This window comes from Hibiscus syriacus, unplaced genomic scaffold (genome assembly GCF_006381635.1).
Source record: "Hibiscus syriacus cultivar Baekdansim isolate YM2019G1 unplaced genomic scaffold, ASM638163v2 tig00110549_pilon, whole genome shotgun sequence".
Taxonomy (NCBI): Eukaryota; Viridiplantae; Streptophyta; class Magnoliopsida; order Malvales; family Malvaceae; genus Hibiscus; species Hibiscus syriacus.
In genome coordinates, this window is record NW_024062776.1 from 11,650 (window position 1) to 82,389 (window position 70,740).

General features: G+C 35.7%; 10 protein-coding genes and 3 pseudogenes across 10 annotated transcripts; 8 read left to right on the plus strand and 5 right to left on the minus strand.

The window, feature by feature from the left end:
- Positions 1–812: 812 nt before the first annotated feature.
- On the plus strand, positions 813–1,373 carry LOC120131204. Its single transcript, XM_039148253.1, has one exon. The coding sequence runs from the start codon at positions 813–815 to the stop codon at positions 1,371–1,373; it is 561 nt and encodes a 186-aa protein (XP_039004184.1).
- Positions 1,374–3,340: 1,967 nt separating this feature from the next.
- On the plus strand, positions 3,341–6,179 carry LOC120131118 (annotated as a pseudogene).
- Positions 6,180–7,480: 1,301 nt separating this feature from the next.
- On the plus strand, positions 7,481–7,971 carry LOC120131174. Its single transcript, XM_039148222.1, has one exon. The coding sequence runs from the start codon at positions 7,519–7,521 to the stop codon at positions 7,954–7,956; it is 438 nt and encodes a 145-aa protein (XP_039004153.1). The 5' UTR covers positions 7,481–7,518; the 3' UTR covers positions 7,957–7,971.
- Positions 7,972–12,691: 4,720 nt separating this feature from the next.
- On the plus strand, positions 12,692–14,684 carry LOC120131167 (probable galacturonosyltransferase-like 7). Its single transcript, XM_039148220.1, has 2 exons — positions 12,692–14,138; positions 14,260–14,684. The coding sequence occupies exon 1, from the start codon at positions 12,893–12,895 to the stop codon at positions 14,111–14,113; it is 1,221 nt and encodes a 406-aa protein (XP_039004151.1). The 5' UTR covers positions 12,692–12,892; the 3' UTR covers positions 14,114–14,138; positions 14,260–14,684.
- A 1,406-nt stretch (positions 14,685–16,090) lies between these two features.
- On the minus strand, positions 16,091–18,558 carry LOC120131119 (annotated as a pseudogene).
- Positions 18,559–19,470: 912 nt separating this feature from the next.
- On the minus strand, positions 19,471–21,970 carry LOC120131121 (pectinesterase-like). The gene is made up of 3 exons (XM_039148200.1): positions 21,132–21,970; positions 20,264–20,424; positions 19,471–20,189 (listed from the first exon to the last, which is right to left on the minus strand). The coding sequence occupies exons 1-3, from the start codon at positions 21,968–21,970 to the stop codon at positions 19,495–19,497; spliced, it is 1,695 nt and encodes a 564-aa protein (XP_039004131.1). The 3' UTR covers positions 19,471–19,494.
- A 2,396-nt stretch (positions 21,971–24,366) lies between these two features.
- LOC120131122 lies at positions 24,367–24,978 on the minus strand. The gene has a single exon (XM_039148201.1). It carries the CDS (start codon positions 24,976–24,978, stop codon positions 24,367–24,369), a length of 612 nt encoding a protein of 203 aa, XP_039004132.1.
- A 3,845-nt stretch (positions 24,979–28,823) lies between these two features.
- Positions 28,824–29,925, plus strand: LOC120131155 (epoxide hydrolase A-like). Its single transcript, XM_039148214.1, has 3 exons — positions 28,824–29,288; positions 29,355–29,593; positions 29,679–29,925. Exons 1-3 carry the CDS (start codon positions 28,824–28,826, stop codon positions 29,923–29,925), a joined length of 951 nt encoding a protein of 316 aa, XP_039004145.1.
- A 2,380-nt stretch (positions 29,926–32,305) lies between these two features.
- On the plus strand, positions 32,306–32,960 carry LOC120131157. Its single transcript, XM_039148217.1, has 2 exons — positions 32,306–32,361; positions 32,424–32,960. Exon 2 carries the CDS (start codon positions 32,424–32,426, stop codon positions 32,946–32,948), a length of 525 nt encoding a protein of 174 aa, XP_039004148.1. The 5' UTR covers positions 32,306–32,361; the 3' UTR covers positions 32,949–32,960.
- Positions 32,961–34,930: 1,970 nt separating this feature from the next.
- LOC120131186 (U1 small nuclear ribonucleoprotein A-like) lies at positions 34,931–37,267 on the plus strand. Its single transcript, XM_039148233.1, has 5 exons — positions 34,931–35,180; positions 35,277–35,449; positions 35,701–35,794; positions 36,196–36,287; positions 36,794–37,267. Exons 1-5 carry the CDS (start codon positions 35,090–35,092, stop codon positions 37,079–37,081), a joined length of 738 nt encoding a protein of 245 aa, XP_039004164.1. The 5' UTR covers positions 34,931–35,089; the 3' UTR covers positions 37,082–37,267.
- Positions 37,268–37,413: 146 nt separating this feature from the next.
- LOC120131187 (mediator of RNA polymerase II transcription subunit 28-like) lies at positions 37,414–38,410 on the minus strand. Its single transcript, XM_039148234.1, has 3 exons — positions 38,126–38,410; positions 37,745–37,857; positions 37,414–37,661 (listed from the first exon to the last, which is right to left on the minus strand). The coding sequence occupies exons 1-3, from the start codon at positions 38,292–38,294 to the stop codon at positions 37,527–37,529; spliced, it is 417 nt and encodes a 138-aa protein (XP_039004165.1). The 5' UTR covers positions 38,295–38,410; the 3' UTR covers positions 37,414–37,526.
- Positions 38,411–38,833: 423 nt separating this feature from the next.
- LOC120131214 (protein transport protein SEC23-like) lies at positions 38,834–42,732 on the plus strand. The gene is made up of 5 exons (XM_039148261.1): positions 38,834–39,601; positions 39,789–41,603; positions 42,162–42,278; positions 42,393–42,464; positions 42,557–42,732. The coding sequence occupies exons 1-5, from the start codon at positions 39,167–39,169 to the stop codon at positions 42,692–42,694; spliced, it is 2,577 nt and encodes an 858-aa protein (XP_039004192.1). The 5' UTR covers positions 38,834–39,166; the 3' UTR covers positions 42,695–42,732.
- A 4,354-nt stretch (positions 42,733–47,086) lies between these two features.
- LOC120131156 lies at positions 47,087–49,486 on the minus strand (annotated as a pseudogene).
- Positions 49,487–70,740: the final 21,254 nt, after the last annotated feature.

The window sequence follows — 70,740 nt, forward strand, 5'->3', positions numbered from 1 at the left end:
ATAGCATCCTATAGTTAAATGATCATTTTGTAACTTTAATAGTCGGATGACTAAATAAAGCAATAATCTATAGTCGAGGGATCGTTTGTGTACTTTACCCTAAAGTTTTTCAAAGGATCGCGTGAGAGAAAAATGAAATCTATACGAATTAATTAATAGGGTGAACAAAACTCGACTCGACTCAAAACTCATTTCTTTTTCAATTTCGAGTTATTCGAGTCAACTCAAATTATCAATTCGGCTTTCGGATTCGAGTCGAGTTCAAATTTGAAATTCCGAGTTACTCAAAAAATTAAAAATTTGACTATTTATTTTGATAGTTTTACGATTTAGTCCCTGATTTCCACTATTCCATTCAATTCCTCCTCCATTTTAAGCCTATAATACGTGCATTGTAATTAATGTGATTTTTGGGATCTCTTTTAAAACTTGTTTGTCGACTCTTCAAACATTAGAGTGTGCCCATACATCGAAGACGTTCATGGTTCCGATATTGAATTCTATACTAACATTCTATTTAGCAATTAAATAATATGATTAAAATTTGCACCTCAAATTTAGCTTTATTTGATGAAAAATAGTAACATGCATTTAGTGGTTAAATTAGTTTTATTATTTTTTTGTTATAATAGCCATTTTAAGAATATTTCGAACTTGGAATAGTGTATATATATAAACCATTGTTTCATTCTCCTGGTAGAAATTCGACAGGGACAAATCATTGTTCCATTGTCTCATTAGGGCAAGGATCTTTGTTAAGTTTTCGGGCTAAAGTATATACATCGAGGGTTATTTTCTTTTGTCTCTGTGAAATGGGAGAGACAACAACACCGTCATTCACCTCCATCTTTAGCAGGGACAAAAAGAAGGCTCTCGATAACGAAAGAGCCGGCACGCCATCGCGGAAGGGGATGAGACGTTCGGCTTCCGTCGGTATTTTCAAGGCAGCTCTAGGCATGTTGCGTACGAAATCCGTCGGCGATTTGACGGTATCGGACTCGAAGCCGGATCCGGTCGATGTGGATTCTAAGGTTGGGCAGAAAGGAGGGGATGTAGGGTCAGAGAGTCCCGTGCAACCACAAAGCTCTCAATTGTCACCTCCCCGTCCCCCTCCTGAAAAGGTTATACTTGAGATCGTGCCCGAGCCTATATCCGGGGAGGAACGTAAAGAGGAAGCAAAGGCAGCGTCTTTGTCTCCGATCGTGCTGGCGAGCGACGTGATCCGAAACGAATCGCCTCGCGAAGGAATCGCCAAAGAGAAATGCGGGCATCACGGCGATCATGAAGGTGGCGATGAGAAGATCGATATCAAGGCCGAAGAATTCATAGCTCAATTCTATGAGCAAATGAGGCTTCAAGCCTCCAATTCTTGAATCGTGGAGATGTACCAAAGATGAAAAACAAAAATTATTACCGGACGTATTGGTTTGCATGCATGCATGCACGTTTTTGAGGGCTATGTTTTCTGTATTTTATTTATTTATTTTTATTCTTCGTGGATGGGAATGTATTATTTTTCTTTTTACAAAAAGGACCAAGTTTTCCTAGCTGAGCTCAAGGGTATATTTGGTTAAATCATATTAAGAAGGAAAGGACCAAGTTTTACTACTCGAATATTAATATGAATAAATTTCTATCACAGAGAATAATGAAGATTCCTCCATATGGATGTTTTCTTCCCCGTGCTTATATTGCATATAGTGCTGAACTGTGAAATCTATGAATGATCAACAACTGTAAGAATTGTTACATTTTCCCAATAAGGACAAAGCATCCTTGAGACGATGACAAGTGATCGATTAGATTATAATTTGATGCTTAGAGCCTTCATCTATCCACTAAAAAAATCATATGGATGACACCGAATAAGAACCTTTGCATATAAACAACTAGAGCCTCTGCATCGATAAACAACTGTGCTTAGTTGAATTCCTTGTTACTTAAGAAATATAATCTTCGTATAGCATTCAAAGCCGACAAAATCAAATAAATAAAAGACTAGAACCTATATACATATATTCTGAACTTCCAAGAGGAATATTAAAAGGGTTTCAAGAAAATCAATCTCTAGGTCAAATTATTAGGTTTCAATCAAGTACCAAAGACATACAATGGTTTCAAGTAGGAATGCCAAAGATGTTCATTGACTAAGCCAAAGATTTGCAGGTTCTAAAGACAGGCAACAGCTAAACCAACATCTAAATTTACTAAAGATGACAGTTGCTCACAATAGCCTTCAATTAGGAATTTACCTTCCATGATCAGGCATTTCCCATTCTTGTGTCAGTTAAGTTTTCAAATCAAATAAATTTGATAACTTGCAATAAGGCCAACTACACTTGAACTTCCGTGCTACTGCAGATTTAAATTCTGACACAAAGGAAACCAAGATGGATGTACCTATGTTTCCTTCAAGGCTTCCTTCTGTCCTGGGAATAGGTGTTTAGAAAGAAATTCTAACAGCTTCTTAATACTAATTTGTTTTCCTATAAAAAAAATACTAATTTGTTTGAAATGTACTATAACTTTATACAACTGCTTCACGGATCAGGTAGAATATATCTTTTACAAATATGACATGGGATTTTGTACGACTAAACAGGAGGATGACAAACCAATCACCAAAAATGAACTTACCATGTAAAAGATGATGGTCAAGAACAAGCCTGATGCTCCTGCAGTGATGCACATATAACTCAATGTGTAGAGTGGTTTGGAGAAAGGAATGCCTGTTACACCAACCAGAGATCAATTTGAAAAAATAAATTGGAACTCCAAGAAAATCATATGCCGACTGGAGTTTAATAAGAGAATTATAATCTTGGACTAGATTGTTATTAGAGACAATTTACCTAGCACTTGTAAACCAAATCCAGAAATTAGTAACGTAAACGAAGACATGGACCACAAAACCACTCTATGCATCTCCCCCTGCACAAAATATGTTTAGAGCACATTCACCAACATATGCATGCAATGCCAGTATCCTTAGCATAACCCTTTCTTTTCCTCATTGGCAAGTGAAGTTCATAATGAGATTAGTCCATTGACACAGAAATAAGAATGGTACCTCATAATGCAGACGTATATGTCCAAAATGCAATCCCACAAGACATGTGAGGACAGCCATTAATGAACCGAAGAAATTCTAAGAGGGAAGTTACAAGTACAATACCGAGCAATAGGAGTGGCATATTTGGTGTTTAAATGCCTTTAGTTGTGTGTGCACAAGCGAAAGAAAATATTATAATAAGAAGTCTTTACAAGTTTAATGATCACAATTAACAGTTGTAGTGAAAAGCTAGGAACATGATAAAGAAGGTCATTATCTAATCTTAAGATGCCCTCGGGGTCAAAAGGAGCAAGGCACCATTCAGGTGACTGTGGTGGCAAAGGCACCACAGTCAGGAGAATTAACACTGCACTCCTGTGAATGAAAATGGGTGCATGTCCTATTAAGATCTTAAAAGTGGGCGTTTCGAAAGGCATCACCATATCTACAACACAAAAGAAAATAGTTGAATAATCTTTGTTCTTCTGTACACTGGACGTTTATATAGATGTTGTTCGCCCAGAAAATACTGATCAATATAGCCAACTGCATTGCATGGAGGTTCAAGGCTTCCTCTTACTCCACAGCGCACCTATTAAAAAAAGATCATAACCTCCTTGGTGCGAGAACAAACTAGAATTCAAGCCGGATAGCAGATCATTTGCTTCTGATATAAATATAGACAAGATTAAAACAGAATACATCCAAATTTATTGATTTTCTTATTCCCAAAAGCTATAGTTTCAGACTACAATATCAAATCTAACGGTACAATTCTCAAATCATATATTTATGTTATCATGAAGTAAATAGTCATTTGTTTTCTCAATAAAAGACAAACAAACTGAAATACAACCCAGAAGCCTTTGGCTACTAGGACTGTATGACAAGCCTACCAGATATGCTCAAAACTTGTGCTGAAAAAATTAAGTTCAATTAGTTGCTTAAATCCATAGCCCCTGAAATAAGAATATAGAAGGCTTTTGGTCAATCCTTTTTCTTATTTATTTAATTTGATTGTTTTGTAGTTTGTGGCAGCTTGGGCACTCACAAATATTGCTTCAGGCACATCCGAAAATACCAGAGTTGTGATTGATAATGGAGCTGTACCTATATTTGTTAAACTCCTTGGCTCTCCTGCGGATGATGTACGTGAACAGATAAGAACTGCAGTTTGCAAGTGTTCTTCTATTCGTTAATACAGTTTCTTTACAATTCCCGTACGCTTTATCATTCTTTTGGCATTACAGGCTGTTTGGGCATTAGGAAATGTTGCTGGAGACTCTTCTAAATGCCGTGATTTGGTTCTTAGCCATGGGACCCTGGTGCCTTTGTTGGCACAATTTAATGAGCATGCAAAGCTCTCTATGTTGCGAAATGCAAACTTTTGCAGGGGAAAGCCACAACCTTCGTTTGATCAGGTTGGACTTTCTGGTAATATGAATTGTGGGACTTGTTATGACTCTTTTGCTGTTGACGGTTTTTGCTAATTCGTGGTGCTTTTGAATGTAAATTTGCAGACAAAGCCTGCTTTGCCAACTCTTGAGCGGCTTATCCATTCAAATGACGAGGAAGTCCTTACAGATACATGTTGGGCTCTGTCATATCTCTCGGACGGTACTAATGACAAAATCCAAGCTGTTATTGAGACTGGTGTCTGCCCTCGACTGGTTGAGCTCCTGCTGTAAGTGATGAACTTCTTTCCATTTTGAAACTGATTTATTTGTTTTCCTTATGTTTATTTCTCTCACTCATCCCCATCTTGTTGTTAGTCATCCATCCCCGACAGTCATCATTCCTGCTCTTCGCACAGTTGGAAATATTGTTACAGGGGATGATATGCAGACTCAGGTATGGAGTTCATGACATTTATTACTTTCTCAACAGTTATTTGAATTGTGTTCCTTTGAGATATCATTTGTAATTATCCTTGTTCTTATACACAACTTATTATATTGTATTTTGACTTGTCCTAATGCGTCTCTGTGCCTAAACCTTGTCGGGACTGTGCTTATGTTTTTTATCATTGTTATTTTGACATACTGTATCTAGACGACGATGCAAATGAATTACTCAGTTCTGCTAGACGGATGGATATATCTGACTTTTGTTCGATGAAAAGTGATATAAGTTGATGACATCGTCTGCTGTTCTTTCAAATGCAATATATTTTTTCTCTTTAGCTTGTCATTGCTTTAGGTTGCCTCTCTCTGCAGTACTCTGATTTTTTATGTTGTTGCTCAATCCGGTGCATTATTAGCCACCAAGTCCTTCCGTGCCTGTTGAATCTGCTGACAAATAACTACAAGAAGAGTATCAAGAAGGAGGACCATCTCAAACATCACTGCTGGAAATGTAGATCAGATACAGGTAAACCAATTATATAGTATGGCAACCGATTGTTTGTAATGGTCTACTGCAAAGTTTGAAAAGTAAATGTTTTTTTTTATAGAAATTGTGGCATTCTCATCCTATTTGAATGGATATCCGTTGGATCATGGTCTTTGAGAATCATTTGCAGGCTGTAACTGAGGCTGGCTAGTCATTCTTCTTCAAAATGCTGAGTTTGAGATGAAGAAAGAAGCTGCTTGGGCAATTTCAAATGCTACATCTGGTGGTACCCATGAACAGATAAAGTATATTCCCTTTGTTATAATCATTCTCTGGCTCTTCTTGGAACAATTTGCCATAAATTTATCAACTGCCTGTCTTGTTCACCAGGTTTTTCTTGAGCCAAGGTTGCATTAAGCCATTATGCAATCTTCTGAACTGTCCCGACCCAAGAATTGTCACAGTTTGTTTGGAAGGTCTTGAGAACATTTTGAAGGTTGGTGAAGCTGAAATACTTTGGTCTGATCTGAGTCCCTTGACGACTGTTGCTATTAAAGTGAGCTTTCGTTGTAACAAGTCTAGATTGTACTGTTTTGTGCTTTGCATCAGGAATCAATTGCACGCCGTGTGTGGCCCGTATTTGTAGAGCAATTCAGTCTTGCTTCTTATGGATCTCGTCTGTCCTAACTTGTTTCCGAATTCACAGGACACTTGGTCGGAGTCGAATGAAACTCAATGGTCATTATTTTCTCGAAGGAAACGAAGAGTGATTACTGGGCTGATGTTTAATCAGTGAGATTGAGGTTTGTGGTTCTTTTAAGGTAAAGTCAATAAATAGTCTCGACTATAAGATATTGTTTTATTGAATATTTCGTTTATTAAAAGTTACAAAATGATTATCTCATTATTAATTATATTTCAAATTCATCATTTTTCGTGAAAAAATAGACGGTATTATGAGTTAAACGTTAACTTACTGACTGTGATATGATAAAATATGATATCAAAATCTCAAATGACTTTCATATTCCAGTCATCATGTTAACGTCCAACTTAGACAACTGTCAATTTTTTAATGGAAAATGATGAGTTTAGAATATAATGAATAATCGAGGGCCCATTTATAACTTTTAATAGTCGAATGACTTAACAAAAGTAACATTCTATAATTGGAAGATTATTTTATAACTTTTAACAGTAGAGTGACTTTATAAAATAGTACTTATAGTTGGGGGACCATTTGTATACTTTTTCCTTCTTTTAATTTGAGATAAAGGTTGTTGAGGAATAATTAAGAAACGTAGTTTTTTTTATAATAACCGATTTTTGATTTATTAATTAATTAGTTCAAATAAAATATTATAAAATCAAAAATAATTCTATCAATCTAATTTACTACATTCGCAACGGTCGGGAATTCGAGTATAGTTGTTAACACGGTTATCTCAAACAGCACAACGTAAGTTAGTTAAATATAATAACAGTTGCAAATAACCAATAAGAGTTCAATAATGTGGCACGTGGAATGGCCAGACTGACATTTAATATGGACACTGAGAAATACAGTCACTGTTTCATATTTAATTCATTGATAAATTACACCAATTATTATCATTTAATTTTACTCATTCTCCTATTTTACTCACTTTACTTTAAATCCATTTAATTTACTCACTAAATTTAACACATCTGATTTTTTGTCACTCCGTCATTTTTTCACTAACGAAGTTATAAATTGCTTGTTATATTAATGCAAAACGATATAGTTTTAGTAAAAATTTCGTTTTTCTAAAACAAAGTTGTTAACTATTTAACTGTAGAGTGAAAAAATCAAATATATTAAGTTCAGTGAGAAAATTGAACGGATGTAAAATACAATAAGTAACATAAGAAAGAGAGTAAAATTTAGTGATGATTGATATAATTTACTCTTAATTCATTTGCATTGATCAATCCCACCAACCTCTCTACTCTGTATATTTCTCTTACTATATTAATTTATATTAATATATATATATATATATATATTGTGTGTATGTATGTATGTACGTATACGTATCTTCTTCCATATTTCCTCACTTTCTTCTTTTCTCTTTCCATGTTAACCGGAAAAAAATAGATACTGAAAAGCGGTGATGGAAGGTATTTCTACGACTGTGTACAAGGGTTTGAGAGGGCACTGGCGGAGGAGGGGCTATGTCCAGCTAAACGGTACTTCGAGAGGAGGATCCCGGCGGAGCAGGGTGGAGCTTGGCGGGTCCTCGCGGCGGAGGCGGTTCTGGAAGATCAGGGTAAAGGCAAAGCTAAGATTACAGTCGCCGAAGAAGTTCTTTGTTTGGCTACGCGATGCTTACGTGAAGATGATGCTGGGGATAGCCAACTCCAGGGCTGTTAGCGGCTTCGGCGGAGCCATGGGGGGTCATGGTATATCGGCCTTTGGGAAGCGTCCGGTTAAAGAGTATGATGAGAAGATGATCGTCGAGATCTACAAATCGTTGGTGATGGCGCAAGGTCAGCTGGTACCGAGAGAAGCAGCTGGGAAGCTCAGCTCTGCCATTGTTTGTCAACGGTGACGGGGTTTTATCATTTAATGTTGTTGTTCTTAGCTTGTGATTGAAAACCAATAAATTGTTCTTGGACTAACAAACTAATTATCTGGGACCAGAAATGGTGGGAAATCATAAAGTTTTTAATTAGTTTAATTAAGTATAATTAAGATCATGCTGCTGGGATGGCAAACCGACGAGGCGGGAGGGGCGAATACCATTCCTCGATTCTCATATCTATTTAATATTTTCATATCCATCGTTTACCTATCACTTACGACGGGTAAAATTTTTAAATTCACACTCGTTCACATGGATATATTTTCAAATTCATCTCCACACCCACTACCTAATTAGATATTCACCACTCATTTTGTATTCGTCTATACCCATCCATACCCACCAATTTGAGATAGAAAAAATAGCGGTGTTCAATTCTGAAAAAGATTATACCCTAATATTTAGTTAAATTACAAGTTGTGTCCTATAAAATATTAAGATTACATAATAATCTCTAAAATTATCCAAATTTTACATGGTGTGTAGTTAGTGTGCGGGCGAATGAGGGACAGACGGATGTGGAGCAAGTAAGGTATAAAACTCATCACCTATCTACTACCCTCAACGAGTATGACTTTTTACATCTACACCCACCAACTACCCACTAAATTTATATTCATCCCCATCCCAGTTGGAGCTAGTACGATATGAAATCCATAAAATTGTACATGTCTATCACCTGCACATGCTACTACTCGCAATACAACGATAATTTATATTGGATAAATTACTCGTTTAGTATCTAAACTATAAATTTTGATTCGTTTTTATACCTATTTTTTTAATCAAAAAGCATACTTTACATTTTAGTACCATGCCATTAAAAATTTTAGTTTTTGTTCCATTTTAGTACCCTGTTCAAAATTTAAAGTTAAATTTCGAGAAAAAAATTTGGAAGTTTAGGTATTAAAACGGATCAAAATTGATAGTTTATATTAAGCTTTTATTGGCTGATACTAAAATGAAATGAAAACTAAACATTATGTGTGATTTTGAAAATATTTAAAAGTTTAGATACTAAAATACACTAAAATTGATAGTTTAGGTACTGAATGCATAATTTAACTTTTATAATTTAAAGACCATTGGTCCATTTCTTGGGCTGCATTATTGTCTCTCGGCGCCCAAAATGAACCCGAAAGCTAATATCTAAGGCTTCTCGAAGGTAAAATCATTGAGTTTAGTTGCATTCATATTATTACGATGACAAACAAGTAGAATATATCTCTTCCTACATCCCTATATTTATTTAATAATTTTGTATTTATCGCTTATCTATTATATCCGTTTATGCAAATATATTCTCAAATTCATCTCCACACCTATTATCAAATTGGATATCCACGATTCATCCCGTACTCGTTTGTACTCGCCCGTACTCTTTAATCCGATATAGGAGAATTGACCGTCTTCAATTCTAAAAGTGTTTATACCTAGCATTTGGTTCAATTACAAGTCGTATCTTTTAAAATCTTAAGGTTTATAAAATAGTCTCTAAAATTATATTTAAATTCATAATTGTCCAAATTTTATATGGCGAGTAGTTAGTGGTCATGCAGATGTCGGGCAGGCAAATGCAGGATGGAGGGATACGGAGTAAATAAGGTCTCAAACCCATCACTTACACACCCGCTTACTTATAACTAAACTGATACTCGTCCCAATTAAAACAAGTACGATATAAAATATATAAAATTATACACATCTGTTATCCCTAATCCTATGATGTTTTATGATGCGAAAGGTGGATTAATCAAAGGACAAACAATGGTCCAACGTCGGATCCATCCATACTATAATTATCATGAAGAGTTGTGAAAACAATGGGGGAGAAGATATTGGTCACATGCATACACACCTGGTTTCGAGGGCTTTTGCCTAAACTTAAAAGGGAAATGATCACTTGCAGTTGTCTTAATATGCGGTTAAAAAATATATTATCGGTTTTGTTATTATTTAAATAACAAAATCAGTAAAAAATTATCAAAAATATTATTATTTCTACAGATTTTGTTATTTTTTCTACCGATTTTATTATTATTTGACACTTTACTGAAAAATATTAAAAAAATATTGATGTTTTACGTAAAAATAAAAATATTTAAAGTAATTTATTACCGATTTTATTATTTAAATAATAAAAATATTAATAATATTTTTTTTAATTATATATTAAGGTACCGTATCGTAAAATTTCCCTAAACTTAATGCATTGATGACATCTTAATTTAGTAGATTTCTACCATACACCAAACAAACTGTTAAATCATTACGCCTACTCATGTGTTCTTGTGCCCTACTCCTGTACTACAACCGTACATGCATGTAGCAAGTAGCAATCGCTTGCTGTTTTTTCATCATTTCAACAAATCATAGGTTTTATTTGGTGAAATTATTGTTTGAATTTTCGACTTCGAGTTTGAACATATATTATATTATATTTATTATATATTAATAAAAAAAATAATTTAACATAATTTTGATTTTTTACAAGTAAAATATATAATAATATTTAGCTATCAAAATAATTGAAGGGTATAGTTAATTTTAGGGTAAAGTACACAAAGGGTCCCCCATATGTTTTTTTTATAAGTCATCCGATTATTAAAAGCCACAAAATAGTCATCTGATTATAAGATATTGCTTTGTTGAGTCTTCGACTATTAAATGTTACAAGATGATCACTCGACTATTCATTATGTTCCAAATTTGTCATTTTTCGTTAAAATATTGACGACAATCTGGGTTGGATGTTAATCTTCTATATGAGATATGATAAAATTTGATTCCAAATGCTCGAACGACTATCATATCTCAGACAACGGATTAACATCCAGTTCAAACTATCGCCAATTTTTTAACAAAAATTACGAGTTTCGAACATAATAAAAAGTCAGGTGACTTTTGTTGTAACTTCTAATAGTCGAGGGACTCAACAAAGCAACATCCTATAGCTGAAGAACCATTTTGTAACTTTTAATAGTTAGAGGACTTAACAAAACAGTGTGCTATTGTCGGGGGACCATTTGAGTACTTAATAAGTTTTAAAATAATCATATATCATACAAATAATCACATACCACTTAACAAGTTTACTATTGTGTTTCTCGAATATTTATCTCTAATTTTAGTCTTAAATTCTATTTCTGGATAAGGTGCAAGTAGTCTTCTATACCTTGAAGATGATGTACAGAACGGTCCACCAAAAAAATTTACAGGCAAATTTGGTACCATCTGAGCTAACTTTATATTCTCGAGGTATTTGTTTTAAGTTTTAGTCTTAAAAATATGTCTATGATCTTCAACAAAATGTAGGGAGCACCCCCTAAATTTATGTACCCTGAATAAGATATAAGGAGTCCCTCGTATTTGAACAAGTCAAAAAAGGCCAATTTTGAATAAATTATATATTTAATATCTAAATTATTAGTTTTGCTCTATTTTAGTACTTAAACTTTAACATTTTTTAAAACATATCCAAACTTTAATTTTTATTTCATTTTAGTACATCACCATTAAAAACTTTAGTTTTTGTTTCATTTTAGTACACCATTCAAATTTTAACGTTAAGTTTTGAAGAAACTGAAAGTTTATGTCTAAAACGAGCCAAAACTGATAGTTCAGGTACTAAACACGCTAAGTTTTTAACAGTGAGTACTAAATGAAATGAAAACTAAACATTGGGTATGATTTTAAAAAAATTAAAAGTTTAGATACTTAAATAAATCAAAACTGATAGTTTATGTACTAAATACGTAGTTTACCCTTAAAATTTAGAACATTATGCAATTAACCCAAAGTTTTAGGGGCATAGTTGTTAGACAAAAAGATATAAGTTTGTAAATAAGACAAATGTATCTCAATCAAGAGAAGACATCCACGTATGAGCTGCTATTAATTGTTATTAATGAATTACTCACTAACGTCTAATGTCCATTTCATTGATCCCCACGTCAAATGCCATTACTCTATAATTAAAATTTGGACAAATTACATAAATAATCACTTAACTTTACTCTCTCTCTTATTTTTCTCACTGTACTTTAAATCCGTTCAATTTTCTCACTAAATTTAACACAATTAACATTTTTAGTCTCACAAGTCATTTTCTCACTAAACGACGTTATAAATGAGTTGTTATGTAGATGCAAAATGATGTTGTTTCAGTGAAAATTTTGCTTTTCTAAAATGATATCGTTTTAACGTCGTTAAATATTTAACGGTCGAGTGGCAAAAATATAAATTGTATTAAACTCAGTGTGAAAATGAAATAGATTTAAAGTACAGTGAGTGAAATAAGATAGAGTAAAATTCAATGATGACTGATGTAATTTACCCTTAAAAGTTTTATACAAAATATTTTTTTTCTCTCTGCCGACAATCATTAGGAATATTCAATTCTAAGGCTAGGTTAAGAGGAAATTACATCGACGAATCCTTTTGTTTTTGGTATATATCATTTTAGTCATCGATTTTTAAAAATTAACATCTCAATTATTTATGTTAACAATATATTATATTTTGATTATTAGATCGTGAACTCTCAGTAGTAATATAATAATATATGTTATGATAAGTGTCATTATTTAATTAAAAGATTAAATTTAGTAAATTAAAATTAAATAAAAAATAAGTTAAAAATTAAATGTATAATTATATAATTTATTTTTAATATGTATATAAATAAAAACTTTTGTCAGCTCCGTATCTCTCTAGTCTCTGCCTCTGATATCTCTAATGTGCTGTCATCAGTTTCTTTGCATAGAGTAAGAGGAGGGGAAAAGTGAAAGGGAGTGGGAGGCTCGTAGCGTTACGCCGACGGCACACGATAGCACTGGGCTCTGCCTCAGTTTCCGCCGATTCTGAACTTTGGGTTGTTACTCCGTATTTATTCTCGTGAGGTATGGCGGACTTAAAAGGGATCTTATCGTTCTTCCGGTCCTCACTTTCTACTCTGTTAGCAGATCGTCTCGATTTCAAATCTAAAAAAAAGAAGAGAGGGATTTACAGCAGTAAGATGCTTTGGATAATGCGATTCTCTGGATTCTTTTCAGCGGCAATGGTGATGATCATTCTCTCGCCTTCACTGCAGTCGTTTTCTCCAGCTGAAGCCATTAGATCCTCTCACCTCGACAGCTACCTCCGGTTCCCGTCGTATCAGGCGTCTACTACGTCGCCACATTCATATAAGGATCGGATTTCTTTTCGAAAAATCATCGGATTTCGCAATGCCGACGAATGTGGCTCCACCTATCGCGAAATCAGAGGCGTCTGCGATCCTTCTTTAGTCCACGTGGCTATCACTCTCGATGTGATCTACCTCCGCGGGTCAATCGCCGCCGTTCACTCCATTCTCCAGCACTCGTTGTGCCCGGAGAACATTTTCTTCCATTTCCTCGTATCGGAGACCGGTCTGGAAACACTCGTCCGGTCCACTATCCCCGAGTTGAAATTCAAGGTTTATTATTTCGATCCCAAGATCGTACGGAACCTGATATCGTCTTCTGTTAGGCAAGCGCTTGAACAGCCGTTAAATTATGCTAGGAATTACTTAGCTGATCTCCTAGAGCCGTGCGTACGGAGAGTGATTTATTTGGACTCCGATCTAGTCGTCGTCGACGATATCTCTAAGATGTGGAGCACCAACCTGGGATCACGTACAATCGGGGCACCGGAATATTGCCACGCCAATTTCACGAAATATTTCACGGGCGGATTCTGGTCGGACCAGCGTTTTCCGGGCACTTTCAGAGGGAGGAAGCCCTGTTACTTCAACACGGGGGTGATGCTGATAGATCTGGTGAAGTGGAGGCGGGTCGGGTACACGAAGCGGATAGAAAGATGGATGGAGATCCAGAAACATCACAGGATCTACGAGCTCGGTTCGTTGCCGCCGTTCTTGCTGGTTTTCGCGGGACACGTGGCGCCCATCGAACATAGATGGAACCAACACGGTTTGGGTGGGGACAATGTGAAGGGAAGCTGTCGAGACTTGCATCCCGGTCCGGTTAGCATCTTGCATTGGTCCGGCAGCGGTAAGCCGTGGCTTAGGCTGGACTCCAATCGGCCGTGTCCACTGGACTCATTATGGGCGCCTCATGACTTGTACGGACAATCGCGTTGAAATCACCGTAGCGATGCAGTCGCTGGTAAAATTCCTACCGGGACTGTTAGTTTCCGTCACTTGTTTCGTTATTTTTATCCTTCTAGTTTTCCCCTTTTGATTATGAACTACAAACAAAAACATCTTAAGTCACACACTCATTGTAGGTGAGGAGTGCGATGAGGAAGGAAAATACGGCGCCGGCCGCGGCAGTGGCATCGGCGGAATAACTACTGGCTGTAAATTTATGTTTGTCGGTGGCGGCGGCGGGTGCCTTGCGTGATTCCTTTGGGGACTGGGTGTCAAGCCAGGCAATCACATATTCTCTCTTTGTAACTTGTTTATTGTTTTTTTATACTGCAAATGACGTGACACGTATACAGTCATACATACATTTCGTTTATACTGTTCCTGTTTTGTACACCAAATAATCAAATTTGTATGTGATGGTGGCACAGAGTTAGGGACCCAGACGTCATTGTAGCGTAGATAAAATGTTCAAGCTAGGAATGGGACCCGATTCTTTTTGCCCTGGCATCACACGTGGCCTGTTTGATTATTATTTTTAAAATAACACGAGTCTTCATCTTACTATTAAGGCAGCCTCATATAATTTGTTCATAGGTACAAGTACATTATAAGTCATTAAACTATATTTAAATGATTGTTTTGATCTTTGAATTTACATGGTCCATTATTTATCTTTACATTTTGGGTACTTTTACTCACTCATTTTAAAAAACATAATATATAGTCATTTTTGTTTATATTTAATTAAGATATAGTCACTTTCGTTTTTATTTAATTAATATATAATCACCACAAGTTAACTGTTGTTAACAGTTAACAAATCAGGTGACATGATATTTTGGTATAATCAGATATTTGGTCACTGTTATTTATATATTCTCTTAATTTTACTCATACTTTTAATATTAAAATATTTTGGTATAATCATATATTTGGTCCCTGTTATTTATATATTCTCTTAATTTACTCATACTTTTAATATTAAAATAAATTTAATCATTCAATCGAATGATACCACCTGTAATTGGTGCCACGTATTATCATTTGTTTGTTTGGAGGATTAATTTTATTTTAATTTAATATATTTATTTTCCACCAATATTTTGAAAAGTTAGTTTTCCATTTGAATGATGGCGCGTGGTACAACATGTGATACCAGTGACATGTGATACGTGACATCCTTCGATTGGAATATTAAATTTATTTTAATTTATTAAAAATATAACTAAATTAAAAGAATATATAAATAATAGAGACCAAATGTGATTATATCAAAATATTTAACGACAATTAACTTACGGTGATCACATCTTAATTAAATAAAAACGAATTAACCATATATTAGGTTTTTTAAAATCAGTGATGAAAAAAAGACAAAAACACAAATATAAGTGATCAATCATTTACTTAATCCTTAAATTTACCAAAGTATTATAAAACCAGTATTAAATTTACCAAAGTATTCCAAAATAACTTATAGAAAATTATCACTAAATTTTATCAAATTGTCACAAAATGATCGACGCGATGTTATAATAAAGTATAAAATTTTGATAATTTTAATGATTATTTTTTAGTAATTTGACAAATTATGATGATAGTTTTATAAAATTTAAAAGAAATTTAATGATGATTTTATAAATTTTAAAAATTTAATAATCAAAATGATCGTTCGAGCACGAGTGTATTTCACCCTAAACATTATTGAGCTCATCTAGCTGTTACAATGTCATTTTCTTTAGATTCCTCTCCTTTTGTCATCTTCTAAAACCCAACCCCATTTATTTATGACATTCATAATGACACCATGTATGTCTTTGGCACTTTTACCTATACATCGACTGTGTTCAGTAGGGCCACATGAAAACTCTGCTCAAGGAAATGTAGCAATATTCCTTGAAGTTGAAGCATACAATAGGTGTTTGCATATGGCTCAATAAGTCTGAAATTACATTCAATGAAATTGGCTCAATAGTTCTGAAAGTACATCAAGGGGACTGGAACTTCATGTAATCCTTGCTTCCGATCGGCGGATCGATATACACCCAAAGCAAGGAAACAATGATGGAGAGCAGTCTGAATTAGTTCATACTTACACATGCATGGCTTAATCTTTGAGACAAGCAGGCCGGACCACACGAAAACAATGGTTGGAACTTTTCCCCTTCTTCCCATCAGTCCTTTGGCAAACGGATAGAGATGACACAAGACCCAGAACCTAAAGAACACCCCTCCGAGAGGCTTGCTCCACTCCGGGAAGGGGCTGTACATGGTTCTCGCTACGGCCACCGCAATCGCGATCTAGTTCAGCATCATGATTGTGATCAGAGGAACCATTTGGAAGCTCCATTTTACGATATATAGCTCCGCGAACTCGTCGTCTCTGTCTTTTGGGGTGGCGGATTTGGAAGTTAATGTGAATGAGATGTCGACTCCTGCTATGACCTTTAGAAGTCCTTGTAGCATTGCTGCGAGATGGGCACTGGTTCCACCGATCAACCAAAACTGTTCGTTCCGCCACCAATCATGAAGAGTGATTCCCGACCATTTGATTTCGAGGATGGCAAGCAGGCATAAGGTGATTGTGATGGCCAACAAGAATATCAAGAAGGTCACACTGAGAGCTTGCACTATGAACTGGCCCGAGAGTAGAGAAACTGCATGTAGAATGCAGTAGACTAGGGAAAACATAGAAGTAAAAGGGTACATCCCCACATTGAAATATGCCACTCTTTGCAAGAACTTCATTCGCCGAGTAGCAAATAGTGCATTGTTCCTCGGAAAGAATATCTCAACTGAACCAGTTACCCATCGAAGGACTTGGTGCAGCATCTGTTAAATTGATCGGAGCAGTCCCACGGAACGCATCCCACTTGGTTACACAGTACACCGATCTCCATCCACGATTGTGCATTCTATAACCAGTTACCACATCTTCTGTGACAGAGCCATATATCCATCCGACCCGTTTTCCCCATTCAGTTTTATCGTCTTAGAAGCAAGATATAACACTTATTGCTTCGGCAACAGTTGCAGCGTCCAATGGTTCACGGGGCACTGCAAGCCAACCAGCTGGCCTACCTTGGTTTCCCTTTCCTTGCATATCCTGAAGCAGCCTTCCTTGGAATTCAGCGACCGGGATCGATGCTGCCAAAGAAGTAGAGTTCCCAAATCTTTTAGGAAGAAGCAAAGATTCAATATCTAAATCATTATCATTATCATTGTGTTCCCAATTAATAGGCAATCTTATCTCATCTTCTGCTTTCTTTGAAACCTTGGGTTTCCTCAAAAGGAACTTGATTTTCCTTCTGCAAAATCATCCATGATGTTCAGTGGCTCTAGGAGGACTAAGCCCGTAAGGACCCAGTTATCCTGAAAATGCAACCTGTACCTACATACTTTGGCCCCTGTAACCCATCAAGAGCTCTCATGCTTACATCGAAGAACACTGTGTTATGATTTGCGTATCGGTCATTCGGGTCAATCCCCTCGAACCTTTGTGGGAACTTAACATAGCACATCCTGTCACCACCTCTGTCAAGCATGAAAGACATTCCTTCTCTGAGAACCAAAGAATTGTAGATGTAGTGATCACAGTCAAGGTTGAGGATGAATGGCCCATTCGACATGATAGCACTCGTTCGAACAAGAGAATTCATGGCTCCAGCTTTCTTCTTGTGATCATAACCTGGACGTTTCTCACGGGACACATAAACCAGCATCAGAAACCTGGTATCGACTTCCTTCACGTCGATCAAGTTCGCTCCATCTGTTTCTGCACCATAAACAGGTTCTGCATTTGGTGGAGCCAACATTGCCTGCAAAGAAAGACTAAATTTAGCATTTGAAAACCACACACATAACAACTGAATTCACAAACTTGATTCTGAAATGTAACTGAATAATCCCAGCATGGTCTCCTTTTGAATGATCCGGCTCTGAAGATGCCCATGTTCCAGGCCAGTGAGAACCATTAGACATCCATGTATCTTGGGGAGTTTAACAGGGTCTGAAAGATTGCCTCCCATTTCCATCTGTGTCTTTTTGGCTCGAAGCTCTTCATGTGCATTATAAGCATCTGATCTCCTTCTAATCGACTCAAGCAACGAGTTAATCCTGACCTTAAACTCTTCACATTCTCTCTTCACCCTCCTTCCCTCCCTAACAAAATCAAGCCTCACTTTGTTCTTAAGAAAATCACGCTTCAGCCCGAAATACGCCTCGGGATTTCGATGTCCGATGTTATGTTTGCGGCAAAAAGGAACCCAAACTCGAGCAAAGCTAGCAGTCTCCGCTAAAGCTTCAAATGTCAAAAGTGCACCACCATCATCTGTAAGGTAACAAGCAAGTTTTTCTACTGGATAGTCAACGGCTAGGATTGAAAGGATGGTGTTTGCTGTTACAAGAGGGGGTTCCTTTTCAGGGTCCGCCGTGGAAATGATAGGTATGATTTTGAAAAAAATTGTAAGTCTAAATACTAAAATAGACAAAAAAACTGATGGTTTATGCAGTAAATGCGTAGTTTAGCCTATTGTTTTTCACGTTGTCAATATTAATTATTTTGTTTAATTGTGATTTTAGTCCTCGTTACTTTTTCAGAACTTATAAAATTCTCCTAATAGCTTTTCCCCACGTGAAAAAGTAATCGTGATTCCCTTCGTTTGTTTCACTTGAATTGAGTTTTCACAGAAGAATTGGGGATGGATGACGATGGCAACGAGCAAATCACGATAAATTTGAAAGTCGATCAAACTCTATCACAACAAATTTCCAAATAAACTTTAGGGTAAATTACGATTTTGGCCGTTTTTATACATAAATTATTAATTTTTTTAAAAATCATACTTAATTTTTTTTTTTGTTTTACTATAATACCTTGCCGTTAAAAATTTCAAATTTTTGTTTCTTTTAATACACCGTTCAAAATTTAACATTAAGTTTTGAATTTCTTTTTGAAAATTAATGCACTAAAACGGAGCAAAACTTAAATGCGTTAATTTTTTTTATGGCGGATACTAAAATGAAATGCAAAATTAAATGTTAGGTATGGTTTCGAAAGCATTGAAAATTTAGGTACTTAAATGAATAAAAATTGATAGTTTAAGTATTAAATATACAGTTTACCCTAAACTTTATTTTTATTAATAACACTAATAAAAGCAATTTGACATGCATATGAAGAGATATGATCTAATATTTAAAAAAGGGTGAATGAAAAATTATTCGATGGTTTCGGTTTACCGTTTCATCTTTGGTATCGATTAATAATATTTGTTTATATTTTTTTTTCTAAGTTGAATCTTCACTTTTACTACGAATGACTGGTGAACGAATTTCATCAAATAATTTCTCAGGTGAATGCCATTTATGTTTCAAGTGAAGCCAAGATAATATGGGATCTGAGTAGAATCCAACCACTCCTTTCCTTGTATAAATGACCCAACAGTGAACTGGTTCGCCTCATCGGAGCTTTTAATGACCCTATAACCAGGCCAATTCACCCTTTTGCTCGTACTCGACCCTGGCCCTGTGTTCATGTACTCCCCGTAATAAAGCGTACTCAAACCAATATTCCCGCTCCATTCCGCCCATCCAGCAGGATCCACCAGATCGTCTATATACGACCGCAAAACAACCGTCCTCGAATACTCTTTCCATGGCCGCCCCAAATACGTCTCGAACGACGAAAGGACCGGGGCTAAATCAGAATCGGCGAGCAGTTTACAGTTCAGGATTGAAATCCCAGTGTCCTGGTTCGGATCATCTCTTCCTTGCGCCGTGAAGACGTTCTGTTGGGAAGGGTTCGGTTTACGGGCGTATAGATTGCAGTTCTGGAAGACCGCCGCCGCGTTCCCGAAGATGGCGTCGACCGTTCCGTGCACGTCGCATTCGCGGTAGAATTGCCGGAGGGAGTGAACGTAGAGAGCGTCCTGGTAGGCGAGTACGCTGCACTTGTAGAACGCGGAGAGGTCGGCGTTGATCCTTAAAGCCACCGCTTGGTGTTTGCTCGGCCCCGCCGTGTTCTCGAAGGTCATCGCCTTGGCTATGAATCCGTCGCCGGCCACCGCTGAATCAAGATTAATGAAGCTAAGTAAGCTTAACGAGTTGTGAAGAATTTGAAGGTTTCGAAGCTGAACACACCTACGGTTGCCGTGCTAAAAGTTGTATAGCTATCGACGGCGTTTCTGTTGGCTTTCACCACCGTCTTCCCCATACCGTCTCCCACAAACATCAACATTTTCTTATCTGCTCCGACCGCTACGTTTTCGAAATAAGTTCCGCTTTTTATATATATCACAAACCTATAAAAATTATTAATAAGCTCATGATCAGTGAATTAATTTGATGTTGTCGGTTTCACATGAATGAAAGTAGGGTAAATTATATATTTAGTATTTAAACTATCAATTTTGTTTTATTTCAGTATCTAAACTTTTATTTTTTTCAAAATCATATATAACGATTAGTTTTTGTATCATTTTAGTATATCACCCGTAAAATGACATTGCATTTTTTATGGGTAAATTACATCATTCATCACTTGATTATCTTCTCACTCTTATTTTAATACTAAAGTTTAAAAATTTCAATTTAACTACTCAACTTTCAAATTGTTTCTATTTTAATTATTCTAATTTAATTTATTAATAAATTTTGTGAAATGAAATTTTTATTATAATTATTATTTTATTAATATATAATTTAAAGTAAAAAATAAATTTGAAAGTTACAGTGATTAAATTAGGAGTAATTTAAAAGTTAAATAATTAAATTAAAAAATGTAGCGACCAAAATAGGAGCGAGAAGATACTTGAATGATGAATAATGAAATTTATCCATAAAAAGGTGTCATTGAAAATCATTTGTTGAGTTTTTAGTAGTGATGTACTAAAATGAAACAAAAACTAAATGTTATGTATGATTTTAAAAATATTGAAAGTTTAAATACTAAATTTGATCAAATATGATAATTTAGGTACTATATATGTAATTTATCCATGAAATTAACCTTTTGCGTTTGTTGTTTGGAGCTGCTGCCACGGCGTCGTTGATCTTAGTGAAATTCCCACTACCATCACCGGCAACGATAAGATCGAACTTTATTTGATCATTCTGAGCCAATAGAAGTTTCCTGTCTCTCCCCGATAACCACGCCGGAAAATCCTTTTCCCGGCCACCGGTTTCGGGGAAAAACTCAGATTTCGATCCGTTGACACTGGGGACTCTTTTGAGCATTGCAAGAGAGTTGCTGATGTGATGAGATATGTTGTGTACGCTTTTTTCAATAGTGTGTATCGCATTCCCTTTGCTACCATCTAACCCGTCGAGACATGTGTACTGGTTCGTCATTGCCGCGCTCAAAAACGTCCCTAACTTGTGTCGGTTCCCCGAGACTCGTGATCTCCCCGGAGTAAGACACGCTCGGGCCACCGTCAGCTCCGCCAATGTGAGGTTGAAAAGCTCAATGCAATCGTCGAACGCGTCCCGTTCCAACGTGTCGTTACGCTTGAGTCTCTTTTCGATATTAGCACATTTTGCGGAGCTGAGCGTCACCTCGTACATTGCCCGGTTCAAGATTGTCGAGATGAGCTCCTCGAGAGATTTCGAGGCAAAATCCGAGATGTCAGAGACGACGGCGACGCAAAGGTCGGGGTACAACGTGCCTTCGCACGCGGAGGAAGCGTCTCGGAGATGATCGTGGACATGTAAACTGCGAATCGGAGCGTTTCCGGGGCTCTTTCTCGCAACGGCGACAGATGGAACCAAGGCCAAAACCAAGAGCAAGACAAGTGCCGAAGTTGATGCAAGAACAAGTAAGATGTTGGATCTTCCACTTGTATGGTACATGCTAGCGTGTAAGGGATTGTTAATATAATTTTGATGTTAATCTCTTTAATTAATGGAGTTTAATACTAAATTATAAACAATTTTACGGTAAAAAAGGAATTAGATTTAGTAAACAGTTTTATAAAATCCGGAACAGTGATAAAAGAAAACCAAATAAAAAAACCCTTTAAAAAATCCGGGACGATTAATGATTGGTTAGAACAATCATCACCCTTGAGCTATAGCTTCACCAAACCATCACCATATATATTATTTTGTGCGATTAATTTATGGAGACGAGTTTTAACTAATAAGGAGTGTGTTTATGAAGATTACTCGTGTAATATATATATATATATATACTTTCAAATTTTTTATTTAATTTAATGAAAAGGATCACAATTTAAATACGTATTTAAGTTTACAAACTTTCAATATCTATATGACATATAATCGTTTAGGTATTGATTTTGGGGTGCTTACTCTTCCCTCTCACGTAACCGACTCTCGAACCCTTTTTCAAAATAATTTTTTGTGTTAAACACAGATCAATTTTATCTTTTAACTTAATTTTTCTAAAAATTATTTTAAAATATAATTTTTAGGTATTCAACATACCTAAACTAAAGATCGATGGTGACTCTAAATTTATTTTTTTAACCCTAATTTTTAAAATTAAGGTGGTTTGATCCTTCCAAAAACTCAAAGTCAAAAAGCTTAAGGACTGTTCCGTCATTAAAATTTATTATTAATAATGATTTAGATTAAATATATTATTCATGACCGTCCACGAAATAATTATATTGATTTGTGACATAAATCAGATTTGTTGGTGTACTTTGATCATATTTTATAAATATTTTATATCAATTTTTGAATTATAATATATTTTAAATTGATCTATGAACTTTTAGATATTCTATATCAGTCATCAAACTATTAATATCATTTTATTTTGATTCTTTCATCAACATGTTGTTAACTTAATTGGTTATTGCATAAACCAAGTTATTTCAGTGGCTAAAGAGATGCTTGTTAATTTTATAGGTCTCATGTTCGAGTATCAAAGACTACAAAGGCGATGACCTAACTTTCGTTGCAAAATGATTGAGAATATTTAGAACAAATATTACATTCTAATCACCTTATATTAATAAAAAAACTTTATTGGTTGTAAAATTTTAGGGTAAATTACTCAAATGACCACTTAGCTATGAGGTTAGTATCGATATGACCACCATAATTTCAATTTTAATAATATGATCACATAACTATTTAATTGGTTTAAATGTAGCCACATGCTGTTAAAATTTAACAGTGCAGTTGATATGATAGTTAATAAAATTAGTATAATTAGACATTTACTCCTCATAACTTATGTATTCTATCAATTTGATCATAATTTTAAATTAAATCAATAAATTTAATCATCCAATCATATAGTGACACATAATACATATCCAAAGAAATACAACATTTTAGATCTAACAACTTAAACTCATCTAAACCCAAACAGCTCAAACTTAAATCTACCAAAATAGCCTAAAACTAAAACATGTCCAAACTATTGAAGCAAACCACGAATGTTACGTACGAATCAAGCCTCGTCGATAAAAGAATTATTGTTATTTTTTGAGATTTCGGGTTCAAACATCAGAAATATCGGGATTTTGAGCGTTCAATATTTAATGATTGTTAATTATCTTTAAATTGAACACAATATTTTATACTTATCTCATATTAATCTTAAAAAACTCTGAATGATTAATCTAATATTTTAAACTTTCAAATATGCGGCTAATATTAATAAATTAGTCTAAATTAAATTATGCATACATTTTTAAATTTTGACTGTATTTGAGAAACTGCTTAATCCTTCAATTTTTAAATGGGTAAACTACGTAGATAGTCCCCTATGTTTTCGGTTTGGCCGACTTTGGTCACTAATTTAAAAATTAAGGGAGAATAGTCCCTAAAGTTATCGATCCATCCGATTTTAGTCCCTAACATTATCAATCCGTTCGATTTTAGTCCCTCATCCGTTAACTCTCGCTCGATTTTAGTCCCTTAGCCATGTTAGGGACTAAAATGGAACGGATAGATAACGTTAAGGACTATTTCCCCTTAATATTTAAATTGGTGACCAAAGTCAGTCAAATCCTAAACATAGGGGACTATCTGCATAGTTTACCCTTTTTAAATTTAAATATCGAATACATTCTTATTGTTTTAAAATTGAGCAGTTTATCCCTTGTCAATATTCGATTCTAATTCCATCTATGTATTGAACATTCAAACTTTAAATCTGCTGGATATTCAATTAAAAAAAGTTAACCTTCGAACCGAATGGAAATTATAAACATGCAAGAATATTAATTATGTTGCAGTGGGGAAATGAAACTAGGAGGGTATATAACTCAATTCGGAGCCAAATTATCGCCGTTGTCAGAACTCGGACCATCGGCGCCGTCGTCACTCGGAGCCAAAATATGGGCGAGGTCGTCGACGATAGAACACAGTTGGAGGAAGTTGTTAGTCTTATTAAACAGCTCCAGGTCCTTCCCCTCGCCTTGATTCAACGCGGCCGAGCACTCGTTGGCGTCGTCCAGCGCGGTCCCCACCTCGGTCTTCAGGCCCTTGAAATCCCTCGACGTGACGAGCGCCAGGGCGTCGTCGAGGTCCTGCATCGCGTCCTCGAAATTCTCCGAGCAATCTTCGAAGTTCTGCTCCGTGGTGGGCGCCAAGGTCTCCGCGCTCTCCGAGAGCGTCGTCCGGATGAACGTCGCGGTCTCCGAGCCGTTGCTGGCGGCGACGTTGATCGCGATCAACGTGAGAGCGACCACGTCCTTGGCGTCTTGGCTGGCCTGCTCGGCGCCTAGCCTCGAGAGGCAAAGATCCTTCTCCTTAACCTTTTGACAAGTCTCGGTGACTAGTTTGTTCTCAGCGCTTAATAAAAGGAAGAAAGAGACGCAAATGAAGAAATACAATGCCAATGCGCCATTATTTATTATAGACTTCGTTGTTTCCATCTCTAGTTTATGAATTTTTTTCCACCTTTCTAGACTTGTAATAAGTTATAGGGTCACGATCTTTATAGTTTTTACATGTAAGGCTCTTTCTTTAAAAATATATATATTTTTAAAAAATATCTATGAACAACTTAAAAGACAATTACTCTTGGCCACACACAATGAATACTAAAAATGGTGAAAATATTAAGAATCAGCCCAAAAATGAATTTGTTCATCCGTTTTTAACGATATCCTTTTAGTTGATAGGACAATTTACTACCTAAACTGTTATTAGTTTTGGTCTGTTCTAGTATTTAAACTTTTATTTTTTTTAAAACCATCTCTAAAATTTAGTTTATGTTCCATTTTAGTATCCCACAGTTAAAAATTTTAGTTTTTGTTTCATTTTAGTACCATGTTCAAAATTTAACGTTAAGTTTTAGAAAAAAATGAAAGTTTAAGTACTAAAACGGATCAGAATTGATAGTTTAGGTGCTAAATGCGTTAAGTTTTTAACGTGGGTACTAAAATGAAATAAAACTATATTTTAGGGTAAATTACGTATTTAGTATTTAAATTATCAATTTTGGTTCGTTTTAGTACTTAGATTTTTAATTTTTTCAAAATTATACTTAAAATTTAGTGTTTTTTATTTTAATACCCTGTTTAAAATTTAACATTAATTTTTGAAAAACCTTTAAAGTTTAGGTATTAAAATGGACCAAAATTAATAATTTAGATACTAAATGCGTTATGTTTTTAACGATGAGGTACTAAAATGAAATAAAAACTAAACATTATGTATGATTTAAAAAATATATAAATATTAAAATATTAAAATAGACCAAAACTGATAGTTTAAATATTAAATACGTAGTTTAATCTATTTTTTTATTTAAAAGAATATGTTACTTTATTATAAACACTTATTTTCGTCTGGGGTCTTTTTTTTATATAGCATAATATACATAATAATTTCAAATATAGTTTTTGAAAACTTATTTTTAAAAATGAATAATTTTGAAAATATATAATATATAATATATAGTTTTTAAAAACTTATATATAATATATATATAATATATATGTTGGGTAGGCAGGCCTGACCCAGCCAACCGACCCGGTAAGCCCATCAAAGAGTTAGAATTCCATGCTAATCAGGGGCGCCGCACGAGAGGAAGCAAGCAGCGCTCGTGGATGCCACACGCCAACAATCAGCGGGATTTTCGGCCGAACAACCCAGGACTGACCCATCCCGAGCTTTCTGGACGCACCAACAACCAACGTTGTCGAACATCATCGAAGTGAAGAACACCAAAAAGTCACGAACATCATCGAAGTGAAGAACACACACAAAAACAGTGTACCAAATATAGAAACTTAAAATAAAAAAACGTTCGAAATCGAAAGAAAAAAAAGTTGGAGCCTTTGTCTTGTCGAAGAACGCCGAGAATGCACAGAGGCCTCGTCGGAAGGAGAAGAGTCATCAGAGAGTCGAAAAGTCACCATCGGTAAAGGTAAAGTTGAAACTTTGAACGTAGATCTACGTCATTTGAGGGTTTTTTTAAGGGAATTTGGGGCTCGGGTTCTGCTTCGGGACGTTTAAAGTAGCATTTTTCAGGTAACCCCTAGGATTCCTGCCACTGACGATGTTGGCCGGAGCGGCGGCAGTGCGTGGCTAGGAATGGTGGCCAACCATTCAGCCTGGTTGGCTTGGGTTGCAAGAGTTTAGAAGGGAAGAGAAGAGTGATATTTAAGAAATGGGGTTGAAATGATTTTTTTAGGATTTGTGGGGTATTTATAGGGGATCGAAGGGTAATTCGTAAATAGTTTAATTATTTTTACAGTCCCTAAACTTTTGATGTGTAATTTATTTTGGTCACCTGTTGTAAATTTGCCCATGAATTTTGAATTTATTCAATTTAATCTTTGTACAATTCTCTTATATTTCGCAAATTGACCCCTCCTAACTTTTTATTTATTCTTGCAGCATCCAAATGTTGTTAATTTGGTCCTTAATTTTAAATTTGTTGCATTTAAACCCTTTTAATTTAAAATTTTCTTTTACTTTATATTTTCTTAATTTAATTTTGTTTTACTTTAATAATTAAAATTGATTTGATTTATATTTTTAGGTCAATTTCAAATCCTTCGATGGTAAGTAGTTCGGGTCAAACTTTTATATTTCAAATCCTTCATTGACTGTAATCGACTCCCGAGTCTGACATATTTTTGGTAAAACGCAAATCATGTAAGGTGGTAAATTAAGGTGTCCGGTCAACCTAAATTTTTCTTAAAAAATAATAAATGATCGGTGGCGGCTCTCGCATGTTTTATTTAAGTCGAAGCCTAATTTCGGGCCCACCCGAAAGACGGTTACAACATTTATCTATATATATTGTTTTTAAAAAAAATATTTATAAGAATAGTAAACTCCTTAAATTATTTATTGAGATAGTACATTTTTAGTTTCACATAGATAAAGATCCTACGTCAAATGCCTTTATTGAAAATATTATCACATCAACTACATCTTTCAAAAATTGTGTGTAATATGATCCGTATTTATCCTACTTGATACTGAAAGATTGAAATGATACATCAAATGACTAAACTAAAATATAAAAAAATTCAAAAAATTATATGAATTTGATCTGGAAAATAAGTAACATGTGTATGTATATATACAAATTTTATTTTTAATCACTCGAATAATATATGTTAGAATGATATATTTAATGCAAAAGGGTAAATTTTTGTCCCTGTAATAGACATAATTTATCACTTTCGTTTTTATCGTATTTTAGCTCTCTAAGTTGCTCAATTATATCATTTTATACCTTACCCCTTACTTAAAACCCTAAATTATAAACCTTAAACCCTAAACTATATTTCCATAACCTCTAAACCCTAAATCCTAAACACTAAATCATTTATACTTTAGGTTTTAAGTGAAGAGTAGGGTACAAAATGATGTAATTGAGCAACTTGAAAGATTAAATTGATGCGAAAATATGATAAAGACAAAAATAATAAATTGAATCTAATATAAGGGCAAAGGTGACCCTATACTTAATCCTATCTAATAAAAGCTTTATCTTTACATTTTTATTACAATGTTTAGGGTATCTTATCCTATATGTTCACGTTCTAGAAGCAATACAATATAAATTTTTGGATAAATCAATGCATGCAAGGGAATTGGTATGATCGCACAAATAAGGGCGATTGATGCCATTGCATATTCTATAAAGCAATACCATAAATACTTTCTCCCCAACTTTATTTCCTAAGAATGTTCCGTTAATTACGAGCATTGTCCGGTCATAAAAGGAATCTAGCCGTCTTATATTTAGAATTTCAATTGTTTTTAACGTAAATTACCTTCGGTATATAAACTATCAGTTTTATTCCGTTTTAGTAATTAAATTTTCAATTTTTTAAACTCACACCTAAAGTTTAATTTTTGTTTCATAATAGTATTCCGCCGTTAATAACTTTAGTTTTTGTTTCATTTTAGTATCATGTTCAAAATTTAACGTTACGTTTTGAAAAGAAATAAATATTTGGGTACTACAATGGACCAAAACTGAAGTTTAGATGCTAAATGCGTTAAATTTTTAATGGCGGGTACTAAAATGAAATAAAAATTAAATTAGGTATGATTTTGAAAAAATTGAAAGTTTAGGTACTAGAACGGGCCAAAACTGATAGTTTAGATACTAAATGCGTAATTTACCCTTGTTTTTATGACAGGCTGGTTACTGTTGTCTTGGAAATAACTTCAAAAAACATTACAAGGCTCCACTTTAAAAGGCAACAATATTGTACTAGTATTCCCCAACACTGATGATTCTGCTGACATGGAGAAGATAGAGCACACCACAGTGACCACCAATGGCATAAACATGCACATCGCGAGGATCGGTTCGGGCCCGGTTATCCTCTTCCTGCACGGTTTCCCCGAGCTTTGGTACTCATGGCGCCACCAGCTCCTTTCGCTGTCATCTCTAGGGTACCATTGTGTGGCTCCCGATCTTCGTGGATACGGTGACACCGACGCTCCCGCTTCTGCGGCTTCGTACACCGTTTTCCACGTCGTGGGGGATCTCGTGGGCCTCCTCGACGTGCTCGGTGTCGAGCGAGTGTATTTGGTGGGACATGATTGGGGCGCACTGATTGCTTGGTCGTTTTGCCAGTTCAGGCCAGATAGAGTCAAGGCTTTGGTGAACCTTAGCGTGGCGTATCCGCCAAGGAACCCTATGGTGAAGCCCGTGGAAGGGCTCAGGGCTTTGTTTGGGGACGATTACTACGTTTGTAGGTTCCAGGTAATTGATTCACGCAACACTTAGAATAGTTAGATTAGTTGTTTTGATTATTTGATTTTGCTTTAGGAACCTGGGGAGATTGAAGACGACTTGGCTCAATTGGGCACCCAAAAGCTTTTTAAGTTGTTTTTTACCTCTCGTGATCCACGACCATTTCGTATATCTAAAGAAACTGGGTTGAGAGGATGGCCCAATCCCCCACCCCTGCCCTCCTGGTGCTCTGAACATGACATTGATTACTTTGCCAACAAATTCAACCGGACCGGATTCACCGGAGGACTGAACTATTATCGAGCTATGGACCGGTAGGTCCTTGAATCTAGCATGCTAAGAAGTTGTTGAAGGAAACACACCTGTGTGGCCAGGCTAATTCAATCTTGTTTGTTGCAGGAACTGGGAACTTACGGCACCTTGGACTGGATTGCCGATCAAGGTACCGGTTAAATTTGTCGTCGGTGACCTCGACATTACGTATCACATCCCCGGCATAAAGGGATACATACACGACGGCGGATTCAAGAAAGACGTGCCGCTGTTGCAGGAAGTAGCCGTCGTGGAAGGAGCAGCCCACTTTATCAACCAAGAAAAACCAGAGGAGATTAGCATGCACATTTACGACTTCATTAAGAAATTCTGATTCTTGGCCCCTGTACGCTGCTACTTCCCTTACAAGTTATATCTCTATAATAATGTGTTGAGACCTTACAATTACGATATACAATAAATTACATGTTTAGTACTTAAATTATCAGTTTTAATCGATTTTAATACCTACTTATTGAATATGTGGCTACCCTACAATATATAATTAAGAAAATAGTCAATGCTTAAAATAAATTATTAACTATTTTGTTCTTTAATTTGGAAAACGCCAATATGACAATGCCAAGGTATGTTTTATACCCAAATATCAATTAAATACATTCTTAATATTTTATATTTTTACAATTAAATTAAGGGTAAAGTACAAAAATATTCCACCATTATAAAGTACTACTTTATTAAATTTATTGACTATTAAAAGTTACAAGATGAACCTCTGATTATAGAATATTACTTTGTTAAGTCCATTGACTATTAAAAGTTATAAAATGGTCACTCGACTATTCATCATGTTCCAAACTTGTCTTTTTCATTAAAAAATTAGCGGTGGTCTAAGCTGGACGTTAACATGATGACTGAGATATGATTGTCGTTTGCGATTTCGGGATCAAATTTTATCATATCACAATTAACATATTAACTTTCAACTCAAAATGTCATCAATTTTTAACGGAAAATGACAAGTTTGAAACATAATGAATAGTCGAATAACCATTTTGTAACTTTTAATAGTTGAGGGACTCAACAAATCAACACTCTATAGTCAGAGGACCATTTATTACTTTTAATAGTAAAAAGACAAATTTGGAAAATTGTAAATTTTAATGATAAAATTAATATAAATTCTAAAATTTAGTGATATTGAAATATTTTACCCCATCTTTCTAATTTTTGGTTTAAGTCGATTAAAATAGGGTAAATTACGTGTTTAGTACCTAAACCATCAGTTTTGATTCGTTTTAGTACCTAATTTTTTTTTTTCTTAAAATCATACTTAACGTTTAATTTTTATTTTATTTTAATATTTCACCATTAAAAACTTAACACGTTTAGTACTTAAACTACTAGTGGTGTCCAATTTAGAGGTGAGCATAATGCACGGTCAATTATTTTCACCTTACCGTCAACATCTATCTCGTTTTGGCCACTCCTGCATGTCCTGGATTTGTAACCAAAAAATACAGTTGAAGGACAACCATGCTAACGACATTCGACCACCGTTGAAAGTAGACGGGATATCACCAAGATACTCTTCGCACAAGGAATGTCAATCACCATCCGCCACATCAGAAATAACATCCCCATCTACCAAAAACCCCAAATGTATGGAAACATCCTCCAGCGTAATAGTGCACTCCCCACACGAAAGATAAAATAAGTGTGTCTCTGGTCTCCACCTCTCAATTAGTGTAGAAATAAGGGGAAGTTCAAGGTTACAATGCATTCATATCTCACTATGTAACAGAATCCAACCTCGGCTAAATACGGCCAGACACAATTCGGTTCCTCTAATTTAACGTTATGAATAAATGGATCTAATATGCGGTCATTCCCCTAATTAAATAAATAGTACATAAATTAAAATCTAAACTAATACTAAAATAAATAAATAAATGAAACATTCACAATAATTAAAATAACACAATTTAAATTTATTACCGTATCATCAAAATGACTGGAGATATGATTTCCATCTAAACGCAATAACCTGCTTTCCATTTTATAACTGCAAAAAACAATAAAAAATTATAACAATAAATTACAATAAAATAACAAAATATTAAATGATTATAATATAATAATTAAACTTTTACCTTATAAAAACAATAACATAACTTACTTAAAGCTTACTAGAATGATTAATAAAAGAAATAGGAGAAAAATTTTGTTATGGTTTGAGGGTTTTATGATGGGGTATTTATAGGTAGATGGGAAGAGAGACGTGGAATTAAAGGGGACGGGGACGGTTGGGTTGTATTAAAGGAGATATTTTGGGGAATAATGGAAGGCGTGAATTATTATCGGCACCTTCCATCACGTGTCAGAATCCTATCAAAGACACGACTGAGGATCCGTGCTTTACCCTCGTGGTTCCAGCTTGGACAAAAGGCGCGTTTGATGATTCGCGCCTTCCATCCACGTTTACAAGATGCGTTTGGTTAAGTACGCTTTACTGTTAAAGGGTACTAGATCGAAAATATTTGGAGAAACAATGCCTGAATGGTAAATAATATATATATTTGGGTGATTTTTGAGTAAAAACGCCTAAGAAGGAAGCGTCAATTAACAGACTCTGTACCACCCACCGCTCCGTTGCATCCACCAACCACTATTTTCAACTAGAAAGCTATCTGCCATAGCTAGCCTGCTCTCCAGACTCTCTACCAGTCAAAGCACCCACCTGCCCTTACCCATCTTCTTCGTCCCCAGAAGGAAACACACAAGATTTCCTTTTGAAAACAGCTTAAAAGTTTAAACCCATTCTCCATAGACACGAAAAAAAGGAATAACCAAAAAAAGAGGAAGAAACAAATGGCTCTCGATCTCACTTCCGCTATTCCCATGACGACCCTACTCCTCTTCCTTCTAATCCAATCGCCTCTCGCATCGTCATTCCCCCTCACCGTCACCGACGACGCACCGTCAGCCTACGAAGTCCTCCAAGCCTACAACTTCCCCGTCGGTCTTCTCCCCAAAGGGGTCGTGAAGTACGATTTAGACGAATCCACTGGTCGATTCCATGCCTATTTAAATGGTACGTGTAGTTTCTCGTTGGAAGGATCTTACCAACTCAAATACAAATCGAAAATCAGCGGAATCATATCCAATAACAAGCTCCAAGACCTTTCTGGGATCAGCGTCAAGGTCTTCTTTCTATGGCTCGACATCGTGGAGGTTATTAGAGATGACGATGAGCTGGACTTCTCGGTAGGGATTGCCTCTGCAAGCTTTCCAATTGATAACTTTTATGAGTGTCCGCAGTGTGGATGTGGACTGGATTGCGTTGATGGGAAAGTAAGCAAGCTTAGAGTTAAGCCTTCTTTTGCTTCGATTTAGAGGAATTTCTAGGGAGGAAATGTTCAAGTCATTGAATGTTAAGTTTTCAACTTGGGCTGAATTCAAATGGGTTTTTGATTACATGCTGAAATCTGCATAGGTTTAACTTCTTGTGTGTGTATTTGTTTCGTATAATTAAGGTTTAGGGTTTATCGACTATGTTATGGGGCATTGACATATTAGTTCATCTTTTCTTTTGATGCCATGAGTTACATAGAGTGCTAAGCCTTGGGCCATGTTTCTATGGGGGACACTGGATGTTAGTTTGGGTGTTAACAGAAGGCTATGCTTTGCAATATTATCCCTTGTATATGATAGTGGAACTGCAAATTTATACCTCCATTTGTGAGAACGGAGGCATATTGCGGAAGAAGATGATCGGCGGTGATGGGAGTGTATGGAGGAGTGAACGACGGCTATATACTTTAGGTTTTGAGTTATTGGAAACTCGGGGTTAGAGATAGTAACCGACCCGAACTAATAACCACCTAATATTAACAAATCCAATACAACTCATAACCGGGTCAGTAGTCTATGTGTCTAACACTATTAAGTGATTATCGAGTGAATAGACAGAGGTCGAAAGGGCATGAAGGATGGGACCTGCTGTTTGGCTATTAATAAAATTTTAATATAATATTTATAAATCAAATTAATAAAGAATTTGTTAATAGTCTAATATTTATCATTGAGGAGTACTTTTTTACTTGTTTATTATTTAGTATAAATATATAAAAAATACAAAAATTATTACAATAATATTAATTGACGTAAAAAACAGCACATTGAGAAGCTGTTAAAATTGGTTAGTTGATTTAAAGCTGATATTTCGGACAGCTAGGCTGACCTTGTAACCCCGTTTCTCAACCAAAAAAAAAAAACGAAGTAAAAAACTTAATATATAATATAGAAATGATCATATTACATTAATTATCAATATTTGTTTAAGGGTAAACGAAGCGCTTAGTATTTAAACTATAAGTTTTTGTCTGTTTTGGTACTTAAACTTTTAGATTTTCAAAATCATATTTAACGTTTAGTTTGTTTCATTTTAGTATCCGCCCTTAAAAACTTAACGCATTTAGTACCTAAACTATCAGTTTTGGTCCGTTTTAACAGCCAAACTTGTAATCTTTATTAAAATTAAATGTTAAATTCTTAATGTGGTACTAAAATGAAACAAAAACTAGGCATTAGATATGATTTTGAAAAAATGAAAGTTTATATACTAAAACGGACCAAGACTGATAGTTTAAGTACTAAACACGTAATTTACCCTTTTTTTAATTATAGATTCGAATTTAGTTGATTTATTTTGGAGTTACCAAAATCAAATTTGTTCAGTCTAAAAATTTTTTAGGGTAAAGTATACAATTGGTCTTCGATTATAAGGTACTACTTTATTAAGTTCATCGACTATTAAAAGTTATAAAATGATCATTTGACTATAGAATGTTGTTTAGTTAACTCCCTCGACTATTAAAAGTTACAAAATGTCACTCGACTATTCACTATGTTCAAACTCATCACTTTTCCGTTAAAAATGTAAGGTATTTCGAGCTGAATGTTAACTTGTTGATTGTGATATGATAAAATCTTATCATAGAATCTCAAACGACTATCATATCCTAGTCATCATGTTGAAGTCCAGGTTAAATAATTGCTAATTTTTTAACAAAAAATGACGAATTTCGAACATAATGAATAGTCATGTGACCATATGTAACTTTTAAGAGTCAAATGACTTAAAAGCAATATTTTATAGTCATATGACTATTTTATAATTTTTAATAGTTAAAAGACTTAAAAAAGTAGTATCATATAATCAGGGGACCATTTGTGTACTTTACCCAAAATTTTACCTTCAAATTTTATCCATTTTAAATCGTTAGAATTATGAAGTCTTATGGACTTTAAATGGACCTAGCCAACCATTTCAATTTTAGGGCCCAAAGATGACCAATCCCTAACAAATATCTGCGTCGAAACCTCAACCTTATCGGCCTTCCCTACCGACAGTTCTGCATCCGATTAGGGCAATTACCCCCAGGAAGAAATAAACCCTGAAAATCAAACCACGTTTTCCTCATCCCCGTCACCTCTTTTTTGTATTAGCTTAGAGCCAGAGCCAGGAGGGAACAATGGCGGATGCTAGTCAGGGTCAGGGAGAAGAAATTCCTCCGAATATGACTTTATACATCAACAATCTGAATGAGAAGATCAAAATCGACCGTACGTATTTCAACTCTCCAAATCCCCTTAAAAACCGCTTACAGTACTTTTCTTTTCCTTGATTTGTTTAATTTTTTTCTCGGGTGATGATTGTAGAGTTGAAGAAGTCGTTGCACGCCGTGTTCTCACAATTCGGAAAGATACTGGATGTGTTAGCATTCAAGACGCTGAAACACAAAGGTCAAGCTTGGGTTATATTCGAGGATGTTAGCTCCGCTACCAATGCTCTTAGGCGAATGCAGGGCTTTCCCTTTTATGACAAGGAGATGGTATATTTGTTTTTGCAATTGGTTCCTTGTTTCTGTCATTGATGGAGACTGCAACAACTTTCCAAGCTCTGGTTTTAATTTGTCAAAATTGTTTTTCCTTGTTTCTGAATAATAGGAAGTATATTATGAAGGTATAGGTGGATTTTCTGGGTATTTGTAATATAAGCCATGTTCTCTATCTGCATAAGGTGCATGGTATTTGCTACTAATATTACTAATAACTAACAAAAGCTATGTTTAAATGTTTGCAGAGAATACAATATGCAAAGACTAAATCAGATATAATTGCAAAAGCAGATGGCACTTTTGTACCCCGAGAGAAGCGGAAGAGGCATGAAGAAAAGGGTACGTTCTGCTTTGCCCCTTATATTCAGTTGAAAATGCTAAAAGTTGAGCATTTAACATTTTTCTTGTTTTATATATGGTTTGGTTCAGTAGTATCGTTGCTGTTGTTGGTAATCAGTTCTTTCCTCTACTATTACTTGGATTGCGAAGCTTGAGTTTATTAAAATCCTTGTTAGAACTTTTCACAACAGATCATTGAAATATTAATGTTGAATTGAATCTTTTTAGAATCTTCATTTAGATGCTTATATTTTAGACTTTCAGTGCTAAGCATGTGGTCTCTCTCTCTCTCTCTCTCTCTGGCCTGTTGCTTATTCTAACATGTGGCATACATTTTCATCTGTTGTGTAGTTCTCTTTCATGTTCTTCTCTTGAGATTAGTATATGTTGTCTCAATGTAGGAGGGAAGAAACGGAAAGAGCAAATTGATCCGAATCAAGCAGCTGGAGGTTTGAATCCAGCTTACGCGGGTGCTTATGGTGCAATACCTCCTGTAAGTGATATGGATATAGTATCTTATCATGGATTGACCATGTTTCTCTCTCTGCGAACTCTGGTTGAATTATCTTTACTTAATCTTGCAATTATGCTATTAGTATGGATTGTTTAGGTTATATATTTCAGTCTTTGGCCACATTTATAACTTTTGAGCTGCTGAATCTGGTTGCTGCAAGAGCATCTTTATTCAACTACATGGGAATTTGCTGTGCTTTGCTGTATTGAAGACTTCTGGCCTATTTGCTTGCTCTGATGAATCTCGGATGCCAAGTGAACTTGACTATTCTATATCATTAGACTCTATGAGACTCGTGATGATCCAAAACACTAACGGTCTAAAATTAGACACTTTTGAGTTGTAATCAAATGAAACATGTTATTTGCTTGAGGGTCTAGTTACACTATTCACTTAAAAATTAGTATCAGTTACATATCAAGAAAAAAGAGAATAAGGTTAAGCAAATAGATATTTCTCGTTAATTTCTCCATCTTTTCCTGCAGCTATCACAATTACCTTACCTGGGTGCTAGACCAATTGTGCCGGAAGCTCCTGCGCCACCAAATAGCATTCTGTTTATTCAGAATCTTCCTCATGATGCGACCACAATGATGCTGCAAATGCTCTTCAATCAATACCCTGGTTTAAAGGATGTTAGAATGGTGGAAACAAAGCCAGGTATTGCCTTCGTGGAGTATGAAAATGAGATGCAATCAACAGTTGCGATGCAGGCACTACAAGGTTTCAAGATGCAGCAAAACCAGATGCTGATTACCTATGCAAAAAAGTAGATGGAAAGCTCGAAATAGTCCTTTTTCTCTTGCATCCAACTTGAGAAGAAGGCCATGTGTATGGAACATGGATGATGGTCAATTAGATAGCTATTGCCATCAAATCTAATAGTTGTTTTGTGACATGTTCTCTTTAACTAGGGCTTCATGTTTATGTTTTAATCTATGGATTATTATTAAACTCTCTATACACTTCTTTAGTTGCTGTTGTTCCTAATCAGAGTAATGAATACATGGATTTTTTTTACCATTTGTCATTGGAAGGTAGAAAGCATAAAACGACTAAATTTAGTACATCAAAGGATTGTATTTACTGTACTTTCTTCAGTTGCACAAGCAGCTGATGTAACACAACTGGTAGTAAAGCTATACCCTAGGTTGGACCAATCTCAAACAAATTATAACCCAAGAGATTAGCATATCATTAATGCTTAATCTTAATCAGCTACACTCTCTCCAGTTCAGTATTGTGTTTAACCAGTTGATCACTCAAATCCTTCTTCCATCCTTGGATCAATCTTTCCTGATTCTTGATGATCTCTGACTTCATTCTCAATTCTTCTTCCATTGTTGCAATCTCCTGTTAGAACAGAACAAGAAACAAGTCAAATTAGGCTTCTTTGGAGTGGCTTAATCATACACAAAAAAGTTGAACGGGTTTACTTTTCTGAGCATTTCAGCCTTAGTTGGCTGATCCTCACGTTGCAGGCCAAGGAAGTATAACTGAAGCTTCTTGGCAGCCTCCATGAAATCTCTGGCATGCCTCTCCACATCAACTGTAGCAATTGCAAATCAAAAAGCCATTTTAAAACACAAGGATTTTAAATTTCTCTGAACTTTTTCTGGGTACTACGTTAGCAAATTAATGCATTCATTCAAGCACATCTGATTCTGAACAGTGAAAAATGTGGAACCAAGTATCAGAATAAGAACAATTATCAAAGACTATACAAGCAACATGGCAGATCATCTTTACTGCTACATATATGAAGAAAACGAAATGGAAACACTGTGGGGATAAAGGAGAGGGTGAGAGCTACTGACTCTGATGAGAAGGGTGGGGAGAACGGTCAATAGCTTGAAGCTCCCTGGCGGGCAAGCATGGCAGCAAAGCAGTCTCCAACGCAACCACCCACGAAACCATGTCATCTTTCGATGAACCCTGAGGCGATTGAATCTGCGGATCCAGCTGAAGCTCTTGTCTTTCACTCATTATTCTTCGCCTAAAAAAGAAGGTTTAATTTCGCTCGCACAAATTCTAGGGTTTGACGTTTTCCCCTTTCGTTTCTTTGTGCAAGACCAAAAGGCTCAAAATTAATCTTTCCTGGACAGGAATCTGTAATTCTCAACGGGCTTTCTCTTTGGATTCGATATAGATTGCTCTCATGGGATAATAGGACAAATGCCCCCTTAAGCTATAGAAAATTTTCTAATGTGGCACATATATTTATAAATGTCATATTTTAATATATTTTTTCTACTGAGAAAAAATTACAGTAGGTAGCAAAGTGACACTGGGCTCTGTCCCTGGGGCTTTCTTTACCTAAAACTCAACACAGAGAGCAACGAACAGTGAGTTCGATTAAAACGAGTCAAATATTTTTATGATTCAAAGTCCATGATAGTTCAAACAAAGAGATTATCATTTCTTTCTTACTCCTCTCGCATCAGGTATGAGCTTTCCTTCAAAAAAAAATCTGTTATATGCATAAAAAGACCTATATTTAATTCCGGGGTTGTTAATTGATTTAGGTGACCGAGCTAAGTGATCAACTCAGTTCGTTTTTATATATTGGAAGGTGAATTCTGATGAACTTACGGGTGGGGATGGATTCTTCAATCTTGATTGAATTCTTGCATTTGCTTTGGGTTTCTTGAGACGGGTTTCCTTCAAAATCCAATCTTTGCTGTTGTTTGTTTATGGGGTTTTGTGTTTTTGTGTCGCCTTTTCTGGTTTGAACACTGCATCGGAGTTCTTGGCAAAAGATTGAACCTGCACCTTGTTCGGGAATTGCGTTACCCCGTTTAGTCCCCTTGTTTCACTGTCTTGATATTCAATTAGGGAAAGCTTTCGTTCCGATTGCAATGGCTACTCCACCACAAGCTTCTCCTTCACCTGATCGGGATAAAAGTCCAATTACTGCTGCTACGACAATTTCACCCGGATCAGCTAGATATACTCCACCAAATTTACAACCAGATATCGCTTCTCCTTCAATGAAGAATCCGATTATGCTATTACCGGAAAATGGGGTCAAAACTGGAAGCCCTATTCCCCATCTGAGTACTCCACCCGGCCCTCCGGTATTTACAATGCCAGTCCGGCCTGCTGCGGTGCCTTTCCGAACGTCCCCTGCAACTCCTCAGCCAGTGGCTTTCTCATCAGGTTCTTCTTTGCCCACATCTTCACCTCCCCATTTTTCAAATGGATCAGTTGAGCTTCAACAACAACTTCCCAGTGCTGTTGATGAATCAGTGCCTGCCGGAGAGTCACCTTGTGTTTTATTCTCAGCTCATAAGGTATCTTTTTGTTCTATGTGGAATGAAGTGAAAACCTGAAATATTTTTATCAGTCAATTTTCTATGCTTTTGATACCCAAGTCTCAATGTTCTTTTTTTGCAATTTGTGATTTGTACATATCATTTCTACACGCTATTTGTTCTTATAACTTATTTCTGCTCCTCTACCATCTATTCTGTATGTTAGGTGTTGAAACACAAGAAACTAGCAAATCTACCTAGTTTAGGCTTTGGAGTATTGGTTTCTCCTGGAAGGGAGACTTCAACAGGTCCTCAAGTGATACAACGTGATCCTCATCGATGCCATAATTGTGGAGCTTATTCAAATCTTTATTCCAACATACTAATTGGCTCTGGCCAATGGCAGTGTGTAATATGCAAAAATCTAAATGGAAGTGAAGGTGAATATGTCGCATTCAACAAGGAAGAGCTCCGTAATTTTCCCGAGCTGTCATCTCCTTTGGTTGATTTTATTCAAACTGGGAATAAGAGACCAAGTTTTGTGCCGGTTACTGATTCCAGAACTTCTGCACCAGTTGTTCTTGTTATAGATGAATGTTTAGATGAACCACATCTTCAGCATTTACAGAGCTCCTTGCATGCATTTGTTGATTCAGTGCCACCAACAACAAGAATAGGAATTATTTTGTATGGTCGTACAGTATCAGTCTATGACTTTTCGGTCGAATCAATAGCATCTGCTGATGTGATTCCAGGTGTCACTTCAACTCAGGAGTCCATGAAAAGTTTGATTTATGGAACCGGTATTTACCTGTCACCAATGCATGCTTCAAAAGAGATTGCACACCTAATATTCTCTTCACTAAGGCCATACAAGTTGAATGTTCCAGAAGTGTCAAGGGATAGGTGCTTGGGTACTGTTGAGGTTGCTATGGCAATTATTCAAGGACCATCTGTAGATATGTCTCGAGGTGTAGTTAAAAGGCCAGGTGGCAATAGTAGGATCATTGTTTGTGCTGGTGGACCAAATACTTATGGTCCTGGGTCTGTCCCGCATTCTTATACTCACCCTAATTATCCTCATAAAGAAAAGACAGCATTGAAATGGATGGAACGTCTTGGTCGTGAGGCTTATCAACAGAACATAGTGGTTGACGTTCTATGTGCTGGGACTTGTCCTGTAATGGTTCCTGTGCTGCAGCCTCTTGCAAATGCTTCAGGAGGTGTGTTGGTTCTTCATGATGACTTTGGTGAAGCCTTTGGTGTAAACTTGCAAAGGGCATCTGCCAGAGCTGCTGGTTCCCATGGTTTGTTGGAGATTCGCTGTTCTGATGATATTCTTGTTACTCAGGTTGTAGGTCCTGGTGAAGAGGCACATATAGACACTCATGAAACCTTTAAAAATGATATTTCTCTATGTATTCAAATGCTGAGTGTTGAAGAAACACAATGCTTCTCAATATCGTTGGAGAATAAACATGACATAAAGAGTGATTACGTATTTTTCCAGTTTGCTATTCAATACTCAAATGTTTATCAAGCTGATATAGCTAGAGTAATTACTATCAGACTGCCAACTGTGGAAAGTGTTTCAGCCTATCTTCAAAGTGTTCAAGATGAAGTGGCTGCAGTCATAATTGCCAAGAGGACTCTATTGCGAGCAAAAAGTTATTCTGATGCAATTGATATGCAGAATACAATAGATGAAAGAGTCAAAGACATTGCTTTAAATTTTGGGTCTCAAATACCAAAGTCAAAGCTTTACCTGTTCCCTAAAGAAGTCTCTTTACTACCTGAGCTTCTATTCCATCTTAGGAGGGGGCCACTGTTAGGAAGTATAGTTGGTCATGAAGATGAGAGGTCTGTACTGCAGAATCTGTTTTTGAATGCGTCCTTTGATCTTTCACTTCGCATGATTGCTGCTCGCTGTCTTATGCATCGGGAAGGAGGCACCTTTGAAGAATTGCCTGCTTATGATCTTGCCATGCAGTCTGATACAGCTGTTGTTCTAGACCATGGTACAGATGTGTTCGTTTGGTTGGTATGTAAATCAACCCGTCTTCTAGCTTTCTCATGTTTTATATGTTGCTATATTTGCTTTCTGGATACTTTTGCTCCTATGTTGCCATCTCTGATTTATGAGTCTGGCATGCTCTTCTGTGTTATAAAGGATCCGGTCTGTTAACATATCTATGCTCTTCATGAAAATCATCTATTCAGGTTGTATAGATATTAGGGCATGGTAGAAAAGTGATGTAGCCTGCCGTAGAGGGAAGGACTGGAACTAAGAAGCTGTTCATGCTTTTGATAAATGCTCAAAGTAAATGTGGCCGTAGCTATGTTGTCCATCTAACACGTTTATATATGTAACTGTGAATGAAATTCTGCACAGTAACCTGTCTCTGTAATATGTATATATAAATTACCAGCGACTATCTGCCCTGGATGTATACATTTTCGTGTTCACTGTTCTTTCACTTGTATTTGTTTGCACGACATGCTTGTGTCCTGAAAGAGACTGATCTGTGGGTTTAAAGCTAGGTTTATATATTTTCCTGGAAATAATATTAAACATCTCCCCGTTAACTGCTGGCTTCAGGGTGCTGAACTCGCAGCTGACGAAGGAAGAAGTGCAGCAGCTTTGGCATCTTGTAGAACATTGGCGGCAGAAATCTCAGAGTTACGATTTCCAGCACCTCGGATCCTTGCATTCAAGGTTCTCTTTTGCCTTGATTGATCCCAACATTCTATTAGCTGTGCATTGTTGTGTTGTGTGTTTATTTTGTTAGCAGTTGACAGAGAATAATCTAACGATCCAATTTCATTTCAGGAGGGGAGCTCTCAGGCTCGGTATTTTGTTTCTCGGCTGATACCAGCACACAAGGATCCTCCGTACGAGCAGGTAAGAGAAAATTAAAAATTAAAAATGTAGAAGCCTGTTGGCTTTTAAACCCTTTGTGACGAATCCATAGCTATTGTGTGACACTGATGCAGGAGGCAAGATTTCCACAGCTTCGGAGCCTGACAACAGAACAGCGGACGAAACTGAAAAGCAGTTTCGTACACTTCGACGATCCGAGCTTCTGCGAATGGATTCGGGGTTTAAAAGTAGTGCCGCCGGAACCAATCTAAGAGATGGTTTAGGTATTTTGCTCTTTGAATTTTGTTCTTCTTTCAGTGAAAGCAGTGTAATCTAACTCATTCATCTCTTTCTTTTTTCAACCATTCTACTCTATTTTTACATTTTTTATAGCTTCAAAGGCTCAATTATACTTATCAACGATTTGGTTCAAGTGGTAAGCAATTTGATTCCGTTTAAGCATGTCTCGAGTTCGAGTAAAGTAACTCATAAAAGTTGAAAATGCTTTGGTAGAGCAGTGCCTGGTGCCATTATTACATAAATTATTATGCCATTCTGTATTTTATTTCTTCGAAAATCAGATTCTAATGCCATTCTTGCAAGTCTTCCACAGGGAAGAGTCGAATTAAGGAAATCAAAGTATATTTTGTTTTGTTATATATTTTTAAAATATTTTAGATAATACAAAATTTGATGTCTTATAATTCCAATAATATATATATATATATATATACACACACATTTTGTACATAAAAGTTTAGGTTAAAAGTAGCTCCTCAATCCAAGGTCAGGGCGTACCTAAGACCTAATGGGATTTATATAGGAATTTAATGATCGTCTACTAAGAGTGATTATAGTAGAATTCAAACTTGATCTTATAAGCTCAAATTCCTAAATTCTCATCGTAACACTCGTTGGCATAATTCCAATAATATAAATATATGATTCTTTCATATGCTAAGAATACACATATAATATATATATTTATCGCAGGATAAAGTACATATTTAGTACCTAAAGTATCACTTTTATTCTATTTTAGTACTTAAACTTTTATTTTTTTTTTAAATTATACATACATTTACATTTTGTTTCATTTTAGTACTCCACTGTCATGACCCTTTTTTGGCTTAATAAATTAGGGTTTTTACCCTTTAAGTATTCAAGAGGGTTAATTTTCTTTAAATAACCAATCGAATCAACAGCGGGTGATTAAAGTAAAAAATGTAATATTAGACACTTAATTTTAGAAAAATAATTTGATAACTAAAACAGAAAATGTGAAATAATAATTTGGTGACAAAAGGTTGTAGTTTACCCTTTGCTTTATAAACATGTTTGCCAATTCTCTTTGACTCTGTCCCAAGGAAAATTACAATTATATTTTGGGTAAACTACAATTTTAGTATTTAAATTATTGATTTTGGTCTATTTTAGTATTTAAACTTTTAATTTTTTCAAAATCATACTTAATGTTTAGTTTTTATTTCATTTTAATACTCACGTTAAAAACTGAACGTGTTTAGTACCTAAACTATCAAATTTGGTCCTTTTTAGTACCTAATCTTTCAACTTTTTAAAAGCTTAACATTAAGTTTTTAATTGGGCTACAAAAATGAAACAAAAACTAAACTTTAGGTATGGTTTTTAAAAAATTAAAAGTTTAGGTACTCAAACGGATCAAAATTGGTAGTTTAGGTCTAAATATGTAGTTTACCCTTATTTTTAAAAGAAGAATTGAAAATAGATTCGGAGCCGTTGACCCTACGAATTTAATTTGCCCGCTAAAGGGGTTCCCAGTTTCCAAGCCCAAGTGAATCAAGTCCAGGGTTTTACACTCACTTATCATCTTCCTCCCCGCCGCTCACTCTGTTTCCTTTATTTTATATTCTCTTCTCTTCACTGCGTCGAGAGAATAAGCTAAGGCAAACCAAAGCATCCACTAGCGTTCTAGGTGAGAGTTCACGTTTTCTTCTCTCAGTTTTTTTCACTTATGTTTTCAGTTCCAGATTCCTTAATTTAACCTGCCCTTCAATGCCGATCGTAAAATCCGATAATAGTTAAGCAATTTTATTTTCTGACCATCCTGCCATTTATATTTTGTTGATTTAAGTGATTGCAAAGGCCTGGAGGTGAAAACAATCCTTAGCCACGCATACAATTTCCACCTTTCATTTTTTCAGATTGGGGTAATGGTGATGGTTCATGGAGATAACAAAGGCTTAGTGCTTCCACCAAAAGTAGCGGCTTTTTAAGTTATTGTGATTCCTGTGCCTTACGAAGATACAGATACTCAAGGCATCTTTGATGCCTGTGCTGCCACTGTGGGAACCCTCTCAGAGGCTGGTAAATGAAAGGTGTTCCCCTAAGGAATGAAATAGGACCCCGAGACTTGGCAAATAATCAAGTTAATCCGTCCGCAACCTCTTTTGGTTGAACAAGTAAAAGGAATGTTGGAAAAGATTCAACAGAACCTATTTGACATTGCAAAACAAAAGAGAGATGCTTGCGTTGAAGTTGTAAAAACTTGGGATGAGTTTGTAAAAGGGCTTGGGCAAAAGAAACTGATCTTAGCTCCTTGGTGTGATGAGGAGTTATGACTTGAATTTGCAGAATCCTTACTATTTACATGGATCATGACAATTTAGCATGTATGAGGTGTTCTTTAGCTTCTTACATGTTACCCTTCATCTCTGAATTGCATCATTAATCTGAAATGTTTTGTTAGGCACCAGAATGAGTTGGATACATTTAAATCTCTCCAGGCATCTTGCTCATTTTCTTAAAAACACAGTTTTATGTTTGGTATATTATAGGATGCGGAGAAAGATGTGAAAGCACGGACAAAGGGTTAGATGGGAGCAGCTAAGTCTCTCTGTATCCCATTTGAACAACCTGAGCTCCCAGAAGGTACTTGGCTGAGGCTCCAGCTAAGTCTTAATGTTTTTCTATAAACTGTTACACCGTAAGCTTTTACTGCTCCGAGTAATTACCTGAAAATCTGTATCCGTGAACAAGCTGTGAGTTATTCGAATGAGAGGAATGATTAGTGAGTAAGAGGAATAGGAAATTATGTCTTTTATATAATTCTTCACTCATACAAAGGAAAATATTGAACAGGTACGAAATGCTTTGCTTCTGGGAAGCCTGCAAAGAAGTGGACCTATTGGGGCAGAAGTTACTAGGACTATGCACCTTTTATAACCATCTCCTTCCCATGGTCCTCTCTCTGATGTCAACAGTTAAGTTTAATGGCTCGTTCTGAACAGTGAACTTTTCAGTTTAAATTTTCACACGAAACAGATGAGAGGATTCGATATATAATCATGTTTAAAACTTGTGGGATTCTTCTTCTTCTCCTTTTTGTCAGAATTTGCTTTGTCCCAGTAGACGTATGCTGTTTATTAGGTTTTAAGATAGAATATAGTCATTGTACTTGGAAATGAAGCACAATTTTGGCATCCACAGCTGTTTAATTTTGGCTCTGGAAGTATTGGAGGCAGCATTGTAGGAGGCAGGCAACGTTCTGTCCTCTAAATGGTAAATTTTATTTTAGTCCCTTTAGATTCTATAAATTTTATATTAGTACAACTATAAAATTATATATAACCTAAAAATAGCGAATATGTCATTTAGCCTCTTCAAAACGTAATATTTTTTTTCTTAAAATCAATTATGCAACCTAATAATTAAAGGGAGTGTAATTTTTCTTAGAGGTCTCAATTTGAACGATTGCTTCTGCTGGATATTTGTATTACCGATGCTAAAAGAATATCAGAGTCGTCAAAGGGTCCACTGCAAATTGGTTCTCCCCTTTCATTGCCGATATATTCATATGTTCTCATTCTATAACAAGAATCAAACACATACAATTGAGGCTAGAAAAGGAATTACATAAGCTATGATACTACATTATGTCCAAGTATCCAATATGAGTAATATTACATGAATTCTGAATCTATTTGAATTCAAAAATAAACAAAGACAAATATCATAATCCATCCATATTATTCATTGCCATACATGGGATAATGAGGGTTTTCTCCAGTTTGGCAGCGTCCGTAAGTTCCTCAAAACTCTTCAGTGCATCAACTTCCGAGCTTAACGACGAGTTCTCGACGCCAAACGTGGCCCAAGACGCATTGAAGCATTTGGAGGAACTCAACGATGGCACCAAACGTGAAGTATTGTTCTGGCTTGAAACCCAGGACCCTTATATACTGCACTCTTCAAATGAGCCAAGAATCCGATGATAATGCCCGAGTCACACAGGTGCAACTGGCAAATGTTATTGGCTTGAACCTGGTTGTATTTTCAGTTTGAATTCGTTAAAACCCAAGGAGCTGATTCATTGGACATGGACATGAACATGGGCATGGTGCTTTATTCTCCTTATTATGGGTGGAAGATGTTGGCTGCGGACGGAATATATCTTCATTGACAAGTACCAACTGTCTGGTATAGTTTAAGATATCTTGTATTGTCCGAAAGTGATGAAAACGTGTTCGTGAGAAAAATGTTTGTGCAGTAAACCCTTATTTTTCAGGAATCAAGTGCCCCACAGTGGAACTACATAGCAAAATTTGATCAATTTGCTGGGTGTATTATACACATCTGTCATATATATATATATATATATATATATATATAGCATGGAACTACCAAGTAAAATTGATCATCACCCGCTAGTTAGTGGAGAAAGTGGTGCAAGACTGCGGAAGCTGTGGTGAACCCGGAAGACCAGGGACCCCATTGGAGGAACTGTTATTATTATTCCCACCATTGTTGCTCAGAGTCGGTGGCGTTCCCATGATTTTTGAAATAGCGGCAGCTAAGGCGGCGGCGAAATTTGGGTCAGAAGCAATGGCGGCGGTGACAGTTTCGACCATGGAAGCACTACGTTCTTGCCCCATCTGCATTCCCGGAAATGGAGAAAGCTTGTTGGGAGCAAAAATAGGGTAAACATGCAAAGGTAATGGAAATGTGGGCGTGAAAGGCGGCGGACGTATGTACGGAACGGGGTTTGGGCCCTGAGTTAAGTCGAGCGTTACGATGGGGAACGACCGGGAAGCAGATAGTGCCGCCATTGTGGATGCGTAGGGTAAAGAGTTGAAGTAGCTGGAACTAACTGATTGTACTCCATCCTTGCTTGTGGTTGAACCCGATATCAACATGGCTGCCGCCGCTGAGGTTGTTTTAGCCATTGCGGTGGCCGCTGGCGGTAGAGGGTGATTGTGGTTTCCTTCGTATGTTATTAGAACACTTTTGTCCTCCGCACATCTTTGTACCTGCTTTCGAACTGGGCAGCCAACAGCCATGGTGCACCGGTAGTAGGCGCGTGGGCAAGGGTTACCCTTGGCCATCTTTTGACCATATTTCCTCCATTGAACCCATCACTTATCTGCACCACAAAAAAAACTAACCATCCACCATTTCCACTTACACTCTCTTTCAAAATCGTATGCAAAAAAACGTAGCACTATTAGTTACCATGGGAGCCTCTGATCTTGCCCTAACCGACACTCTGGCATTCCTGAAAGGTACCTCAGAGACTTGCTCTTCGCTCTTTGACTGATCCACCATTGGACTTTTAGTGAACCCCGGGTTCGAGACATTAGATCGATGCCGTCTTCTACGACGGAGACGCGCTTGCCTTGAGTAAGAACAGTCCGGCGGTCGCCTTCCATCGACACGACTTCCATATTGTTGTTTTCCGGAGACTTTGCTGACAATTCATGCCTCTTGTCGTCAGATGCCGAGGGCTCATTCACATCTAATGCTACCGATGGTCGGGGGACCATTAATTGTTGGACTGACATGCCATTTACTCCTCCATCTTCAGCTGTTTAGAAACCGACCCTTTTGATCATGAACCTTAACTTTGATGATATTTCATTAACGAGAAAATAAAATTTTGACACCCTTTTCAACGAATCTCCATACCTTTCTCTTACATATAATTTTATATATTTCAATGAATTCGTCGATAACGAATACAGATTCATGTGATTTGAAGGAAGAAAATTTAATGAATCCAAAGGTGTTTTGGTCATAAAGGAGCACATGGATAGGCAAGCTTTTATGAGATTTTGGTCATAAGATAAGGGTTCCCAAAGTTCAATTTTTAAATGCGAAGAACTGAGATCATAGCAATAAGATATTGAGCGACAGATGATACGGGATCAAGTGAGCACTGTTTCCGATTCATCAAAAGCAAGTTAACCAAGTCTTTTTGCATATTAAAAAATGTATCTTAATTAGGGTTGAGATTTTAATGGATTATAAAAAACCACTTTCTCGCTCTATAACCTCATGAACCAGAAACACCCAGGAAGATGAAGATGAAGATGAAGATGAAGATGAAGATGGGAAGATATATTTGAATATTCCATGGGTTTTTCACCTGTTGTTTATTGTTTGCAAGCGCCTTTTTTTGCACCACCATGAATAGTTGACCTTGTAGTTCATTGTAGCTTCTTGTAATCTGATCCAACATGCTTCTCAGTCTCCGATTCTCTTCGTGTAACCTTTCTAACTCGATTTTAAGAACACTCATCTGGGAAAAGAAACCCAATACTCCATTAGAAAATTTACACTGACCGATCGAAAAGAAGCTAAAAAGAACTGTGAAAACTATAACTTACTTCAGTGTTGGGTTTCTTTTCATTACTTATCCATGAAACTCCCTGGCTTGAGCTCAGAAGATTTAATCCAGTCTGAAACAGCAAATTTAAACTATTAATTTCCATAACACCAAAACTGACGAGTTCAATGAAAAGGAGAGGAAGAACCTTACGTTTACATCAAAAGAAGAAGATGATGAACCCTTATTATCATGTGATTGGTTATCAATAGAAAAGAAATCCATTTCCTTGATGTGTGGCTTAACATGATCGCTGGAATCATCGTGGATGGTTCGGTCGGACGCGGGGGAGATCCGGCGGAGGAATTCATCGGAGTTCAAGAACGGCAGTTCTGAAGCTCGCTGCTTCTTTTCCATGGGAAACTATAGAGATAAAATAAAAGAAAAAAATCACAGATAATAGAGAAAAAAGAGAGACGAAAAGGAGTGTATAAAAGAATAAGAGCGAAGACCTGCCGTTTTTTTCGCGGGAGATATATGACGTAACAGTTGATGCAGAGGCGACGTGGCGAATTCTGGGTGTGGTAGGACGGAGATAACAGTAAAATGGTGGGGGACGAAAAATTAAGAGACGGGATGGCGTTAATGATAATGGTGGGGGGATAGGGTACGGGAGGCCTACGTGGGACACGTCGTCCGGTGGTCAAACTCAGTTGACGGAATGGATCTATCTGAATCTGACGGTGGTTAGGGATCTTAAAAAAATTAGGTGGGGACCAGCTAGGTGAGAATACTTAATCCCATTGACTTATGAAGCCAGCCAAGCCATGCCCTTACGTCATTTTCAAATAATTATAAAATATTTATTAACTTTATAAAGGGTTAACTACATGAATGATCACTTATATTTATATTTTATCCACTTTTGATCACTGATTTTAAAAAACATAAGATATTGTCACATTCATTCTTATTTATTAATATGTGGTCATCTTGAATTAACTTTCGTTATCTACAGTTAAATATTTTGATATAATCACACGTTTGATCTATGTTATTTACATATTATCTCAATCCAGTCCTACTTTTAATAAATTAAAATAAATTTAATCTTTCAATCGAATGATGTCACGTGTCATGCCAGTGTCACCATTCGATTGGAGGACTAACTTTATTTTAATTTAATATAATTATTTCCACCAATCAAAGAGTGGCAAGTGTCACCCTCTGGTTGGAAAAAAAACAAAAGAAATCAAATTGGGGCAAAAAATTAAACAATCAAAATTATTTATTTAAGCATGGTTCACTAACCTTTAGTGAAATTGAATTTGGTTGAGTTTGAATTATTGCCCTAATAATAATGCTTTGAATGTTAAAATGGAAAGGGTAGAACATAATCATATTTTGATCAGCAGAAATGTTTGACTTTACTTAGTCCAGTACTTAAGTTGATTTCAATGGAAGACCGAATTATCATTTGGGTAAACTATGCTGATAGTCCTTTTATGTTAGGTTTGACCAATTTTGGTCACTAATTTAAAAATTTAGAGGAATGGTCCCTAACGTTATCGATCCGTTTGATTTTAGTCGTTAAGTCTCGTTCGATTTTAGTCCATCAACCATGTTAGGTACTTAAACAAAAGGGGTTAACGAAAATTAATGACTAAGATACTAAAATCTAACGAATCGATAATTTTAGATACCATTTCCCCTTAATTTTTAAATTGGTGACCAAAGTCAGCCAGACCCTAAACATGGGGACTATCTACATAGTTTACCCTTATTATTTATAATTCAAATATAAAATTACCATTAATCATTGCATTAAACACTCAAATAAAAATTATAGTGATTTAAAAATAATTCACACGCAAGTGTATCTGGTACCAAAAATAATTTGAACTGACTGTAGACATATATTATTAGTATTTTATTATTTTATTAATATTATATATTATTATATATTATATTATTATTATTTAATAAATAATTACAACTGGACCGGCCCAATTACAAGCCAACCAGAACCGGTCCAGCCAACCAGAAACCCTAAACAATATGTAAGATTTCAGCTAGGGTTTTCAAACCCTAGCTCCCAGCCGCCACTTCCAGAGGGCTCAAGCTGCCTCTCCAGCTTCCAGACGCTGCTGCCGACGCCTCCACTGCCAGATGGTCCAACCAGTCGCTGCCGACGCTGCTTTTGCCACGCCACCTCGCCGCCGTAGATTCCAGAACACCAGATGGCAGCCCAAATCGAGCTCCATGGTGAGTCACCAGCATAGCTATGGTGACTCACCTAGACATCCCTCTCGGGACCGGTCCAAACAGAACCTCGTGGTGGCTATAAAAGCCACCATACCTGCGAAAGAAGCAAGAGAGACAGCCACAGACGGCAGAGAACGAAAAAAAACAGAACGAAAAAAACAGAGGAGGAAAAGAACACAAACGAACAGCAACCAACAACCAGAAAAAAAAATAGAAAACAAAGAAAGAAGAAAAGAACTTACCCTTGGAGCCTTGACCACCGTCGGAAGCACTAAACATCGCCGGAGAACAGAAAATACCGAAGGTATTTTTGTAGATTTACTCCGATTAGGAGTCTTTTATGGAAAACAAAGACCGGAATCGGTCTAGGGCATTTAGATCTACGTTTTGGGGTGTTTTTGTGAATTCCGACCACCGTTACGGTGGCCGGCGGCGGTGGCCGGCGGCGGAATACGGTGGCCCATGGCCGCCGGTTTCCCTCCGGCGAGGGAAACTAGAGAGAAACCAGAGAGAACTCTGGTTCTCTCGTCTTGAGAAAGAAAGAAATGAGGCAAATGAGAAGCTTGGCCCTTCGGGCCAGGCATTCAGGGTTATAAACCCTCATCCGTGCGACGTCGTTTAAGGGGGAGGGTATCTGTGTAATTTCCATCATGGGTAAACCCTTTCCGCAGTCACTCCTAGTTTGTAACATTACAAATTAGTCATTAAAAGCAAGTTTTAATTCTTTTAATCATATCATTCAATTTATTTTATTACATTTTAGTCATTATCAGTTTATATATATATTTAGGGTAAATAACTGATTTAGTACCTTATAATTTTATTAACGTTTTTTTAATCCGATTAATTAAATAAGGCTAAATTACATTTTAGCACTTAAAGTTTTATTTATTCGAGATAGAGCCTTTAAACTTTGATAAATTTTTTTAATCACTGATTAATTAATTAAGGATTAATTACACTATTAGTAATTTTATTTATGATGATTCAGGTTATGTTCATAATTTACATTTATTATTTTTTATTTAATCATTGTTTAGTTATGTTTTAACTTAATTTTATATTTTAATATATTTTCAATCATTACTTTAATTATTGTTTTACTATATTAAAATATACATTATTTATTTAACAATGTTTATTTATTTTCCATATCGAAGAAAAGGACAGTCTTAATACAACTGGATGTTCTATTCTGATATTTTAAAATTAAAAATTAAACAATATTATTTAAATTAATACTTATCAATATCAAAGAAAAGAGCTGTCTTAAGGTACCTAGAAGTTCTTTTCCGATATTTTTAAATATTTTTTTTATATATAATTTTGAAATAATAAGGTTATAAATTAATTTTTTTTTAAATTTTAATAATAGAGACAATTTATAATTTAAAAAGTACCAATTTTTGGGCGTTGTAGGGGTGCTAATCCTTCCCTAAACGTAACCGACCACGAATCCCTTTTATTAAAAAGAACGAATTTTTGGTTATAAAACGCAGATCAGTTCATCTTTTAAAAATGGTTTTCTTAAAAGCTCTTTTAAAAGATAATTTTTAGGTATTCGACCTACCTGACCCAAAAGGCCGATGGCGACTCCTAAATTATTTCAAAATTATTTATTAAACATTAATTTCCCCGCCAAATTTTAATATTTCGTGCCCGGACGAAAACCGGTTACGACAGCTTGGCGACTCCGCTGGGGACCTGGTCAAACTTTAAAATTAATTTAAATTGTCTCTATTAATTAAAAATTTAAAGTTCATATATTAATTTTAATTCTTTCTTTTCAAAATTTTTATATTTACTTATTATTTTCATAATATTATATGTTTCATTTTACTTGTAGTATTTTATTTCGTTATTTATTTTTCTGTTAGAAGTTTAAACATTTCTCCTCACACACACTTGCATTGCATAACATAAAGCTCTATAATTGAGCTTGTCCCTTTTAAGTGGGAGTGAAAGCGACGTCTTCGTGAGAATTTATTCTCCGTGTCAGACCTAGCAAGTAACTTTCGGGGTTCATATGCTCTATGTCTTCGTGAGAATTTATTCTCCGTGTTAGTCATAGAGAAATGTATCCCCTCGAATTGAACTCGGTCCGTTTAAGTCTGTAATGGACTAGGATTGAGGGTTAACAGTCCAAGGGGGCACTAACAAGGACAATTCGAGTACCTTACTCCTAGAACTAAAACCCTACATGTAATAAACTTAGAACTCCTCCTGATATAAGACAGTACTGAACCTCTGTCCTTAGGTGTACACAAAGGAGAAATAAGCTTTAGCTTTTATTTTATTATTTTTTATGAATAAATGCCTGCGAACTAAAAATCATGCGGTTAGGTTAAATTTTCCAAAAAGCGGAACTAGAAAGCATGAGGTTAAAGATTTATACCTTGATAGATAGATTTTTTCATTAGTTGGTACTAACTATTTTTTTTTCATTTCTTTTGTTTGCATTGCATGATCATAGCATAACCAAAAGGTGTTTACTTGAAAGACTGTTCATCATATTGGAAAGAAATTGTAAATGGACAAAAAGTTTTATGATCAAATAAAATATGATGCGGCCAAAGAAAGACATCCTAAGGAAACTCTGAGGATAGAAGCAGTTATGCACCCAAAGATCGTATGACCATTGAAGAGCAAAAGGAGATACGAGAAATAAGAGAGCAGATGACCAGATGATGGATAAAATATCTGTTTGGCCAAAGGAAAAGAGATTCCAGCACAGAAAGAGAGAGAGCTCAATAAACTTAACTCTGCAGTTTCAGATACGCAGAGATTTCGATTCTTAACCAATTTGAGAAATTACAGACAGTCATTATTCGTATTCACAAATTGTCTGGAGATACCAAAGAAATGGTGACGACTGTACAAGCTCTCAGACAAGAGAAGAAATCATGTAATAAAAATCATCAAAGTTTGGTCTGCTCCCGATGTCTAAAACTCAGGTTCAATCCAAGACAAAAGGTGGTTCTCATCTTGATAATATCCCCATCATATAAGAGTTGTATGAGAAGCTACTTGAAGCACGAGAAGTGGATCCATATTATATAAAACCGTTCCAACCTCCGTACCAAATTGGTATGACATCAACGTTCATTGTGAATATCATTCCGGAGCTCAAGGACATACCATCGAGAATTGTCTTGCTTTCAAACGCCGAGTCCAAAGTCTTTTAGATCATGGAACCTTACAATTTATGGTAAATGATCGACCTAGTTTAGTAACCGAGGGTCCTGATAGATTAATACCAAAAGTCTTCAAAGGTAAGAATATCAGTAGAGGCACCCAGAGAGAAGAAGATTTGCTGAGGTTTGAAGCTCAAATACGTCATTTGAAGATTGAAAACGATAAATTGAGCACCAAAATGGAAACCATACATGAAGACTTCCAGAAGGTCAGTCAAGCCTTTCAAAATGCTGGTATAGGAAACACCCCAGAAGAGTGGATAGCAGGGGTCACCAAACTGAAAAAGAGTTGCAACATACATGAAGATCTTGTCCAAAAACTTTTTGAACACAAATGTTCTCTCACAAGGGAAAATGAGCAACTCCGAGAATTGATATAGGAGATGAAAGAACACCAGAATGTCATGGAAGAAGCTGCAGTCCATACAAGCAATATGGCCCATAAGCTGATAAACTAACTTGGTTTTATAGAAGAAAATGGGAAAGTTATTCCCTATATGTAAAGTTTTGTTAGGACTGAAAGTTGTCCCCTACATGTAAAAGTTTTGTTTGATGTACTGAAGCTTTTGTGTTCAATAAAATCTGTTCTAAGATGATCACTCTTAAGTAACACCTTTTCATACATGCATTTACATTTTGTATCTGTGCATTTTCATTTTGTATTTTTACTTTTTATATCTTTGAATTGCACATTTTGCATTCTTATTTTTCCATATATGCATTTTCATATTTTATACTGTCATGTACTTTAATTATAAAAACATGTTAATAATTAATGAAAGGTTTTGTAACAGTAAAACCAAGGTCATTCATTCATATTACTTTACTATCATCATGAAACAATGGAGCAATCCTATGAGTGACTACAAGATCAGTGGCTAGAACAATTGACAAGGTTACCTCAGGATATAGGAAAGAAACATCAGATTCAGTATCAGATGGATCAAATCAAATTATTCAGATAATGGAATCTGATAAAGAAAAGATAATTGCTAAAGAGAAATCGTGCTATCAGATTGAAGAGTCGAGATAGATAATATACCCTGGGGCATTCCACTTGAACCCAAAGAATAGCCTCATTAATTATTCACAATATGAGGAGAAAGTCAAGAGGACAGAGAAAGCAATCAAAACATGAAAGATGTTAGGGCCTACCACAAAGAATTAGAAGCAAGAGAGCTTAGCTTGGTTCCAGATTTGATTATTCCCCATGAATTCAAAATGCCTGATTTTGAGAAATATGATGGCACAAGTTGTCCCTTAATCCATTTGAGAATGTTTTGCAGAAAAATGGAAGGATATTTGAGTTCTGATGATCTATTAATTCACTCTTTCCATGATAGTCTTGTTGGCCCAACAGTAGTCTGGTACAATCAGTTGACCCAAGAACAGATCAAGAAATGGGTAGATTTAGCTGATGCATTTTTGGGACAATATCGGTATGTTAAAGGCTTAGCTCCAACACGTATGGATCTTCGAAGAGTAAAAAGGAAAACCAATGAAAGATTTCAAGAATATGCCTTAAGATGGAGAGGAGTGGTAGCACAAATTCAACCTCCCATGTTAGAAGAAGAGATATCACGTATGTTTCGTGATTCCCTTCCAGCGCCTTTCTTCGAGTTAATGCAGGCAAATCCGACAACTGAATTCGAGAATCTTATGACAAGTGGAGATTTAATTGAGAATGTAGTCAATGAAGAAAACTCAAAAGTCACATCCAAGAGCCCGACGGATCAAAAAGCAAAAGCTGATCATGTGAATGAATGTTGCATCCAGAGTCCTCGCAATTGCAAAAGAAAAAGAGCAAGTAACTGTTCGGATCGACCAAAGAAAGTCATGCGATCAAGACAAACTTTGGAAGTATTCCAAACTTCCATTTCAGACTTGTATCCTCATTTGGTTAAAGGTCAATACATTACACCAAGATCAACTAAAGTGATATCAAACCCTTCTGCTCATAGCTATGATCAATATAGTGTTTGTAATTTCCACTTGGGGGTAAAAGGGCATTCTACAGGCAATTGTAGGCCATTGTTAAAAGAAATTGAATACTTGTTGACAAAGGGGTTTTGACACAAGAAATGATCAGGAAATGGGGGGGCAAATGAAGAAAAGAATCATGATCCTATTACATACCATTATAGGAGTAATAAGGCATCATAAATAAACAAGTGGAAGTGTTATATACCACTGTAGTACTTTCTATTTTCAGCATCTTGTTTGAACTTGTTTTTGTTCCTTTCTCGCTTTTTGTGCAATAAATAAATGAGCAAGGAATCAAATTTTAATCTTGAGATTATTGAGTATCAAGTAGATTAAATGTTCTTTTAATTTTTCAAGAGTTATAGATCTATTGGCAAGTGGTAAAATTATATCCCATCCAATGCCAATTACCAAAACTAAAACCTGACATTACAAAGATTCTGAAGAAATGTCTCCACCTGTTTTTACACCTACTCCAGATGTTTACCTTTTCGGGTATATTTGATTGATGATACTACCTTTCACCATATACATGACTTTATAAGTCACACATTTGTCTATCCAAATACAAAACCATCATAATTCAAAAGACCTCAAAAGAACCAAAATTTCAACTATTCGTGAATTTTACTGCAAGAAGAGACGAGATGAGGCATCATGGACCAACTCATTGATGATAATTTCGAGTGATTAGGGCATACTCAAAGAAGAAGGGGAAAGTGATTGATTGAAATAAATATATCATGCATTTTTTCATGTAAATAAAGTTAATCTTGAATATTCATCCCCCTGTGGATACCTTTTTTTACAAAGGTTTTTGTGTATGAGATGATGAACGGCATTGTTTCATTTATCCTTTAATATATAAATATATCATTTGTTGTCCCCACTTGAGCCTGAATAATTTTTCTTCTGATTCAACCCTAACCAAGGATCACCCTCCACATTAGGGGGCAAGGTGAAGGATATTTGCTCACAAGAATAAAGATTGTTAATACATTTTACAAGTTTCCATGGAATCATGAAAGTTTTGAACTACAAAGTATGTCAAATACAGAGTGCTTGAAGATCAATCCAATCAAGAATAATGGAAAACCTCCAAAATGAAAAAGGAAAAGGAGGTGCTCAAAGCAATTGAAGTATTATACTCATCCAGCAAAAAAAAAAAAAAAAAAAAAGAGGAAAATTGAATCAAGATGGGTGACTTATTGAGCCTCAAGTTACAAGGTTGATCAAGTACGAACAAGAAGAGCAAGAAATGCTGAAGATATGAGAAATTGGAAACGAATCCAAAATTTGGCAGTCTAGAGGGATCCAAATGATGGAAAAATCCCCAACAAAGCATATCCGAGTCAAGCAAAGCAAGATTGATGGCATCAGAATGAATTGATCCTTGGTTTGATTACCCTTAAACACTTATTTGGGCCTTTTTATCCATTTCTTTCGTAACCATAAGCCATGGCCTACGTTACGTACCTGAAAAGTCCATTTTAATCATACATAGATTTCTAAGTAAAAGAGAATATCTTCAGAATTCAATCCGCCTCTCAGGATTGATTTTTATTTGCAAAAATTGGTTTTTAAATCTTTAATGCATGATATGAAAATGATAAAAGGAGGGTTCAAGATATAAATTTTTAAATAACATCTTAGAACCAAAGGAGGATTCGAGTTGAAAACCTGAAAAGGTGACTCGAATATTGAATGGTGCAACAACGACATAAGAGACGATCTTAAGCTCTTAATAAAGCACCACACATCTCAAAAACGTTCCTGAGATTCTGGAAACGAGAAGCATCTCTACAAGATGAGCATAACACCATTTCTTCAAGTTAGTGGAAGCCCGAAGCGACATACTGAACCAACTTGAAAGAACCTACTTTACCAAAATCAACCTACACCTCAAATCAGTCAATAATTTTGACACTTGCCATAGGACTATTATTTTTGAATGATTTAAAAGTGTAGTTGATTTATTTGATATTTATTAAACTCATTGTTTATGATCTGATTCTATTGTGAACCTAAGAAGGGCAATACTTTGTAAAGTCTTTCATTCTTCAATAAACAAAGGAGGAAAAAACCTTTTCAAACAGGACAGTCTCAAATGAGGAAGGTCCTTGAAGCAATTGTTGCTTATTCTACCTCTGTTGTAGAAAAAGAATGAACGAGGCCAGAATAATGAAGCACTTCACATTTTTGAAGACAAGTGGTCCAAGAAGCCAGAAAGTCAGGAGAATTGAACTTGTGACATTCCCTATGACATTATTAGCATCTCATCAAGAAAGATTATCGTTTATCTCATGCTGAGGGCAATAAGCATCACCAGACAGATTATTTTCCCCAACCATCAATTCATGTTCTCTAGAAGATTACATCATAAAGCCATGAACAAGATGATATCCATTATGTCCTTCAGAAGATTGCTAATTTGAATTTGAGGACTTAGGGCACAGAACAAGACATTGGAACAGAATCTACCCTTATAGGCCTTTTATATAAGTAAGGTTGTTACGCTGGATGCCACCGACAACAAGGTCGAATTCGACAAATCTACTCATCAATTGCTCCAAACCGATCATCATTCAGCTCTTGCACATCTGTTTTCAAAAGTATGCCAAGACAGTAAAAGGCAACTTCTGCATCATTGATCCCAGAGAAAAGAGACAGGACATTGGTACCACCATGGAACATATCTCTATACAGATCCTTGTGTATGGTTTTTAAGGAAACCTAGAAGTATTTCCACCTCATCAGGTTCAAGTGGAGCAACTTTATTCCTTCCAACCCATACTAGATTCTATTTTCAGCACTCATTAAGAACATACTTCTGGACACTCTAAGGTGGTTCATTGTCATAAGCTTCAAGAACCTTACAGATCCTTTCTGTCAATTTGGTACTTCCTGTACATGTTTATAAACAGTTCAACTTTATTTTTGGATTCCAAGAAGGCCATCATTTCTTTGTCAATGGAAAAGCATCAGCACATGGAGGAAGCAGAATAAGAGAAACTCTGTTCTTAATTGGCAGATTATGAATATAGCCTATTTTCAGTGTGACAGCATGAAAATGCTTCGAATCTACAAATTCTGGCTTTACATCGAATAAGTACTGTGATATCCCAGTCCAAACATTAAATGGAACAAATGAATTTGATCATAGCATCTTCTGGAAGTGTTCTTTGAGTTATCTGATCTGGTTTGGCAAAACCAATCATTGAATTTGGAAGATTAATTTGTTCATAGCATTTTCTGGAAGTGTTCTTTGAGTTATCTGATCTGGTTTGGCAAAACCAATCATTGAATTTAGAAGATGAATTGTTCATAGCATCTTCTGGAAGTGTTCTTTGAGTTATCTGATCTGGTTTGGCAAAACAAATCATTGAATTTGGAAGATTAATGTGATCATAGCATCTTCTGGAAGTGTTCTTTGAGTTATCTGATCTGGTTTGGCAAAACCAATCATTGAATTTAGAAGATGAATTTGTTCATAGCATCTTCTGGAAGTGTTCTTTGAGTTATCTAATCTGGTTGGACAGAACCAGTCATTGAATTTGGAAGATGAATTTGCTCATAGTAGAAATAAGGAGACTCAATAGCATCTTCTGGAAGTGTTCTTTGAGTTATCTGATCTGATTCGGTAGGAACCCCAGAACCGATCATTGGAATTGAAAGATGAACTGCATGATCATCTTCATTAAGAAGCTTATTTTCAAGCTTCCTCTACTTCTTCATTTTTCACAAATCATAGCCCAAGTTTCGCCTTTGCTTGTAATTGGAATCATTGCATAATGGCTTCCTATCTTCTACCATAAGAAGTGCATCAGTAACCTTAGCCATTTGATCAGCACATATAAAATCTGTCAATTCTGCAATTGATGAATCTGAACCACATCTCTCCATGGTTATTTAAAGTTTCAACCTCTGAGAGTCCCATTTTTGTCAAGTATAACAGTTTACTCTCCTCATCAGAATCAGAATTCATGATTTCCTCGATATCAGAAGAACTATCAATATCTGTGAAATCATCCTGAAAAATCGCTTCATAATCAAATGAGTTGTTATCAGGATCAACATGTTGCATGGATGCGGATTTTTGATGAGCTTGTACCATTGTATATGTAGTCTTGCCATTGCATCAGATTACTGTTTGCATAAATTGGTTTCTCCCACAGAAAAATATATTTCAAAGATGGCCTTCACTGAAAGATGATAAGCCACTATGTCAGCCTGGAACGGATTACCAAGCTATTTTTACTACTATATCCGACTAAATCCCTCCAGATACAGAAAATGGTCACCTCATTCAGAAGATATATATCTCAGACGTTTCTGTCAGAATGATTGAGTACTTCTTAAGTTTGTGACAATATCAAGAGAATTTCTCCAGTTACTTGACAATATTATTGTTTAGTGATACCAGAATGGGAGTATTCAGGTAAACAGATTTAGGGCACGAATAAATCCACAAGTACCTACAACAGTGTATTGTCAAAATTAGACCTCATGAGGATCATGATATTCCAATCAAACAGATATTAAGTAAATCAGAAGCAAATGTTGGGGCATGCTGAAAGCCCATTTCAATCAGAATCAAGAATGTCGATGCATTATGCACGCTTGTATTACCCATGTTGAGGCATGCTGAAGGCCCACATCATCATCTGTCAAGATCATTGACTTGAACATATATTTCCAATGAGACAGAAAGTGTGTTCTTTGATAAACTACATTTCGGTTGCATGAATAAAGATGATCCTCAGGTAGACTACTTGATCCAGGGTTCAGTTCCTTAAGATCTCAGCATTGAATTTGGCCTTCGGTGTGTCGGTGATAATTGAAAATATTTCTTTGAGATTCCTAGCAAATAGTTTCAACCATACTATTGAGATTATGAAGCTGTTTTTCACATCATTTTTTGCTTCCTTGATGACATTGAAAAGGGAGACTCGACTCTCACTTATATTACTGTTATTCCCGTTGTTATTTGGGATCATAATTGCTAGCCAAGATGAACTGAGTTTTCATCTATTTTGGTTTTATCATTTATATTTCATCCCCAGCTGCAAAAATTCCACGGATATCTTTCTGTACATTGATCCTACAGCTGATGTGTTTCTACTTCCTACAAAGATCATTATAGAAGAAAATGTGATCAGTATTACATTTGTCTTTGCCCGAGATGATATCAAGATTAGTTAGTGTCTCCTATTCAATTCGACACCAGCATATCTTGTGAATTTGACCAACTTTTTGGTCATACCAACATTACACTTGAATCCCCACTGAGTTTTTGTTCTCAAATGGTCTTGTGACATCATTCAAAAGCTTTGGACACTAGGCAAAGAGATTCAATGTTTGAGAACATCTGAGCAGAAGCTACAGGAAAGGATGAATGCACTGTCAAATGTTTTACGAACCTGCTATTCTGATGCTGAACCAATGTTACTATCATATGGTTTCCATTTATTGATCCAAGATGAAGTTTGTATTCTTCAACCCCAAGATTAAAAGTGAGATATAATGAAGATTTCTTTCCAATGAAAGCTGAAAATTTTGACAACAAGAAACTAGTGGAGCCCACTAAGATCAAACAATAGGTTGTTGTTAAACATCTTTACATGATATGGTTTGAGTTGTTTAGTTCGAAATCTGATTATATGTGGAGACATGAAAGGAATTGGAATAAATTTTCCTTGTGATGTTTCAAGAGTTAAATTAGAACAGACTCTACTCTCCTAATTAATCCCTGCTGAGTCAGGCATATCTACATCTACACTCTTCAAAGATGATAGATTCTCTTTTTAAAGATGACAGATTCTCTTTTTAAAGATGAAAGCTTTATGGGATTTACACACAAGTCCAAGCAAATAAAGTTGGTTTTATCCAAGACAAAATCGGGCATCAGGGTCATAATTTGACTACAACAAGAGTTCCACAAGTGAAACATTTCTTCTAAGACTTTCATGAAGCAAAGAAGACAGCAAAGATACAAGTTGATCAGATGATTCTGCATGAATGCAAGCTTGATAACATAAGTTGCTACACTGATATCCAGAGGTAACCCTGGCAATAAATGATGAAGTGAAGGAAGACCAAGTTCACCACTTTGAAGTCAAATGAAGATTGCATCAACATTCATGCATTCATAAGAACATCATTTGCACAATAGACAATGCATTACATTGATACATCTGAGTGCATTCAAACATGAAGTTTTACAGATCTTCAGAAGAACGAAGAAAAAAAAAAAAAAACCTTATAAGAAGAAGGTATTCAAAACCAAAAATGCAGGAATCATGCAAACATCTGAAGAAGAGATGGACGCAATCCACAAAAAAATGAGCATTATCTTGAGATTAGGGCATGTTACCCAATCAACATGTTATCTTGAAAAATAATGAGAAAACGATTTCCATAGTTTTTCATTCAATCTTTTTTAAAAAAATTGTTGAATAGTAAGAAAACGATTTCCATAGTTTCTTACTTAGTAAACTATTTCCCACATCTGTAAGTCCTTCAGTGCATGATGTTTCCAAAAAGCCTTCGGGAGCTTTTTGATGTTTCAAAGCCTTCGGGTCATCTGTAAGTCCTTCAGTGTATGATGTTTCCAAAAAGCATTCGGGAGCTTTTTTGATGTTTTCAAAGCCTTCGGGTCATCTGTAAGTCCTTCAGTGCATGATGTTTCCAAAAAGCCTTCGGGAGCTTTTTGATGTTTTCAAAGCCTTCGGGTCATCTGTAAGTCCTTCAGTGCATGATGTTTCCAAAAAGCCTTCGGGAGCTTTTTGATGTTTTCAAAGCCTTCGGGTCATCTGTAAGTCCTTCAGTGCATGATGTTTCCAAAAAGCATTCGGGAGCTTTTTGATGTTTTCAAAGCCTTAGGGTCATCTGTAAGTCCTTCAGTGCATGATGTTTCCAAAAAGCCTTCGGGAGCTTTTTGATGTTTCAAAGCCTTCGGGTCATCTGTAAGTCCTTCAGTGCATGATGTTTCCAAAAAGCATTCGGGAGCTTTTTGATGTTTTCAAAGCCTTCGGGTCATCTGTAAGTCCTTCAGTGCATGATGTTTCCAAAAAGCCTTCGGGAGCTTTTTGATGTTTTCAAAGCCTTCGGGTCATCTGTAAGTCCTTCAGTGCATGATGTTTCCAAAAAGCCTTCGGGAGCTTTTTGATGTTTTCAAAGCCTTCGGGTCATCTGTAAGTCCTTCAGTGCATGATGTTTCCAAAAAGCCTTCGGGAGCTTTTTGATGTTTCAAAGCCTTCGGGTCATCTGTAAGTCCTTCAGTGCATGATGTTTCCAAAAAGCATTCGGGAGCTTTTTTGATGTTTTCAAAGCCTTCGGGTCATCTGTAAGTCCTTCAGTGCATGATGTTTCCAAAAGCCTTCGGGAGCTTTTTGATGTTTCAAAGCCTTCGGGTCATCTGTAAGTCCTTCAGTGCATGATGTTTCCAAAAAGCATTCGGGAGCTTTTTGATGTTTTCAAAGCCTTCGGGTCATCTGTAAGTCCTTCAGTGCATGATGTTTCCAAAAAGCCTTCGGGAGCTTTTTGATGTTTTCAAAGCTTCGGGTCATCTGTAAGTCCTTCAGTGCATGATGTTTTCCAAAAAGCCTTCGGGAGCTTTTTGATCCTGGGTCTCGTAAAGATGATGTTTTCAAATGAATGTTTTCAAAATTATCTGTCTTTTTCGTCTTTGTCTCTATTCTTGTTAACACAAGGATGAGCAAAGAGGGGCAGCTGTAGACATCATTTTTTTCATTTAAAATTATTATTATTATTATTAGTATTATTATTATTATTATAATTATAATTATTTATTATTATTATTATTATTATTAATATTATATATTATTATTATATATTATTATTATTTAATAAATAATTACAACTGGACCGGCCCAATTACAAGCCAACCAGAACCGGTCCAGCCAACCAGAAACCCTAAACAATATGTAAGATTTCAGCTAGGGTTTTCAAACCCTAGCTCCCAGCCGCCACTTCCAGAGGGCTCAAGCTGCCTCTCCAGCTTCCAGACGCTGCTGCCGACGCCTCCACTGCCAGATGGTCCAACCAGTCGCTGCCGACGCTGCTTTTGCCACGCCACCTCCGCCGTAGATTCCAGAACACCAGATGGCAGCCCAAATCGAGCTCCATGGTGAGTCACCAGCATAGCTATGGTGACTCACCTAGACATCCCTCTCGGGACCGGTCCAAACAGAACCTCGTGGTGGCTATAAAGCCACCATACCTGCGAAAGAAGCAAGAGGAGACAGCCACAGACGGCAGAGAACGAAAAAAACAGAACGAAAAAAACAGAGGAGGAAAAGAACACAAACGAACAGCAACCAACAACCAGAAAAAAAAATAGAAAACAAAGAAAGAAGAAAAGAAACTTACCCTTGGAGCCTTGACCACCGTCGGAAGCACTAAACATCGCCGGAGAACAGAAAATACCGAAGGTATTTTGTAGATTTACTCCGATTAGGAGTCTTTTATGGAAAACAAGACCGGAATCGGTCTTAGGGCATTTAGATCTACGTTTTGGGGGTGTTTTTTGTGAATTCCGACCACCGTTACGGTGGCCGGCGGCGGTGGCCTGCGGCGGAATACGGTGGCCCATGGCCGCCGGTTTCCCTCCGGCGAGGGAAACTAGAGAGAAACCAGAGAGAACTCTGGTTCTCTCGTCTTGAGAAAGAAAGAAATGAGGCAAATGAGAAGCTTGGCCCTTCGGGCCAGGCATTCAGGGTTATAAACCCTCATCCGTGCGACGTCGTTTAAGAGGGAGGGTATCTGTGTAATTTCCATCATGGGTAAACCCTTTCCGCAGTCACTCCTAGTTTGTAACATTACAAATTAGTCATTAAAAGCAAGTTTTAATTCTTTTAATCATATCATTCAATTTTATTTTATTACATTTTAGTCATTATCAGTTTATATATATATATTTAGGGTAAATAACTGATTTAGTACCTTATAATTTTATTAACGTTTATTTTAATCCGATTAATTAAATAAGGCTAAATTACATTTTAGCACTTAAAGTTTTATTTATTCGAGATAGAGCCTTTAAACTTTGATAAATTTTATTTTAATCACTGATTAATTAATTAAGGATTAATTACACTATTAGTAATTTTATTTTATGATGATTCAGGTTATGTTCATAATTTTACATTTATTATTTTATTTATTTTTAATCATTGTTTAGTTATGTTTTAACTTAATTTTTATTATTTTAATATATTTTCAATCATTACTTTAATTATTGTTTTACTATATTATAAATATATACATTATTTATTTAACAATGTTTATTTTCCATATCGAAGAAAAGGACAGTCTTAATACAACTGGATGTTCTATTCTGATATTTTAAAATTAAAAATTAAACAATATTATTTAAATTAATACTTATCAATATCAAAGAAAAGAGCTGTCTTAAGGTACCTAGAAGTTCTTTTCCGATATTTTTAAATATTTTTTTTTATATATAATTTTGAAATAATAAGGTTATAAATTAATTTTTTTTAAAATTTTAATAATAGAGACAATTTATAATTTAAAAAGTACCAATTTTTGGGCGTTGTAGGGGTGCTAATCCTTCCCTAAACGTAACCGACCACGAATCCCTTTTTATTAAAAAGAACGAATTTTTGGTTATAAAACGCAGATCAGTTCATCTTTTAAAAATGGTTTTCTTAAAAGCTCTTTTAAAAAATAATTTTTAGGTATTCGACCTACCTGACCCAAAAGGCCGATGGCGACTCCTAAATTATTTTCAAAATTATTTATTAAACATTAATTTCCCCGCCAAATTTTAATATTTCGTGCCCGGACGAAAACCGGTTACGACACTGACTTTGGCTAATGTAAGTGCATATACAAAGTAATCTGATTGATTGACTAAATGTTATATTAATCTACATTATACGGATAACAATTGACCGTAATATTTTTAAACACTCTTTTGAAATTGGACGGTCCAATTTTAATAATTCGATTCGAATTTGACAAATTTTGTTATGATCTAATTTGATATGGTTATATTTTTAGAAAAAATAGATTTGGACAGAGTTTTATAAAGTGTGAGACCTAACTGGATTTTAAGTGAAAACTCTGACTCGTTCAATTAAGTCTCTACTTCACCCAATTAAATCTTTAAAAAAATCTTTATTTTATTGAATAAAAATTAGAGTAAAATATATAAATAATAATTCGACTATTAAAAGTTATAAAAAATCTAAGTTTAACGTCCCCCTAATTTGATAATAACCACAGCGTCACCCACACGTTCAGCCCCGCCCCCCACGGCGTTTACTTCTTCTCTTTATAGTCCAACGAAGACCCTAAAAAACAAGGGAGATCGTGATTCCCGTGTACGCTAGCTTGGCTTTTATTGGTCCCCATCCATCACTCACGTTGACGTCTCCTTGTAAAGTTAAGCAGTAGCATTCCAAAACCCTAATCTGACCCTAACTTCATGACTCGTATTTACATCTCCTTCTAACATGATTTTCGTAAACGATTCGAGTTTGAACAACTACGTTTGTAGAAAATAAAAGTTAGGGTCACTCGTATTGCTTTGTTGAGTCATCTGACTAATAAAAGTTATAGAATGGTCCCTCAACTATATGATGTTATTTTTTTGAGTCCTCTAACTATTAAAGGTTACAAAATGATCACTCGACTATTCATTATGTTCCAAATTCGTCATTTTTCATTAAAAAAATCGGCGGCAGTCCGAGCTGGATGTTAATCTTACATATGAGATATGATAAAATCTGATTCCAGAATCTCAAACGATTATCCTATCTTAGACAACATATTAACATCCAGCTCATACCGTCTTTAATCTTTTAACAGAAAATGACGAGTTTAGATCATAATGAATAGTGAAGTGACTATTTTTGTAACTTTTAATAGTCGGAAGACTCAACATAACAGTGTCCTACATTCGAAGGATCATTTGTGTACTTACCTAAAAAAACTCCATGCAAATACAAATTCAACCCAATCCATCTTATAAACACTTCGTTGGACGTAAAAGTATCGATCGATATGTCTTTTTATCTCAATTAAATCATGAAACTGAGAAAGAAATGCCTTTCCAATTTAGCTATCGTTGTCGTTTTCATAGTGCAAATGGGAGCTGGCTGATTTTATGTTATCCCCAAAGTCACGCTGGGACCGAACTTGTAACGAAATTATGTAGCCAATTAAAGGGACCAGTTTTTCTCCTTATTAACTTTGAAAAGGGAGCGACATCCGAAACAAAGAGTGAGAAATAATGACAGTAGGGTATTGCTTTGTTGAATATTTTTATTATCAAAAGTTACAAAATAGTCCCTTCATTATATAATGTTGTTTTGTTGAGTTCCTCGACTATTAGAAGTTATAAAATGATCACTTTAATATTCATTACATTTCAAATATATCCATTTTCATAAATAAAAAAAAAGTGACCGCATTCTGAGTTAGATGTTAATCTACTATCTGAGATATGATAAAATATGATCTCATAATCTCAAACGACTATCATATCTCATACAACAGACTAACATCCAGCTCAAACTACCTTTAATTTTTTAACGAAAAATGACGATTTTGGAACATAATGAATATTCATGTGACCCTTTTGTAACTTTTAATAGTTTAGGAACTCAATAAAGCAACATCCTATAGTCGGGACCATTGTCTAACTTTTAGTAAGTGGACCCAATAAAACAACATCCTATAATCGGTGGACTATTTGTATACTTTACCTTTTAATTTATTGAATTGTTATAAAATATTAATTACGGTGCCATAATAAATGTAAAAGTTCGATGAATTTAATGATCATTTTGTAATGGTTAGGTAAAATTTGATAATCATTTTATAACCGTTCTACAAATTTAATGATTATTTCGTAATTTTTGATAATTCAATGATCAAAACAATCATTTGAATTTGGTTCACTGACTTCTGGTAAACTTAATCCAAATTTATTTTATGCGTGATTGAAAGCTTTAAAAACACGATGGAATTAATATTTTTGATATAATATTAATGAAAAAGGGTAGCATCAATTGGACTGGAAGAAATAAGGGCTTTTAACGCAGCGCAAGCCATGAGCCATGTATGTGGTTAAGGGATATTGCATGCAGTGCAAGCCATTCCAAAAGTAGGGATCACAAATGTTCGGGTCGGGTCAGATTTTTTTGTTAATCTGATCTGTTATAAAAATATGTACTTTCTACTTAAATCCAATCCGATTCGAAAATTGTATATTCTCACCCGAGTCAACCCGACCCAAAAAACATACATCTATCACTCGACTTTGAGCCAACCAAAATTTTTAGAGTATAAATCTGATCCGATTTGACCCGGTATAAAATAAGGACTTGGTTAAAGTATTGATAAATTTTTTAAAGAAATTATATTATTATCTCAGGGTCGGAGTATTCTCAGCCTCCACTCAAATCCGACCCTACTCGATCCGAATCTAATATTTTTTTTTTAAAAAAAAATTAATCCAATCGAATAGTTTCGGATTGAAATCGGTCGATTTCGGATTAAATTACCTCCTATCAAAAACTCAGTGTCGAGTAAGGGAAGACGAAAGAGATTTTTAATAGAAGCAATAAATCCAGACAGATGGGTGGTTTTGGGTTTTTAGAAACGGTGTTGAAAGTATGCTCTTTTTGATGGGAACAAGAGACTGGTTTGGCCTGGTCCACAAAAATAGGCAATTTAACTCCCACGCTACTCCATTCGGACATTTATTCAAACAACTTGTGCGTTCTTTTTCGTGGGGGTATTGATTGGCATTTTCTCATAATCAATTACACGAATTAAGTGACGTCTATGATAAAAGAATCGTTGTTATTTTTTAGGATTCGAGTTCGAGTACCTTAGATATTAAGGTGTAAGCATTCAATGTTAAAAGGTTGAGAGTCATCTTCAAACAGATATTACCTCATACTTGAGATTATTTTTAAAAAATCATTTTCTTTTCATTTAGATAACAACAATGTAAATTGTGTCTTAAATTATTCGAAACAAGACATTTTTTTTGTTTTGTCCTACTAACCCCATGGCTGGATGAGTGATATTCGTCGATCAAGATTTAGATTTCGGGCCCTATTGGCTGGTGGGGTAGGTTTTTTGGCCCAATACCCCCGAGTATTGGATTAATATGGACTTTATTTTAGAAACTACAACATTCTCTACAGTGAACACCGGCTCGTTACCTCGATGAGTTACAGAAGATATTAATTTATAATTGTCCCTTTGTAGTGAGCATAGGTCATTATTTTATTATCATTAAAATAACTCGTTATCTCGGTGTGAAGAGTTTGTTTAAAAAATATTTTTTAAAATTTAAAAGTATAAATTTTAAAAAATTAAATGAAATTCGTCTCGTCGAGGTGACAAGTTCCTTCAAATTCAAAAAAGTAGCCGCTAGTCAACGACTATATGGGCAACGATCACTTGAAACTCGTCACCTGAAGGTCACGGAGGTGGATCGCATAATGTGTTAAGTACATCTCCTTGGTAAGAAGACGACAACGACAACGACAATCAAAGCCTACGACCCAGGCGTACTCGACGAGCCCCGCGATATATCATTCGACAACTCCACAACATTGTCAAGAACTTATGAAATATAAATAAATTTTCTTTGTAAATATTTATTTTTTTTCCAAACATTTAATTATTTTTATTTTTTAATTTCTTTAAATTTTATCCGGTTAATTTGAGTTGAAGAGTTTCAAGTGACCATTGACCATCATCGTATCTTTAGATTTTTTTTTTTGTATAAACACATGGGTGACTATTGTCTCCAATTTTTTCTTTATATTTTAAAATGCTATAATTTTAATTTATTTCGTTATGAATGAATTCCGTTGCCATTGTTGAGAAAGAATAGCAATTATTGAGTACAAGGGACGATATCTGAACTGGAGTTCATATATATATACGACATGTTCAATTGCTTGAAACGCAAACCACGGCATGGATGCTTCCTGGGGCAACTCCCAATACCGTCAGAGCTACATTTACCCAGAAGCGGCCCTGTAACTCAAAACACAAATCAAAGTGGATAATCAGATCTCAATACCCCACCTATTTCGATGAAATGAGTTTAACGGTTTGTGGACAGCTCGAACTCAATTAGGTTAAAAGTTAGGTTCGAATTAACTCGATTTGAATTTAAACTCGACTTGATAAGTTCGCGAGTAACTCGTTAATTCTTTTTTTTTTGATTTTTTACTAGTTATCTAAAAAAATATATTTCATTAAAAAAATACTAGTT

Coding starts and splice junctions, on each gene's coding strand:
- LOC120131121 (XM_039148200.1), bottom strand. CDS start 21,970: ATGTACCATACAAGTGGAAGATCCAACATCTTACTTGTTCTTGCATCA. Junction 20,425..21,131: donor CCAAACAACAAACGCAAAAG/GTTAATTTCATG, acceptor TAATTTTTATAG/GTTTGTGATATATATAAAAA. Junction 20,190..20,263: donor TTTTAGCACGGCAACCGTAG/GTGTGTTCAGCT, acceptor ATCTTGATTCAG/CGGTGGCCGGCGACGGATTC.
- LOC120131167 (XM_039148220.1), top strand. CDS start 12,893: ATGGCGGACTTAAAAGGGATCTTATCGTTCTTCCGGTCCTCACTTTCT.
- LOC120131204 (XM_039148253.1), top strand. CDS start 813: ATGGGAGAGACAACAACACCGTCATTCACCTCCATCTTTAGCAGGGAC.
- LOC120131214 (XM_039148261.1), top strand. CDS start 39,167: ATGGCTACTCCACCACAAGCTTCTCCTTCACCTGATCGGGATAAAAGT. Junction 42,279..42,392: donor CTCGGATCCTTGCATTCAAG/GTTCTCTTTTGC, acceptor ATTTCATTTCAG/GAGGGGAGCTCTCAGGCTCG. Junction 42,465..42,556: donor AGGATCCTCCGTACGAGCAG/GTAAGAGAAAAT, acceptor ACACTGATGCAG/GAGGCAAGATTTCCACAGCT.
- LOC120131157 (XM_039148217.1), top strand. CDS start 32,424: ATGGCTCTCGATCTCACTTCCGCTATTCCCATGACGACCCTACTCCTC.
- LOC120131122 (XM_039148201.1), bottom strand. CDS start 24,978: ATGGAAACAACGAAGTCTATAATAAATAATGGCGCATTGGCATTGTAT.
- LOC120131155 (XM_039148214.1), top strand. CDS start 28,824: ATGGAGAAGATAGAGCACACCACAGTGACCACCAATGGCATAAACATG. Junction 29,289..29,354: donor ACTACGTTTGTAGGTTCCAG/GTAATTGATTCA, acceptor ATTTTGCTTTAG/GAACCTGGGGAGATTGAAGA. Junction 29,594..29,678: donor TATTATCGAGCTATGGACCG/GTAGGTCCTTGA, acceptor TGTTTGTTGCAG/GAACTGGGAACTTACGGCAC.
- LOC120131186 (XM_039148233.1), top strand. CDS start 35,090: ATGGCGGATGCTAGTCAGGGTCAGGGAGAAGAAATTCCTCCGAATATG. Junction 35,181..35,276: donor TGAGAAGATCAAAATCGACC/GTACGTATTTCA, acceptor TGATGATTGTAG/AGTTGAAGAAGTCGTTGCAC. Junction 36,288..36,793: donor CTTATGGTGCAATACCTCCT/GTAAGTGATATG, acceptor CTTTTCCTGCAG/CTATCACAATTACCTTACCT.
- LOC120131187 (XM_039148234.1), bottom strand. CDS start 38,294: ATGAGTGAAAGACAAGAGCTTCAGCTGGATCCGCAGATTCAATCGCCT. Junction 37,858..38,125: donor TCCCCACCCTTCTCATCAGA/GTCAGTAGCTCT, acceptor CAATTGCTACAG/TTGATGTGGAGAGGCATGCC. Junction 37,662..37,744: donor AGGCTGAAATGCTCAGAAAA/GTAAACCCGTTC, acceptor CTGTTCTAACAG/GAGATTGCAACAATGGAAGA.
- LOC120131174 (XM_039148222.1), top strand. CDS start 7,519: ATGGAAGGTATTTCTACGACTGTGTACAAGGGTTTGAGAGGGCACTGG.